This window comes from Opisthocomus hoazin, chromosome 9 (assembly GCF_030867145.1).
Source record: "Opisthocomus hoazin isolate bOpiHoa1 chromosome 9, bOpiHoa1.hap1, whole genome shotgun sequence".
Lineage (NCBI taxonomy): Eukaryota > Metazoa > Chordata > Aves > Opisthocomiformes > Opisthocomidae > Opisthocomus > Opisthocomus hoazin.
Genome location: NC_134422.1, coordinates 14031135 through 14103223, shown reverse-complemented (window position 1 = coordinate 14103223; position 72089 = coordinate 14031135). Strand labels below are relative to the sequence as shown.

At 43.8% G+C, this 72089-nt stretch overlaps 1 protein-coding gene across 1 annotated transcript; it reads right to left on the bottom strand.

Moving 5' to 3' along the window:
* Positions 1 to 33077: 33077 nt before the first annotated feature.
* TFCP2L1 (transcription factor CP2 like 1) lies at positions 33078 to 70263 on the bottom strand. The gene is made up of 15 exons (XM_075430590.1): positions 70180 to 70263; positions 65784 to 65935; positions 51384 to 51460; positions 49692 to 49797; positions 49316 to 49422; positions 48569 to 48721; positions 47578 to 47688; positions 45775 to 45866; positions 44342 to 44390; positions 44152 to 44245; positions 43170 to 43260; positions 42393 to 42493; positions 41256 to 41398; positions 39102 to 39153; positions 33078 to 38655 (listed from the first exon to the last, which is right to left on the bottom strand). Exons 1-15 carry the CDS (start codon positions 70239 to 70241, stop codon positions 38618 to 38620), a joined length of 1428 nt encoding a protein of 475 aa, XP_075286705.1. The 5' UTR covers positions 70242 to 70263; the 3' UTR covers positions 33078 to 38617.
* Between the last annotated feature and the right edge of the window lie 1826 nt (positions 70264 to 72089).

The following is a 72089-nucleotide window of genomic DNA, read 5'->3' as shown; positions in this document are numbered from 1 at the left end:
CCTCTCCAAAAGAGAGGAAAGCAACAAAAGCGAAACACACATATGCACCTCCCTCCCTAGAAAGGATAAAAGGGACCATCATGGAGACAAAGGCTTAGATATCAAGAATATAATGGCACAAAACCTGCTGAAAACAGCAGAAAGGAATAAACATCAGGCATCAAACTTCAAGCATCTGGCCCAGTACGTGCTTGGGTCTTTTTCCAGGACTGAACACTGGGGAAGGTATATTGAACTTCATAAAAGGCATGGCTGAAAAAAATACTAAAACCCTGATAATTCAGAGAAGTTAAAGCCAAAAAGAATCATCTTGCTTGTCAGCTCTCTTTCTATTTACTCAATTGGCTTTTTCTGCTTAAAATAGTACCTTGGAATAACTGAAATGTGCCTTTCAGCAAGGACCCCATTCAGTAGTTACCAAGAGACATATAATCAACCACATCCTATAGTCATTTGGTTAATCACCTTCCCATTAAAAATTACACTTTATTTTTCCATCCAAGTGTCTCTCTTGAGCTGGCTGCAAACACTTCATGTTATTGCTCTTTCCAGAAGAAATGGCGTGCTGCTTTCACTTCTGCTAGTACTTATGGTGATAAATTCAGCCTGCCCTGCCATAAGTTAGAAAGAGAGAGGGAGTTTCTTACATCTCTTCCTGTAAAAAGCGGCTTCTACAATCCCAGTACCCCTTTTTGGGGCACTTTTTTGTACACCATTCATTTTTTAATTTCTTTAAATATCTCTAGAGGTAAAGGTACTATGCCAGTATCAATCTCACCAATAACCGATGAAAGCAGCAAAATCCAGCTGAATAGAGAAATGACAGACAGAATAAAAGCTACAAATCCACTGAAATTTTAGTTGCACACTTGACACTTCACCACTGCTGAAATGCAGCCAACTTCCAAAAGCACTATTGGCACTTTAAAAGTATAGTTCAGATACACACCAGTTGCTTTGGACACGACGACAAGAGCACTGTGAAAAGCGCAGTATAATACAATACAATATAATATAACACAATACTATATAGCATAGCAATATAATTGCTAGAATTGCAGAGATTACTATCCCCACAGTTACAAGAAGTGCCCTTTTCAATTTTCAAAGGACGTATCTTCAATCCTTTAACAACCACTTAACTTTATGGTAGTGCCACTATGTCTGTGCTGCTGCAGGTGATTTAGTCTCTCATATAGCCATGTACCAGAGATTATGTTTGGTTATATTTTAACTGAAGTAAAAATACAAGTTGCGCGGCTGTTTCATACGTGGTAGCATCTCATTTGGGTAATATAATCAAAGTGCCCTCTGAAAATTCATATGCCTACTAAAGATGTCTTTGATGAGTAGAATAGGACTAGTGGTAATGAATCAATTATTAAAATCATTGTGGATGTCTATAAGCCATATCAGATCACAAAACCCCAAGAACAATCTTTTCTAGGTCACAGATAAATATATTTGAAATGACTGTTGGTTCTACCCTCAAAAATCTTTGCAAATTCCTGAAGTATCACATAAGAATCTTCACTTCTCAGACTGCTCTGGCTGGGATTTCAAGTTTGCACTTCCTATGAATACTAAGGATTTCATAAAAAGCATACTTCCAAACTGTGCATGCTTTTCACAATCATCAGCCACATAGTATATGATCCTAAATGTATTGCTTTTATTTCCATAAGAACCATATCAAAAAACTCACAGCTTGTAGCTAGACTAGAAATTAAAGGCAAGAAGAAGCAACAATCAGACTGACAACATGCTAATCCAAACCAGATGATCTGATTATATTATGGAGAGGGTTTTCTGTAAGCCCCTGCAGGAACAAGAGAATTCATCACTATTTCAGAAACTCTCTGCAGAAACGCCAGCTTTTGGCTAGGTTTGTAATTACTGTTAAGTGTAAAAATTGCTGTCAACACACAGAAGTGAGGCCCAAAACTGAGAACTCAAACTGGAGACCACCTTTGCTTGGGGAACAGATGTTGTCTCACACAGCCCCTTTAAGAAGGAGCCAGTGTGAGTACAGGCACACGTGTGCAAATCATGGAGCTGTCTGGAAACACGACTGGTCACCTCTTTAACCAACTATTACTAACGATTTGTTGGAAGAACAACTTAGAGTCTCTTTCACTGTGGCACATGTGAAATTCTGTTCATGGGTGCTTAAAAACTTAAAACTGGGACAGAGGAAATCTATGTTTCATAGAAGTCAATGCTCTGATAAGGATTGCATGTTACTGAATAGATTAGTCTTCAAGTATAGACAGTCTGAAATTTTTCAGATATGAGTGTCAGCACATTGTACAACAAGCACTGCGATAAAGACAAGAAGCCATTATTTTCCAACAGTGTCAGCATCTCCGCACTACATATCCTGACTCTAAAAATAAACCAGAAGAAATACAGCAATAAAGTTCCAATTACCATAACTCTGTGAATAATTTCCACCTTGTCACTGAAAGACCAAAAATCTATATAATACTGAACAAATTATCAAAACAGCATTAAACCATGCTATTTCTGTAGGGGGTTTTTTGACTCTTGAAAAATGAGTCAAGATTAAATGAAACTTGTACCCACAGAGGTCCCTTATAATCCCTAACATTCTGTGACTCTGTGACTCTGTGTAAATGAAAGTACTACCTATACGTAAGGACCCACGCATATGCATGCATTATGTTCATTATGTAAAAACATACCCAGAATTTCTTCAGCCACATTGACTTGAATGTATGCCATTCCCTTCTCACCATCGTTTCTAAAGAGCATTCCTTGGTTTCAAAATAGTAATCTATTTTATGGAAAACTGGCTACAACTTGTTCAAACAGGTTGAAATTTATGTCTTTTCTATCAGCAATCAGTCTCTTGCATGGAAAGCTAAAGGGAAATGATCCTTGAAACACCACTCCGGGTGGCTATGGAAATCCTTATAATTGTACACTACTCCCAGCAGTGACAATAAGTAGATATTATTTGCCAATAACATTGATTGCCATCAGTCTGGGGTTACTATCCTTTCACACATACCAACTGCATCTCAGATAGCCCATACATAAAAGTATGAGCAGTTGTAAACCTGTCCTCATTTCACCTCAGCATCAACTACCTCCCATAAAGCCAGAGATGGAGGCAAGTGCCAGCTGAGTTGGGACAGGTAGGTGGGGTTCAGGCAGTGCAGCGGTGTACCTTCCCCTCATGTCACTCTTACGTGCATGTGGTCCCTCCTATGGCTAAACCACAGGGACTTCTCTGCAAGTGACATGTGGATTTGTATGTTGGTACTTTAAAGCACCAATAGGAGAAGAATGAGGGTGCCCGGAGGCACACCTCACGCTGGGCACACAAAATCCTCTGTCGCTTGTCAGTTTAGACGTTTTCAGACAAGTAGCCACACACCAGAGGAGATGGGGAAGATGCAGGAGCGACAGCAACGTGCTGGTTTAGAGGGTCACAGCAGTGCCCTCCCGTAGCTGCCTGGCAGGGATGGCTGCACCACGCAGGGAGTACAGCAAGCTGCAGTGACATGCTGAAGCGTCATGCCAGAAATCTCCAGCAAACCCTAATCTCTGCAAACTAGTCCAAAGTCTGCAGAAATCACACTAGTGTTACCAAGACTTTTTCCGAAGGAGACTACTAAACATGTGTATGTTTACAAGAATACCACTAAATATAGTTAAAAACTAGGGACCCACTAGGTCGTTCAGTCCAGCCCCTCACTATTTCTGGCAAATGTAGGAAAGTCTCTTTCAGAAATAAAACCAAGGAGACGGACAGTCATGTCGAGTCCCATCCTTTGCAAATTAATTTTAATACAGCAACGATGTACAAACAAACCATGGTCCTTCACCTTCCTCGTGCAATACAGCCCTTTTGTTATGCTGATTGTCCTGCGTGTGCTTCTCCACCTCTTTTCTGGTTGTGGTTCATTTTCCTTGACTGGAAGTCACTAGAGATGTAAACCAGCACTACAGAGGAATTGCTCCGCACTAGCTGAGCATTACAATAACCAGGAGGTGTGGGTATTCAGCACTTATGTCCCAGAAACAGGCAGGGACACCTAACTCTACCCTGCTGAAGCACAGGAACATACTTTCCTCAGAGATGGCATGTTCTCTGGGTCCTGCCCCACTACCGCGAAGGCCTCCTGCCTTCTGCAAAATAGCTGCTTCATTTGTCCAGAGGCCGATGCCCGTGCCCCTACACAGCCGCTGCTGCTGCCGCTGCCACCAGCCATTCTCAGCAGCAGGGAGTCCTACAGCACTGTAATAAAATACAGATGACTGGTCATAGCAAGACACAGGTGTAGCTCACAGCCAGCTGTCTCCTGAATTAAACTGGTATTAGATTTTGGATTCTGTGGGGTACTCTTCACAGATAACATATTTTGGTATAATGCCCACTTAATATACTTTTGAGTTGCCCAGCTACACAGAAGCCACATGTTAGTACACCACCCAGACAAGTACCCGTGTCCTGAGACTAGTCTTTCCGGGCACAGCCAGCTAGGCAGTGCTCAGCCAGATGAGGTTATCTCTGTTTGAGACAGAGAGGACAACCAGCGGGTCTTGTGCCGGGGTGTAACCACGTTTGCTAGCAGGGACAGACACAGACACCAGCCTGTGTGGAGTGGAACACCAGCAGGCAGTTTGTGGTGGCCGAGGCGCTGCCCAACAGCCCTGCCAGCCCCTGCCCTCGCAGGCAGCCCGCACTCGCTGCTCAGATGCCCTGGAAATCGAAGCTGCCCACTGGTGACACGGCTGTCACTGGGAATGGCTCTGCCGCAAGAGGTACTGCAGCACGGGGGCACACACTGCACCTGAGTGTTAATTCTTGCCATAACCATCACATCTGGCCACAGGTTTTACTGGAGAACGCTTCTGTTTACGAGGCAATAACCATCTACTGCCCCAAGTAAATTTCATAACCGCAGGCAGAGCAGACTGATGGAAAATGCTATTCCTGAGCAAACAGAGAGCACCTCAGGTCATTTTGGCTACAGCTGGCTACTAAAAATACCTTTTCTTCTGGCCTCAGACCATGCACATGGGTTAGGGGGGGAAAAAAGGCCCTGAGAAACAAAAGAGCCACTGACGCCTCCAGGTATCAGTGTTTCCTCATCCCAAGCCATGGAGCATGGAGGAGACGTGTGGTACAAAGACACGGTCTGTTCAGCACAGGCACTGCTCCAGGATCTGCCCTGACATCTGCGCAGCCATCTCAGGTGTTTCTCAGCCTCTGCTTCCCAGAAAAAGGCGAGTGTGGACATGGCTCACCAAGGTGTGCCCCCACCTCCCACAGGCAGCTGGTTGGTTCATGCTTGGCATTTGATGTGCCTCTACAGAAGCCACTAAATAATGTTTATAGGGAGTTTCTTTTGATTCTGGCTTGATTTAAAGAAAAGCCATCAGAGTTTGGAGGATGTGGGAGGTTTTGCAAAGAATACCCACAGCCAAAGCAAAGCTTGCAGAAACAAATTAGAACGGCGTAATAACTTCAAGGTAAACCCCAGGGAGAGGGAAATTAGTGCAGGATGGGACACAATCTGGTTGCAGCCAGGATAATCTGCATGACATCATCTGCATAACTTGCCCACTGCAACAGGTAAAAAGGAATATGAGGAGTCCTGAAGGCGACAAGTAATGCAGGGAAATTTTGTGCCCAGATAGGAAACTGAAATCTATTTTGCAAAAGTGTCCACCAGCCTGAGAATCTTAAGCAAGAGTCGGAGACTGTTCACAAAGCACCAGTCCTGCAGTAGTACACAGGAACATAAAACTAAGATGTTTCCAGACACACGAAAATGAGACACGAGTCCAGCCCCCTCGGAGCAGCAGCAAAAGCAGAGACAAGCGGCTTCCGTATTCACACTGCTAACAGCAGTGCCAGCGTGCTGAAACAGGGAAAGCAGCTTTGGCTTAGGGGTGAAAACTATTGCATCCTCCTGTGCCTTACAATCCCCTATTGATGTATGTTACCAAATATTGCCCCCAGTTCAGAACTACAGTCATTCTGCACTCTGCAAATTGAAGACAAATGTGGGATTGAGTGAGGGACTGAAGAAAGGGTTTGATGAAAGCAGAGAGGAGCAGAGACCACAGAGACTCTGTACATGACAGTTTTATCAAGAAAAACCTGCCTTATCTCAGAACAAATGCTCACCACATTTGCCAGAGTTACTGGTGAGAATTAGAAGAAATTAAAGCACAGTCAGGTCAGGATACCATTTTCCCATTGATTCAATGTGGAGGTCACAGTAACAGGCAGGGTTTTGTTGAAAAACACCAACAAGTTGCTCAATAATACATTACAAAAAATGTTGGTGAAATAATCTGTAAATGTTATCTGAGAACTAGAAATCAAAGAGAAAGTCCCAAGTTATTTTTATTGGCCTTAAATGAGCAGTGACATGGATGACAATGGTCAAGTTTGCAGCATGGGCAATGGCCTTGTGCTGGTGGAACAAGAAGCCATGTCCTCCCAAGGGCGATGCATGTGCAGTTCTTTAAATTGGATGAGAAATTCATTGATATTTCTATTCTCACTTCTTTGAGCTGGAGGTAACACAGCCAAAGTGATGATTTTACATATCAGACATATTTTTGCTGGACACAGTTTGTCTGACACAGGGATGGCAGTCACATAGGCTATAGTTCTGCTGGATTTCAAAGACCTTAAGGTGTGGTTTCGCCAAAATAACTGCTTGGCCTCACTGCTAGAAATCCCACAAGCTGCTTAAAAACAAGATAAAACTAAGAAAATAACACCTAAAAGGATTTTGAAGATTGACTGATGCATGTTTAGCTCTGTTAAGGTACACAGCAGTTGCATTAAAACCTGAAGACATTTTGTGTAAAAGAAAACTGAAAATAAAAATGCCTGGAATGGCAGAAACGCAAATCAGAGAAAGTCAGGATTTGTAAGCATATCAAGATATAGATAACATCAAGCTAAACAAGAAAGCTGTCTGAAATAAGGCCACAGGAATGCTCCCACTTCACCAACGTCACACTGACCCATCCATGCAATGGGCACAACCAGACAGAGACACCCATGGCCTTTGCACAGAGAGACCTAGAGAGAAGAACATCACAGGCAATTCTCTACCTTCCAGAAAAAAGAGGGATACACTTAGGGAGGATTGGGCTCAACTAATTTCATCTCTAGCATTTGAAAATTAGTCACCAGTGTAAGCTGGTCACCTCAGCTCCTTCTGTGCATCAATGGGTGAAGAGGATCCACCCCAAATTGGTGTGGAGACCTGAAGCAGGCTCGAGGAATTGCTCCACACTAGCTGACCATAGTGGGATACGACATCTCTAGCTTAGACAAGACACTTGACTTTTGGATGGCTAAAGGTGACTCCTAAACATGGTTTGCCATTCTACCTGAAAAGGTCTCGGTGCCAGGCAGCAGGCAGCACAGAACAGCTATAGGACCCAGCACTGCCTGATTGACCAAGTTTGTTTCCTCCAAAGAGTGGCAGAACTGCAGGACACCTTCAAACCCAAGCTGATGCAGAGAAAACTAGGTGTTGCTAACAAACATTAAAATTCTTGCAACAATTTAATTACTATGTTCCATTATATGCATACTTAATTTTTCCTATCCATTTTCAACCAGAGATTAGAGCTGCTGCATTTGTAGAAAATGTAATTCTGAGTCCAGGTGTGCCAAATTTCCTTGATCCTGTGAGCAAAACCCTTCATACAGACAAGAGCCATGAGTCTTGTTCGGGGTCCTGGTCCCAAGGCTGGTGAATGAAACAGGTCACATGGCTTTGCTGGTCTTATACCCGTGCAGCTAAGCCCTCTCTCCGGCCGCGGTGGGCCTAGGGCAGATCGTCTCCTAGGAGCAGTCCTAGTTCTAGGAGAGCAGGCAAACTGCCCCTGGCCCTGGCCTGGGAGGGTGACACCAGGTGTGACCTGAGGCTGTGCCAGGGAGTGTGCTCGAGACCAAACAGCAGTGAGCCAGAGCCCGAGACCGGGCTTGGGTGCTCTTTCGTTTACCAGGTCTCATTTTTCTTTACTGCATAATGCTATAGATCCCTATCGGCCAATGCATCCAGGTCTTCTTCCCATGGAAACCCAGCCCATGTGTGTAAAGTTCTTGCCTCTGCCAGGCACTGGGACACAACAAGATCAGGCACTGGGTCTGGCAGTCACAGTCAAACTACTTTTGGTCCCACGCTGTTCCAGAGCCATTGCCTATTTTAAGCATTTCAGCTTCTCAGGCAACGGAGACGGCATTTTTCTGGAAGGCAGAGAGCCATAGAGAGCTATGTTACTGAATACAGAGGGTTTCTTTCAATCACTTCTGCCCAGAGTTACTCCTGAGCCCCATTCAGCTTAGCTAGTTGTCATCTGACTACGTCCAAAATCTGTTAAGTTCTCCCTCAAGGAAAGATTTGTTCTGACCACTGACAGTCTCTGCCTGATAAATGTCTTCTAGAAAAGGCAGAGCATAGTAAATTATCTGATAAAAAAATAAGAGTTATGGACATTTAACAAGCTTGAATCTTGAGCAAAATACCCAGTTAAATCATCATGCTTGGTAACAGTGTTACATTGTCACATCCCAGCAGATGTTGTTCTGCACCAAAAGCCATGTCTGTATTCTTGAGTCAAAAGATTGGCATGTGTTGCTCTCTGAAGGCATGAGTCTAGTGCCTCATTCCTCCTGTCAACCACTAATGTCTTCCCTAATATTCGAAGGCATCTTATTCTCTTCATGCACATCAAGCCGTCCCCCCTTATGTTCCCCTCATGAAGGCTTTGCTCCTGCTATATGTTGAGCTGCTTTCCCATCTTGATTTTCATTGGTGACAAAATCACGTCACTAGGTACTCTCATGCTAACAACCCAGATCATTGTTATGCCTGGTTATACATTACTACAATACTTAGATTCCGTGCTCAGGTCCTGTATTCACTGCTGTTAGACTTTTCTTCCCCCATTCCTTGTGTCTTTATGACCTCCTCTAATCTCATTGCTCTCTGGAAGAAGTGCTCTTTCTAGATCAATAATTCTCCATCTTTGGAAACTCTCCAACCAATGTTTTGCTATTTCTTGTGGTGTCCTTGTGACTATGCTGAGCTTATATTCCTAAAATGGTTTTAGACTATTTTATTCTTTCCCTCGTGGGATGAGAACACACACTCCTAGTTCACATTGTCATGAATTCTGTCTTCACAGCACTACACACATTTTCAGAACTTTCCTTCATTGTAGCTCACTTGCATTGTCTGAGGATACATCCCATAACACTATGCATTTTCCCTGCCTTTGTCAGTGGCTGCAGTTAACCCACAAGCTGAGAAGTGGCATGGTAACTCTTGCTTACCATACACAGAGACAATTTACTACCCTAATGGATTTAACATTCTGCAGCAGAAGATTTACGCTTTCTGCCATTCCTGGTGCACTGAATTTGCAGCTCAGATGACACACCAGCTCTGAATCTCATAGCACGTTCTCAGATCTAAACAAAGACCTTCTCTAAGGCCCCCAAAAGGGAGCTGTCAGAGGACATAAATTGTCATGACTCATGGAAGTCAGTAGTATAGTTTTACCAGCTGGAGTTCAAGCTAACTTCATCAATTGATGAAGCAACTAACCCATGCAGTCATCTCTCTTTTTGAAGTAGTTCTATTACTTTATTTTTTTTTAATTTCTGTCTACAATTCTAATCTTAATATCAATCTTGAAGCTGTCAGCTGAACTGTTTTCACTTGTTTCAATATCACTGACAAACCACTTTTGGTAACACTAATGATTGTCTGCTGGTCTAGGTACTTGGCTTATGCCCTTTCACTATTACCACATTTAGCATTGCTGTTACATTGCAATTGGTGGCTAATGCCATATGTCAACATTCCTTTCCAATTAGCTTCTTCTCCAAACACATGTGACAAAAAGAAACCATTTATTTTCTAAGCACAGACTGTCAGGCAAAACTAACATACAGCATGGTCTTTGTGTCTTGAGTGAGAGTGGTGTGTCTATGGTCAAAACACCAACAAAGTTAAGACAACGGAATTCAGGAGCTTACAACATGAAAGCTGCCTGTTGATGCCACAGGTTGCAATTTGTTTCAGCTTAGAATTCCCTCCCTCGCCCCCACCCCCCCAAACCCAGGCAAACCGAAACAAAAAGCAAAGAGAAAAACAAAGATAAAGACAAAGACAAGAGAAGATGCAAGGGAAAGGAAGGTGTTCTGCTACAACCCAGCACAGCTAAAGCCACTGATTCTGCCCATTCTCCTCTTTTGTTTAGAAATGGTTTAACCAAGGGCAAGTCCTGTCTGACCAACCTAGTGGCTTTCTATGATGGCGTGACTACGTTAGTTGACAAGGGAAGACCTACAGATGTGATCTATCAGGACTTCTGCAAAGCCTTTGACACAGTCCCCCACAACATCCTTCTCTCTGAATTGGAGAAATATGGATTTGATGGGTGGACTGTTCAGTGGCTAAGGAATTGGTTGGAAGGTCGCAGCCAGAGGGTAGTGGTCAAAGGCTCGATGTCCTAATGGATGCCGGTGACTAAGTGGTGTCCCTCAGCAGTCTGTACTGGGACCAGTGCTGTTTAACATTTTCATCAGTGACTTAGTGAGATCGAGTGCACCCTCAGCAAGTCTGCAGATGACACCAAGATGAGTGGTGCAGTTGACACACCAGAAGGACGGGATGCCATCCAGAGGCACCTGGACAAGCTCGAGAAGTGGACCTGTGTGAACCTCATGAGGTTCAACAAGGCAAAGCGCAAAAAGTCCTGCATCGGGGCTGGGGCAAACCCCACTATCAGTACAGGCTGGGGGATGAGGGGATTGAGAGCAGCCCTGCGGACTTGGCGGTACTGGTGGATGAAAAGTTGGACATGAGTCACCAATGTGCACTCGCAGCCCAGAAGGCCAACCATATCCTGGGATGCATCAAGAGAAGTGTGGCCAGCAGGTCGAGGGAGGTGATTCTGCCCCCCCTACTCCGCTCTGTTGAGACCCCACCTGGAGTACTGCATCCAGCTCTGGAGCCCTCGGCACAAGAAGGACATGGATCTGTTGGAGCAGATCCAGAGGAGGGCCACAAAGATGATCCGAGGGGCTAGAGCATCTCTCCTAGGGGGAAAGGCTGAGAGAGTTGGGACTGTTCAGCCTGGAGAAGAGAAGGCTGCAGGGAGACCTTACAGCAGCCTTCCAGTACCTGAAGGGGGCCTATAGGAAAGATGGGGGAAACATTTTCAGCAGGGCTTGTTGCGATAGGACAAGGAGTAACAGCTTTAAACTAAGAGAGGGTAGATTTAGACTAGATATAAGGAAGAAATTTTTTACTATAAGGGTGGTGAAACACTGGCACAGGTTGCCCAGAGAGGTAGTGGAGGCCCCATCCCTGGAAACATTCAAGGCCAGGTTAGACAGGGCTCTGAGCAACCTGGTCTAGTTGAAGATGTCCCTGCTCACTACAGGGGTGTTGGGCTAGCTGACCTCTAAAGATCCCTTCCAACCCAAAGCATCCTATGATAATGAAATTGAAGGTCAGGGACCTCCTTTCCAACAGCCAGACTGGATGAGCCAGCATCAGATATGCCAGCGAGAACTGTACTTGAGATGGCTCATACATGTTGCTAAAGTCCGGGTCGCACCCATCTCCCTGGCCTCATCTGACCCTGACACAGCAGAAGATGAGAAAAGACACAGTATCATAAAGAAAACATCTGTACCCACCCTGTTCTCAGCTCTGGAGTCCTGCAAGTTTACATTGGCCATTTATAGTAGAAAAACCTTAAAGAAAAGAAGAAAAAGCCTTTCCTCGAGAATGTCAGGGCTTTCATGCAACTACAAAATGTTTACTTTTCTATGATTAATTTGTGCGTCTTTGATTTGGAGCCCCCTATCCCAGCATATGTCATGGCTGACCATAACTCTCTTCATTGATATAAGGAAATTGTTCAGAGGCCTTTAAGATGAGAAGTTATAATATATCCAACTATTTTGCACACATATACTTCCCAAAACAGAGCTCCATACGTAAGAGTTGAGCACTACCATGACTGCTTTTAATCAAACTCGGTGTTCAAAAGAATTAGACATGGTTTGAGCATATACAGCAACAAGCACTCCTTTGAGATGCACACCCCTTTTCTCCTCCCGAAAAAGCATGAGGAGGGAGAAAGGCATTTGAGCAGGTGACTCAGCCAGGTCAGGGATGTCCTTCAAAGGCTGAGCATTTTTGGCATCATGGGAAATATTATCCTCAGGGTTTAGGAGCCTAGAGCATCTCACACAATCACAGAAATAAGATAAGACACTATGACTTGCTATATCATGAAAAATCTGACATGCTAAATCCCACTAAAACTACTTTTAAGACATCTGTAGGCTTTGTTGATTGCTTTCCTAAGTCTCCTGTCCCCTAGCACAATAACCCTTTACAGAAATGAGAGTTGAGCTTTCAGACTGCAAAACTAGGTTTTAGAAGCAGCCATACACATAACCCACAGGGCATCAAGTCAATACATCTCAAGCAAATATTTTAATTTGTTTTATAGAATTCTCATTAAAGAAAGGGATTTGCAGAATGAATAGAAGTTCTCCCCCTTCAAACTGAAGTAGATGAGACATCTTGATTCTTTGTGTAGTTACCAAATGTCAGAAGGCACTCAATGTAGACATTATTTTGCTACATGATCTTGTAACTGTCAGGGAGAAGGAGGCAGCTGACCTTCCCTCTGAACTTCAGAGCTCAGCTTAATACCGAGGACCTTAAGGTTGCCCAAGTTATCTGGTGTGCTTTGTCACATCTATAAGACCTGCTACCTAAGGACATCCAGGAAGCAGGCAGGATTGAGTCTGGGTGAAGAAGGACCAGAGCCATGAAATCTGGATACAGTCCCATGCAGTAAATGTTTCTCATGGATGTACATGTCTTTTATTAAGGGTCACATAAGGTGGCTAGACGAGACAGCCGGATTCTCACCCTTTTCACATCCTGCAATAGCTTCTTTAAGGCCTCACCACTGCTGCCTCTTGCACAACCCATATTTTACTTGCTGCTTTTCCATGTGCGGGGGCAGGCAGTCCTTATGCAGTGCTCTTCACATGGCTCTGGTTTGCTCTCCGCCCCTGCTCCCAGTTCACATGCATTGCCTTATCTATTTTAGTCTGGGCATGGACCTGAAGGAGGAGGCTGTGGAAGCAGTGGATGCCCAGCTCTGCCTGCCGCACTAGCCCTGGCAGCCTGGAAGGGCCAGGGCAATATAGCTGTCCCATCCACCCCCAACCCAGCTCATGGCTCCAAGCCCCACAGGCAGCAGAGGGTCTGGAGCACAGCAGCTGTGGGAAGTGATCTCCCCCAGAAGAGGAGCAGGCAGGCACAATAGTCACTCCAAGTCATCCCCAGGATGCTGCAGTGATGTGAACATGATGACCAGGTTAGAGAAAGAAGGAAAATCACCAGTCCAATGCACATGCCAAAAGTCTGCAACACCAGCACTGGTGCACGAACCAGAGCCAGCTGGAAACTTGAGCAGATGTTTGTAGGAAGGCAGACAAGCTCTTTAACACCACTGCTAATAAAGGGTGAAGCAGAGGCAAGGAGGTTAAGCAGTTTACTTGAGCTATGGAGCAGCGCCTAGTTAGGCATCCTGGAGCTGGGCTCAAGCCGCTGTTAGACCATCAGATTTCAAACAATCATTCCCACAAACTTCTTCTGTGGTGATATTTCTGAACAATACCAGGGAACATTCCATCATAAATTGTGCTGTGTTCCAGTTTCCACATTATAGCTATGATGTAACTCAGTAACACTTTGTCCCATCAAGCCCAACAACAATAGATTTAATCAGAACATTTGTCTCAGAGAGACAATGGGGACTTCTGATTAATCTGGCACCAAATTCTGGCAGTTGCCTATGAGGGACTTTTTTCTTTTTTTTTTTTTTTTTTCCTAAATGCTTGCCCTTGGCGGCACGTCAGTACTCCATATGCCAAGCTTGCTGGTTGCCAGAAGAGCTGTGAAAATGTCCCATGCCATTAGACATGCAAAGAACATACTTCATTTCAGAAATGTAACATCTCAACAGAAGTTCAAGGAGGCAGACGCTGTCCCCAGACATCCCGCCAGCCAACGGCATGAACTACGGGGACATGGGACCACAGTCAGATGTGAAGGGTCAGTCCTAAAAGACCTCGCTGGTAGAAATAAAGCTGCAGTTACTGAGCACTCAAAAGAGGTGAGTGGACCAGAGTAGCATCATATTGCTTCTCTGCAATGTGTTAGTTGGTTCCTTTTGTACCTCTGCTACTTTTCAAGCAGCTCAGACTACAAAAAACCTACAGGTTGCTGCAGAGTGGAGAGGCCCCTTCACATAGAGTAGGTAAGGATGGGAACGCAGCTGAGAAGTCAAAGCAGAAGTTTCCTCAGATATGGTGACTGGCAGATATCACGGTCAGTCAAAGGTAGAGCAGCACAAGCTACAGTCCAGTCTGATGGGGAACAAAGGCAGGGCCCATTTCTGCTTCCCTGCATATTTCTGTGAAGGTAGAGGTTGTGGTAGGACAGTGTAACCAAGGTGACGAGCAGTCCTGACAATTTGTATGGCTCTTGATAACACCGGCAATAAGCCACACTGCTGCATCCAAGCAGGCCTGCACAGTGCGATGAAGTATTCTTCAGTTTGGGCTTAGCGGATACCCTGTATCATGCCCTCCCACAGCCTTCCCTGCTCACAGCCTGTGCCATAGAGCTCCCTCCCTGGCTCACATGCTGACAGCTTCCCCATGTCACCCATCCATCCATCCATCTGTCCCACACATGGTGCTAGCCACCAGCCCTGCTCACATCCCACAGCCAGGCTGGTTCCCTGCATGCAGCTGTCTGCCTCCCCAGCACTGCAGTCCCAAAAAACCTTTCCATACAGGGCAATACATATATCAAGGCCGAGGCTCAGACTTGTGCTTGAAGTGGATTACTGCTGGGCAGTAATGCTTGGGAGTTGAAAATTTAATGGGAGTGTCTATCTCAAACTAGCCCTTGGCATTTGCAATCTAAGAAAGTCTGACGTAGGATGAGGGACATAAAAAAAGAAAACAATGAATAAGGAAGAAGAAATGTAATAACCAACAGCTGCAACAGGGTCCAAAGCAACTATCAGCCTCCAGCTCTTGCTCCATTCTTCTTCCTCCTGCTCAGCTTTGCTGTCACTGGTTTCACTGCAGTAGCACAAAGGAAAGGCAGCAGTTCTGGCAGAGAAGATCCTGGTGCAGAGAAAGAAAGGGGGCTTCCCCAGTGCTCCCCATCAGAGGGACTATAAAGAGCACATTAGCATGGCATCTTCTGCAAACCCTTCTTTTTCCACAAAAAAATATCAAGGCAGCTTCTCCAATGTTTGTGACCAGATAAAATTCCAGGTTGCCTTGTTTTCATCAACACCCTCTTCCACACTCATCTTTTTGCCGTTTTTCTGCTCTGTGCAAGACGTACTTCTGCAGTTACAAAAGCTTTTCTGTGTGTTGATGCTGGAGCTGAAGAAGCTTTCTCTGGATGGATCTAGTCAGCCAGAGAAGAAGCTTGAGGGCTGTTACAAGCGTATTACTCATCTTGGCCAGCTCCTGCCTCCCATTCATTTGAAGAAAATATTTATTTTGTTATAAATATTGATTTGATTTTTGGGGAGTGAAATGCCCACCCCAGCCAAGAAGGAATGGTACATTCTATGTGTCACCACTATGTCATCCTCCTCTTGAGCTAGATGTTGTGAAATAAAAAGATCAATTTATATCAAGGCCTGATTTTTATCGGGTTAAGGCTTGTGACAAAAAGGAACTGTATATGGAAAATATATTAAAAATGACTGAGAGTTACTAAAAAAAAAAGTCATTGCTCAGAGCAAGTAAGCCACTACCTTGTTTACTACATAATTTATCAAAAAAAAAAATCCTTAAGATTCTCATGACAGTTATATCATTATTTCATCCACCACAGACGTACCATCTTGACTCTAAGAACACATATCAATAGCTCTCAAATCATACAGGTATATCACTAGTGTACTGCCAGGAATGAAATAAAGGAGCAAAAAAACCTTCTCTTGAGTTTTCTTAGAGGGCCTTAACATATGAAGCAGAAACATGTCTGGTTTCTCAAAAGCCTGGTTCGTTACAGGAACTATATTCCTGCCTTGGAGATATACAAATGTTTCCAGTCCAGGCCTTTTGGAACAATACGTTAGAGTGTTTTCTCCAAGCTCAAGGGGCTCTGGAAAATCCTGGAGATGCCCAGGTTAAAAAAATATGTCTCGTCCACACAGTTGTGGAAAGGTTTCAAAAGCAGATAGAGAAGAACCAGCTGTACAGACAATTATCTTCTAATATTATTTGGAAGCCATTCAGGAGCTAGTAGTACTGTTATACACTATAGTTTTGTTCCCCCACCATCAGTAGATTCACTCATATGCAATCACATTCCCAATCGGCATCACCCACATACCTAATTCACAGCATTTCAGGGAGACTAATGTCACTCTTAGCCTCTTCATTACGAACCATATGGATATTTTAAAACCATTTCTTCACTTGCTCAGTATCTTAATTAGAGATAGGTTCAAATTAGATTTCTAATGCCCCAGATCTGGGGTCGTTCACTACATAGACCATGGGTCTGTCTCTTCTAAAGAGTAAGACCTATAGAATATGTTCAGCTTAGAACATGCAGGGGCTCTTTACACCTACAAGTTTGGTTCAGACCTGAGCATAATTTCTTCATGCCGTTGAGCAAGGCACATTTACCGCAAGTGAACCATACAGTGAAGACGATGCCTGCAGCTGTAAGGAACCAAGCCCTTCTCAATGGATGGGGCAGAGACCTGGAAAGAGGAACAAATTGGCATGGGCTAAAACACAGTCCCATTGACGAGTCAAGAAGTGTTTACACAGGGCTTCTCTGAACAGATATTGCTCCCAGAAACTATTCACATTGGTAGCCATATCCACTGTTACCCAGTGTTCACCAGAGGCTGCAAATAACCATCAACTACAGAAAACCAGGGCCCAAAGCCAGCAATCCCTAGGTTAGCTCATCTTCATGTTATTTATTCACTGCTTACTTTCTTTAACATAAGATATTTGAAGTTCTATCTCCAGATTTTTCCTTTCCATATGCATTTCTGTTGGAGTCTAATAGGTTTAATTATTTCCAGACCTTGCAGCAAAAAGCAGAATGGTGAAAGAAACTCAAAACATACGATTAGAACATTTTTTCTTAAAACACGATGAATAATTCATTGTAACTATTTATGTCTTTGGATTGAGTCAAAGTAAGAAAACAAGTATGTCATAAATGACATCTTGATATATTTTGGTATACCACTGAACTGCGTCAATGAAATGACTTTTAACTTGTTCAGTTTAGGTTCCTGAGAAATCTTATCAGGATCATTGCTGGACACAAGCCAAAGTTGATATTGTTTGTAGTTTGAGTTGCAAATTATGGGAAACACAAGAAGAGTTTTTGGTAACTCTTGAAGACATCTATAAGAGTGAATGTTTTGAGAAAACAGCAGTGGTTGCAATGGTCCAATGACACAGGCAACGCAATGTCTGTAAGGAGAAGACAGTGTTTCTGAAAGTGTTCTTCTGTGCCTGAAAACCTGCCTACTTTTTCCAGCTACAATAGCCAGTTCAACAAAAGGTGTGTTCTCTGGCTACAAACTTTGCCCAGACAACTTCTACCCTACCCTCTGCCCACACATCTTGCCTTGATTATCTCTACCCACAAACCTTCCCACCCCTTCAGGGAATCCAGTTGCTTTACGTCAAGTGGGATATGAGTGAAATTCAAGTGACGACCTATTGTGAATTAAGATGTGTGGTCTAACAATAGTCACAGCATATATAAACAACCATAGATATGCAATGCTGAAGAACATCACATACCATAGCAAGTGCCTGCAACCCTTTCACAGCCAGAAATCATTGAATTAACTTGTCTTGTTTTGAACTTTGAGTTTACCGTCATAGGATAACTCAATCCACCCTTTATCAGAAAGCTTGATGATATAGCACACTCTTCTAGCAAAAACTGGTTGCTAATCTATTCTCATTCATTACTCCTCCAGGAAAATATTCATTACATTCAGCAAACAATATTCCTATGCTGAAAACAAGATCAGGCTAAAGTGAGCTAGTTCATTCGTTCATCAGAAACCGTCAGCACACTAAGGAAAACTGCACTGCACAGAGTTCAAAGCAATGAAATGTGTCTTATCTTCCCACACATCAGCCACCTCTCCTGAAGGAAGCAGCAGGCTGGTGGCTTCCCATTTTGCTGCACAAACAAGACAGAAAGTAAGAATGCAGAAGTCAGGATTAAATAATGAAAATCCATGCTGCCTTGCACAATGACAGGCACTCTGGGTTTGAGTTTTACCCGGTTAATAACTCCAAAATATACTGCAGTGCAAGGATTTGGTCTGTGCACCAATTTTTTCACTTTTCCCAAGTTGCCACATCTCCTGGTTTGTATTTGTGTGCTGCCAAATCCCATGTGAAAGTACTTTTGACACAGCAGGGTTACCTATGATGATTAACAAGCACATGCACTGAGTCTCCTCTGCGGTCATGCTGTCTTGCTAGAACTTCAGGCAGTCATAACTCATCTTGAAAGAGCAGTTCTGATTCAAACCTTACGGAAGAAGCCGAGCATTAGAAACTAAGCAAAATCAGTGGTGCCAGCATTTATGTGTCATTGCAGGTAGCAGATCTTAAGACTTCTATGCACCCTATGAACTTTACTAAAATGACACATCTTGAATTCTTTAACACATTGTTTCTGATTAAAAGAAAAAACCCCCATCAAAATGTTTTGCGGCTTTATTCCCAAGAACCAATGACACTATGTCTGTTGTTGCAGATAAATATGAGAGCTCTGTGTGAGGTTTCCTGGTTTGAGCAATCCCAAAGCTTTGCATAGTATGACGTTTCAAGGGCTCTCACAAAGTCGAGAGACTCTGAGGGCTTTGGCTGTTTTCCAGCTTTCTCTCATGGGAGAACAAAAGAAAGAGAGCATGAATTTGTCTTTTAAGGAGCTGTACTTAGTAGAAGCATGAAAACAGGGAGAGCTCTGCTGGGTGACTAAACAATAGTTCATCGCAAGTAATAACTCTGCTCACATTGCTTTTTAAAGTAAGTGTAAGAGGTAAGCAGCTGGGGCTGCACGTCCTCACACCATGTGCTGCACTGTGCTTGCAGTGGAAGCCGCAAGCAGCTCTGGATCCACACTGTTGCCTGCTCCTTCAATAGACTTCTGTTCTGTTTCTCTATGGGCTTGTGGTTTTTTGAGCTACACTTACTAGTTAATCACTTCTTCCTTAGCTGAGGGCCTCAGTCAGACCCACAAGCAGCTTCCATAGCCCATACTCAAATTCCCTCTAAAGAAGCAGAGTGTCAGGGTTAAGAAGGGAGCAGCAGACAGCAAGGGTGGTCATGGCCTCTTGCCCCTTGGCCACGAATGCCTGCAACAGCACAGGAGAGTGCCAAAAGGACCACCTCCATCCTTGAAGTTCTGCTGTTTGGGATGTCAGGCACCTCAGTCCTGTGATTGTTTTGGCACAGTCTGTCCTCCTCCCCAGCACATCCCTGCCCTACTGGTGGCAGTTTCTGCTATGAGCAGCCTTGGCCTTTGCAGGGCTGTGGCCAAGCCATACACCCCAGCTCTTCCTGCTGATGGGCTTCAGCAGCCTGGGATGGAGGTATTAAGAATCAGATCAGTCAACTGACCCTGCACACACAAAAAATAAATAAAAAATAAAAAGACTCTAAATGCTCAGTTCACCAACCCCTTTCACAAAGCAGCTTCACCACTACCTGTGCCAGAGACACCCCAGGCAATGGGAAGAGATGGGCGGGGACTAAGAGGGCAGTCATAGCCTTGTTGTTGCAATGCAGTGGGAAGGGGGTGAAGTTAAACCATCACAGAGGTTACTGCTGGAGGCTTAGGGAGATGCTGATACATGGAGATCTGGCCCCTCATTCAAACTCCCCTGGAAAAATAAACTATCTCCCCAGGGTGCAGCACAATTTTGTTGCTGACCTCCCTGGTATAGTCTGCAGAATGAGAAGTGTGTATCTTGTCTTTCAAGGCTGCTATCATTATACTTAAATATGCATTTCTTTCCCCAGCCACATCAAACATACTGTCTTGGGCCAACATAACCATTGTTGTAGCTATGGGATGAATCACATCAGGAGATTCTCTCAAGTCAAAATGAGCCATTTATTTCTGAAGTAGAGTCACTGCGTGTGTGCTGGCACATGGTGCAAGCAGCACACCAAAGCCCAGGAAGGAGTGGGATGCACGGCAGGAATACACCTTGGGTCGGTGCAGCGGTCAAACACCTCCTGTTGCAAGAGCCCATCCCCAGACAACCCACAGACATCCCATCCTGAGACAAGCAGTGCAGGATCAACAGTGGGAGGTAGGGCAAATCACATGTAGGAAAGCTGATAGGAGCAGAAAATAGGGAAAAAAAACAACTGTGGAAGACAAAGTCACATGGCAAGCTTTCTCTGATCTCATCCACAAGTATGTAGTGAGATGTTGCATCAATGGCAAATGCTGGACAATATAAAAGCTCGGTCATTAATATGCACATTAATCCCTGGGAATGCCTGAGCAGACCACTTGCTAACCCAGGCAGTGCACAAGACCAGCGAGGAGGAAGGGTTTGGTTTGACCTGCTAAGCAGTGAAGAGTGGGTTCCCTGTAATGTCTACATGAAGATTTTACCTCTTGATAGTTCACAAGCTCACAAAGTCTGCAGACATGGGAGGCACAGGCTGCAAATGTCACCAGCATGTGCTCCGATTGCCCATGATTCCTACCTTACCTGTGCAGCAAGGTGAAATATTGCTCCTGCCTGCACAGGGCAGGGAGTCCCGCCTCTGAGCCCTAAATCTCCAGTGACAGTGGGAACTGGTGCAGCTGCGGCTCCCTGCTCTTTGTCCCAGGGATGTTCCCTGGCTATGCTTTCCCATGTGGAGGGCCCAGTCTGTATGGTGTGACACACTAACTGCCTGGTGCTGATCCAGCACTTGTATGGCTTCTCTTAGAAGGGCACTAACCTCCACGCATGACTCATCTGAATACACTCTTTCCACCACACTTTTTATCTTGACAGTTTGTAATTGCACCAAAGGAGGCTCTCGGATAAATAACAGTAGCAACACTTTCTCCCTTGCTTGTCATTGTTCTTCCATGATTCAAACAGCTTCAAATGACAGGTTGGAAAAATGGCCAGGGCTTGTGAAGTGTGGGAATGGAAAAGCTTCTGAATGCTGGCAAGTGCTTATCAGCTCCTCCATTGTAATATCAGCAACCAAGTGGCAACAGAGTTGTGCCAAATTAGGTGGAAAAGGAGTGTACACAAAGAAAGATCAATAGATTTAAAGGTAGAATTGCTGTAAGCGCGAGTAGTCCTGAATGATACCACCCACTATTTGCTACAGCAAGAGTTTCTCTTTGGTAGCATCTCTAAGTATTGTTCCACTGACCCTCAAGGAAGCTCACAGAAACATTTTAGCTTTCCTGTCACAGGACAGCATATACCTCACACAATTTTGCAGATTTTAAGTAAAACCAACCAAATAGTTCAGTCACAGTTACCTGAGGAAAATATTTTATTAACCCGTGAGCTATTTGTAGCTGCTTACGAACAACAGAGCACTGGGGCAGGCCTTCAGAGAGAAATGATAACAGGTAACAAGTGCCACATGATGCTACAGAGAATTTCTTGCTCAAGAATACGAGCTGAATATCTTGCTCTATATGGTGGATGCAGTCCCTGACCAGTTCTGTAATAGACAGAACTATTTCACTGACCAACACTGCGGTGATGCTCTTGGTTACAGTATACGGGAAACTCAAACACTGAGCAATCACACAGTGCACACCTTCTCCCTGTGGTAAAGAGAGCTTAGCCATGCTTCACTAGAGCAGATATCATCCCAGGATTCTGCCACAGCAGAGCTATTTTGGCATTACAGAATCTCCATAAGAAAGTTTCAGTGGAAGAGAAAAAGACACTCACTCCCCCAAAAGTCCATCCAAATATTACATAAGCATGAAAAACTTTGCCCTTTCTCCAGCAACTTTTGCAAGAACTAGGGCTTCCTCAGCAAACATAGCTGCTTCTCACACACAGAAAACCTACCCTTGACGATGTTAAATTCCCTCCCACCAGACAGCGTGTCCTCCCAAGCTCTCAGTGGCACTCCATTAAAAATCTATAAAGAAATAAAACACGTCACAGACTAGTTAGTAAAGGCTGAGCTGAAACTTAATGCTAAGTAAACTCCTGCTAAACCTACAGATCTCAACTGAGCTGTTCCCTGGGAGGTTGCAGCCATAGCCAGGAGGCATTCAAATGTATCCTGCATAATGCCTTCTTTCGTGGAACTCGTGGATGCCCCTGCCCCATGCCAGGCATAGCTACAGCAAAGTCCAGGTTATACAAGGGCAGCCCTGCATACTCATCTCGTTCCTCCTGAAAGGGAAATGCTTAAAAACTTGATCCAAGACTGGGTTTTAAAAGTCCTCTCTACTTAGGCTGTAACTATAGTGCTCATATTCTATGCCACATCTGTAACACTCATATCTTCTGCCACTGGCTTCCGTTGTCTGTTTAAAGCAGAAGTCGAGACTTGTGACTATTGCCATGAAAATCAGGAACTGCTGACCCCAGTGGACAGACCTACCCTGGAGTGTGGGCAATCACTGGAACTGAAGAGACAATGGACCAAATCTCTACTCTGCCACAGACTTCAGTCCACAGGTAAATTATTTCTCCCTAAGTCCATGATAGCATCCAGCACCAAATGGTGTGGAGGTGAGTCAGGTGCCTAAGTAATTTAGAGGCTGTAAGTCTAAACTTCTTTGGTTTAATTTCCCCTCAGTGAGTGAGGGGAAGAGTTCCTCCCAGCTTCCCCAGGCTTTAGAGAAGACCTTGGGAGATAGGGAGTAAGAACAGAGCAGTCCGTCAGTAGAGCAGCTAATAAGCTGTTTAGCTGTGAGGGACACGTGAGGATCGAAGAGACAAGAAGAGCTAGACAAGCCGGTTTGCCCAAAGTTCGAGTAGTAAAATGAGAGATGTTCTTTGGGTTTTTTTGTACTCTTTCTTAGCTGAAGGCACAAGGGACATCAAGCGCTGTTCAAAAACACATCCTTCCTGGGCCAGGACTTACAGCATGAACAACTGCAATGTGCCAGGAGGTGCTTCGGCCAAGCCACTACGTCAGGTACCTTTTCAGAAGACAGTCTGCATACTCGAAGCAGTAAGAACAAAGCGTGCAGGTTAAATAACTTAATGAACAAAAACGTACCTTAGGCAATTGGTGTTCTACCCTGCTCTGCTGCCCTTCATTTACTGAGGTGAACAATGAATTCAATTATGCATTGCCAAGAAAAAAAAAAAATAAATAAAAGTCTGTTGAATTGTATCAGAACATCCCATTTTGGAAATGAGGCAGGAGTATTTCTGAATGGCAAAACCTAAATTTACTAGTTGTCGTGTCGCAGTTTTGAGTGGTATTTTCACCCCAAATTTAGATTGCTAAACAAAAAAAAAAATTACCAGCTATGAAACAGAAAGAAGTCTTCTCTTGAGAAAGAGCCATATCAGACACAGGTGGACTGTTTGAGGGAAGTTTAAAATTAAATTCCAAAAAAGCATTTACTAGTGAAATAGTGAAGTTGACACAATGTTCTGTACAACACTATTATTTACATGTTTTGGAAAACAAGCTGTTCACTCAGCCTTTCAGAGAAAAAAAAAAAACATGTTGGAATTATTTCTGTAGCTATGGACCTGAAGTTCAGTGTGCTAGCTCTGAACTAAAGTGGAAAAAAATGGTGGTTCCCATCTAAAAGAGCTCAGAATACAGCTGCTCAGGTTTATTCCTGCATGCAGTCTCTTTGAAATCAGTGTGACAGGTGACTAGAAACAAAGCCAGACTGGCTATCCATCCGAACAACAGGAAGACAACACACACTTACACCACTGAAGGGTCTAAATCCACAACACTTTTCATCAAAACAGACCATGGCGTGCATAGGTCCTCAGTAGTGTTGGTAGGGACTACGTGCAGCAGCAAATGTGTCATGTAAGATTCGAAACGGGGAAAAAAACCCCAAATATATAACTGTTATTCTTCTTATCACATTATGCTGTTCTTCACATTTGAGGTCTTTCAAAGGTCAAAATCTTTCTAGGGTCAGTCCCATCCCCATTATGAAAGTGATGCATTTAGGACTGGGCTTTTCAGCATGGAGCCTATGGTCACAACTCAGCTGATTAAGGAAGCTGCTGAAGCACCTGTCAGAGTTGCCCCCTTTTTGAAGAAAAGCAAGACAATCATGCTTTCCTTCATAAGAAAGGCCTGAAGGCATCATGTAATTCTTCTTGTGCTTATAGCCTATGGGCCAGACTCAGTTTGTAAGACTTATCTTGGTTTCATGGTAGAGACTCCTGCCTTTTATAGCATCTCCATTAAAATTAAAAAGCAGTGAAAGGAAGACTTGCGTCTTCATTTAATTAAAGCCTGTAACTTAAGGATCTCTGTCATCCACCAATTCTGCAGCCATTTCTCTTCTTGATTGTGTATTCTTCTACCATATACAAAAAACGGCTGAGTTAATACACCCTCTCACATCTAGGTTACATGGGACACCGGAGCAAGTGAGCAGAGCTAGTGATTTTCAGTGCACGCAGCCAACTGCATGAGATTCGAGTTTGGAGATTCAATGTACTCGCAGCAGGTGTATCCTAAGCTGCTCAAAAGGCAGCATAAGCAGCCTTAAACCTCAGCACATGCAAGGCAAGAGGGTGTCCCCACAGTACGGTGTAGCTCATCCACTGCAGGTTCACCCCAGCTTGAAGCCCACTAGACCTCTCACACCGCCAATCCCACCTGTCACAGTGGAGCAATACTATTAGCAAGTAAAACCTCAGGTTTTTAGTTGTGATGAATATGTGCTCAGCTCCACTGTGACAAGTTATAAAGTTAGCTGGCAACCATATCTCTAGAAGAACTGCCAGACTTAACAGACAGTGGCTGCCAATTTATATTCTATTTGCTGGGAAAAATTATTAAGTAAACAAATATATGCCAATTTAATTTCAAAATAGTCATTCTTAAGGGATGAACTGAAAGATAATTATGGCTTGGCACACCTGTGTTATTTTACTTTTCTCCCACCCAACACTGGAAAGACAAAAGCTTTTCTTACTGAGTGCGCTCATAGATTATCTGAGGCAAGAATGGAGGATTATGATCTATGGTCAGATTTCCTGACTGGTGCTGTCCGTGGGCCTCCACTTGCTGACCGCGTACAGCAGAAAGCAGCCTTTGGACTAGCCTCGCTTTAGGCAAGTCCTGGGACAGATGACTTTCAGAGACTCCTTCCACCATAAATTATTTTATGAACCCATGAGTTTATAGTGTTTGTCACCATCACAGGTTGACGTCAATCACAAATTCTGGCAAGAGGGTGAAACCTGATATTAAGGCTGGGAGCAAGTTTCATCTGTACTGCCAGTTTTCAAGAGTAATTATCTCATTGAGTGCAAAATCACCAGCCTGTAATTAGTTTAATTGCATCCTTCTGCAGCTCCCACCAATGCCAAGCACTACACAACCAGCACGGGGCTGATAATAGATCAAAGACCCACAGGTGAGCCACATCAGGGGGGATCAGCACAGTTTACAGCAGCAGGCAATACTGTTGGCTACCCCGAGACTTTGGCTTTATGCTTTGGGGTCTGAAAGCTACTTTCCTGTGTGTCCATTTTTATCCCCTAGACAGGTAGGATGAGGTAGGTTTTGCTCTGAATGAGAAAACTGAGCCAGTTGTCTTGTTTACATAACCAGATAAGAACAATCTCAGGCTATACAGAACTTCAAGGAACAAGACAAAAAGAGCAGATGGAGCATCACTCATCAGAAAAAGACCCTCAGGATCACTAGAGGTTCCCATCACAAAACTTCTCCAAACTATGCCATTAGCTTCATTTCTAAGGAAGCAGCACCCATTGCTATAATGCAAAGCCTTGTATCACAGCTGGCATGAACCAGGCAATGCCAGCCCCCAAGAAAATGAAAGAAAAGGACACAGAGCTGGGGAAAATACCATTAAGGGTGGGGAAAGAGGAAAACAATATAGATTTTCACACTGTGAGACCTTGGACAGACCTTTAAGGAGCATAATAAAACCCAGCAAGAAGTGTAGTACACACCAGTGGTTAACAACACACAAGTTCAGCCTCTTCAGCCACTCACCTTGAATGGATCCCCTCCTACTACCTCTCCTGCAACCACCAAGAAAGGGAAGCGGCTGGATTTATAAAGCCAGGTCTCCTGACCAGGTGCAGAGAGGGCCCCTTGTCTCTGCAATAGTAAGGCTGACCCCATCATGGAACAGTCTGGGAAATTAAAACTTGCAGAAACACCTGCTGGCTTGTTTGAATGTCCCAGGAATATTCTCCCAGCTTTGGAAGAAAGGGGACTTCCAGGCCTGGCTTCCTTGCCAGACCTCCCCAAAAAGTCAAATGTGTAGGTAAAAAAAGTGTCATTCTTAATTAAGGGCCATCATTTTCTTTCCCCACACTTACTAATAAAAGGCTTCCTTGTCCTCAACCTGCCTGGCATCCTGCTGAAGGTGATGGGAAAAATGGCTGAGAAAGGACTCTGGGGGTGCAACTTGGAGTCTCTGGGGGTTCAGTGTTCTGCCAGGATGGGGTTCGGTGTCTTGTAGTCCCAACTACCAAAATGGCCTGTTAATTTTTTACTTAATGACTTATCATGGCTTCAGCTGTAAATCTCTACAGAAAGAATGAAGTTAAAAATTGTCTTGTGCTTTGTGATACGCCCTAAACAGACATTTCAGGCAACACACATACTGTCACAATGGATCTCTATATTTAGGTCAATTATTAACCAAGTGATGCACATGATGTTTAAGTTTTTACCGTTCTTCCAGTGTTTAGTGGGTGCTATGTAAAATTTAATTTCTTTTTTTAATCTATGAGTTTTATATTTATTACCTTTTTCTACCTGAACTCACCTCCACACATAGTCCCACATTCATTCAACAAGGATTGGTGGCACTCAGTCAGGACCCTATCAGGAGTCCGATGATTTGGGGTTTTCCGTGTTCTGCAATGCTGTAATATCGTGAGGATTTCATTTTAAAAGCAATTTTAAAAGGGCCCCTGATGGCCCTCCCTCCAGCCAATGGACCTTTCCCTCCTGCAGGGGCTGGTGGACCTGGGCAATCAGGCTGGTTCTTCTCCACAGCCACTAAGCCCTGATGAACATGTATGTCTCCTTGGCTGAGGTTCTCATTCTGGGTTCCTGGTCCTGCTCTTTGCACTGGGGCTCAGAGGCTTTGCTCTTATCTATAATTTTTAAGGACTTCCTCACCGAGACAGACCTAGATGGACATCAGCTGTGAGTGTGAGAGCCTGAAAGGTGACAGATTAATGCCACTCGGTGACATTCAGGAGACAGGAAAAATTGTTTCATTGTTTTAAAGTGGCGTCTCCAAGAATCAAAAGGCTCATTTTCTCAATTGCTTTGCTTGTGTAGCTGGCTAGTAGGTGACCATAATCATCACCACAATTAGACGGAAAATTCAACTGTTCAACAGAGAACTGAAAAGTGCAAAATAAAACCAACACCAGTCTGAGTACAAAATTGCATCACTTTCACACAAAACAGCAGGACCGTCTTCGTCTTTCAGACACTCTCAGCTGTGCATAGCAGGCAGGGTCATGGTGGTTCCCTCTCTCTCCATAGTGAGCCGCTGACGTTCAGCCGAGGCCACTGCACATCATGGCCAGCATCACTCATGCCATACAGCTCTCCGTTGGTTTCTGGGCTGCGCAAAGTGCATGGTGTTACCTCAAAAATAAGACGGGAGGGTGAATGCTCCTTTTCTCACAGGTTGCTTAGTGAGCCATTTGCCACCAGCCAGCTGAGTTTCAAAGCGAGTCAACAGTGTGATGCCACTTTGTCCTCATGGTATTAAAAGTGATTCATGCTGGATTTGAAGTGAAAACTAAGTTGCTTCCTTGCCTTAGTCACCATCAACTAATGGTGGTGGTTTTGCCTGAATTCACCTTGCTGAATGGGCTGGAGACCATTTCTTTACCTGGGATTCAGCTCATTTTCAGACAGAGACAGAGGAAACAGGACTGCTGCTACTGCTGCAGTAACACGGGTGAGCTACTCCTTGTTTGTCCCCTCTCTCCTTCACAGACAGTATTTAAGGTCAAGTCAGGCAATTATCTATCTATTCACCAAGAATGACATTGGTGGTGTTGATAGACAACCCTCTGATTATTTTGGGACACATTGGCTGCCATCACAAAGCAGAACGTCTACTCTGTCACAACTTCACATGAACAAGGACATCCTTAGAACAGCAGTTGGCTCAACTGCCTTCCCAAACAACCTTGGAATACTGTGTACAGTTGTCAGATATTTGGGTGAAAACATAAGTAAAGAAGCAGCATTCAAACAATTCACATAATTTCTGATTTTAATTTTAACTACACAGCAGTGAACCAGATTTTCTGATGACAAACCAGAAAACCAACCATAAATAATCTACATCATATACGAAGATCCTCTAGTCCCTAAAAATGTGCCCGAAGATGCAACTTTGGCGGACAATCCCACCTCTCACTTTCAGCCATCATGAAATACCCTGTATCATCCATGGAGAGGAATGGTGTCCTCAGAAACCAATAAGAAGAATAGCCTACCCGGGAGGCTCGGGCTCCCTTTGTCTGGGCACCCAAGGCAAGTGGAGGAGTCTGGTAGTACAGAATCCTCCTCCTCACCTTCATCACAGAACTTGTGGACACACTTTGTTGGTCTAAACAACAATGGAAAGAAGTGTTCTCCTGAGCAGGCTGTCAGCAGGTTGCACTTCTGAGCAAGTTGTTCAGGAGGTGGACATGCATTTAAACCAACAACATAGCTGCATGCCTATTTGTTTGGGAACAGTCGCACTCCTCTTCTGCAAACATGGCAGGCACACCGCAAAGCCATCATCAGGGACTGAGAGAGCCAGAAGGGAGCCAAAGCTTTTGAAACAGCAAACCAGAATGTCTCTCCTTTTTTGTCCCACTAATTACTTCAACAATCACCAAATTTATCCCCATGTTCTCACTTGGACTTTATTTCTCTCACGCCACGCATGTGACAGTAAACAACTATGACTGCTCAAGAAACAAAAATTTGTGGCCAAATAGGCACCACCATGAAATGAGGTAAATCTGTTGGAAAAGAGAAACTGTGGGCGGTTCTTGCATAATTTTGCCCAGGACACTGTTCTTTGTCCTCAGGGCAACTGTGCCAAAGCACGCACTTGGCTTACCGCGTGTGGCCTCCATGCTTTTGTGCTGAGCTTTCCTTCCCCAGGCTGCCACGCAGCCTCAGCCACATTTTTCTTCCTGCATAAAGTCATGTGCTCATTTTTTATTCAACTTTTCCCTGATTTTATTACCACAGGTTGAATTATTAGGTGATGTCATGGAGATCTTAATTCCCAAAGTGGTACCAACCATTCAGAAACACTTTCTTCTGGGAGATGCTAAGCTTTGAAAATGCTTTCACGAAGAAATGCTTCCTGTTGTTGCATTTCTGCCAGTGCATACAACATAATATTTCTAGAAGTTCTCCTCTCTAAAGTACAGTCTTAGCTTCAGCATTTATCAAAATTTTCACCTTAGAAAATGATTTCTCAGTCCCTGATGTGCTTGGCTTATTTTGGATTCCTACTAATCAATCTTTTTTCCAGCTCTACCATAGTTGCTTATGACTTAATATCAGTGAAATCAGAACTGAGGCTTTTCTAGGTTGCAAAATGGATAGAAGCACTGTTTGAAACAGTCAAAAATATAAGATTTCAGGATTAAAAAAAAACGTAGCAGAAGAAAAAAGAAAGTGTATGTATTTTCATAATGAGCAGCACTTTTAATGTATCTGTCAGGTGCCTTCAGAGGAAAAAGGACAAATCAGGGCCCTGTGCCTCCACATCCACAGCATGGAGCGGGCAGATGCTAGTTTGCAAGTCGCAGAGTAAGGACATAGGTGATCTGGTACTCCAAGATCATGCATCACCTTGGAGGGAGTGGTAGCATACCAGGGTGGTAGCATACCATCTTTTACTGTTTCATTTTCCTTTACTTAAAACATAATTTTCTTCCAGTTTTCTGTTTATTGTCCTTTCCCAACAAGCTCCAAGGCGGATTTTATTTGTTGGTGTAACTTACCAGCGTAGCGTAATACTGAGTGTAGTGCCTGATTCACATCACCACTCTCCAAGAAAGGGGAGGAAGGATATTATCTTTTTTTTGTGATGAGCCAAGACAGGCACTACAGCCTGTTGTGCTCCCCTAGGCAGACTCATAGCACTTGCCATCTTAGTTCTCTCCTGAAATGTGAGAGGCTGGCGCACCCCAAAGCCCAGTGGCTGCCCTCCCTCCCCAGGCTACTCATCTCTGAGGACTAGCAAAGTCTGCACTTGTCTGAAACTCCAGTTTGTCAGGACAACCAGCCTCTGCTGTAATATAGTAAAAAAAAAAAAATTAAATCATTGCAGTGTCAAAACTTTCCTACCCAGGTAAGCCTGGAAGCATTTAGCTTCTGTAAAGAAAGAGTATGAGGGATGTTATGTCCCTACCTGCTCCATAGTTGTGACAAATCCTTTTAGCTGAAAGCATGCATTGTTGTGTAAATTGGAAAATTAATTTTCAAATGATTGTTTGCTGTTGAGGATTTAGATGAGATTAGGCCAATGCTTTAGCTAAGCAGCTCCAGTCTTCGGTCTTGGTTCTCCTCACTCGTGAAAAGCTCTTTTCAGCTCCTGTCTGGTCTTAATTACAGTTGCCACTGACTTCTGGGTATGTTCCCTAGGAAGTCTTTTCCTTATAAGCTTCTTTTGGTATGTTTCCCATAGAAATTAAATTGCGTAGCATTACCCCTTTCCCTGTCTTTGAACCCCTTTTATCAGGCAATTTTAGATAAATAATCTTCCTTTTTGTATTTATCAGCCCCTGCCAGCACATGGGTCAGGCTTAGAGAAGAGGGATAATATGAAGCTCTGTGGCAACCACCCACTCTTGCGATGCTCACACAGCATCCCACAACATGGGGGTCTCTGGGAGGGAGTCACCTCCATCCTCCTGAAGTGCCCCAGGAATGGCCCCTGCAGCTGGCAGGGCTCATACAGCCACAAGCGCTGCCGGTGGCCTCACACACTCAGCACCCTCCAGCCAGACCCAGAGAGCCCAAATGCCAGCTTTGGACCCCTGAGTTCCTACCGACATTCTGCCATCACAGCACAACCTGCCCCGCTCCACTGCTGCTGCCTGCAAGTGGACTTGAACCTAGCTGAAGAAGCCGTGTTGAATCCCAGCAGTCCTGCGAGAGTGATGCCTCCTAACCATGCACGGAGCAGTTGAACACTTCACCATATCAGGCTTTGGATAGCTTTTTACCTCTGGTGAAACTTTAAGCTGAAAGAAACAAAGGTAGACAGTCCCTTTCCTCTTCTCAAGGATCCCTGATTCACAAGTAAGAGAAAAATAATCAATTCTCATCCATCTTCCTCTAGGAACTTTGTCTGTGCCTTATATCTTGCATATGAACTGATACATATAGAGGCACCTGCAGCATTTTCTAGTTTTGCGATTCAAATACTTCTTCAGAAAAAAAAAAAAAAGGAGCCAAAATTGCTCTTGAGTTCAAATGGATCTTGGGAGAAGCTGTTCACTTTCAAGCTTTCAAACTGTCTGCAGTTTGAAATTTGGATTAAGCAGCACCCTTACATGGTAGCACATCAATTCCCTCTCCTTTGCCTTAACGTGAAGCTCGGGCTGCTGGAGACACTATTTGCAAACTAGGCTCTATCTTCTCCAACTGGAAAATGACACTGAACATCTATCAAACTATCTCCTGAACATGTGTGTTATTAGATCTATGGCTTAACCCTTAGAGCATACTGAAGTGTTCCCAGCCAAACCATTGTGGATGCTCCATATCCAAACCTCACTGCCTTTTCTCCAGCATGCGTCTAACAGCTGCTAAATGGGACAGAGTGTTGCTCCCAGGAAGGACTTTTCATTCATCTTTGATGTCACTGAGGTCTAGGCTCTGAAAAGCCTGTGTCCTCCGAGCATTGCAAGACCAAAGCCAGCTGTGATCTAACATAGCTTTAGCTCTCGCTGCAGCATATACCCGTTGTCATGGCTGCTGTAAGAATTGGGCATTTTTTTTCCTCTTGTCTTGACCTGGATTAAATACGAACTGGTCACTGCATTGTGCTGCTCTCCTGTGCCCATCCACACCGAGCAAAGCAAAGACGAAACCCATGCTTCTTACAAACAGGTTTATTTGCATTTTGACTGGAGCACAGATTCTAGATACAGATTTCTTCTGCACAACAGTACAAGAGCCAGTGCAAAATATGCTTTTTTTTATTCATGTACAAAAAAACCCAAACCCCAACTGACGAGAAGACAAAGAGTGTGGCAGTATTTACTCACAACTGGTATGCCTCAGCCTCCAATCGACCCATCTCCCCTCACCCATCATGCCGATCTCATGGTCAACATTGCCTGTCTCGAATGGCTGCATTGTCAGTGAAGAGAGGTAACCCTTTGAAAGATAAACACTCACCCCAAGCAAACTGGGACAACAGCAGGCTACTTAAAAAAGTTGGACACACCAGCTGCTCACCAATGCGTCCCCCCATGGGGAGCAGAAGAATTTTGAGGGAATAGCAAAAAAAAAAGGTACAAATCAGAAATGCACAACAAATTAGGCACCAGCTTAATCCAGTTTCTTTCAAACAGAGGCAAGTATGTTGATACACCTCTCCAGTCTGCCCTCTCATATTCGCCCACAGCAGTGGTGATCAAGACAAAATAAACACTCCCCACTTTGAGTACCCTGTGCTGTCAAAAAGATTATAATCTTAAGAAAATATTTCTATTAGTAGCATAAAGTTAAACCATTCCGTAACTGGAGGAGAAAGAGAAGATACAGTCTGAATACAAGTATTTCTTTGAGAACAGTCAAAAAACAAAAACAAAAACAAAAACAGAAACAAACAAAAAAAACCTGTCCCAGTCATCCATCAGATGATTGTTAGAATTACAGCCAATGCTTAAGCAATACAACATCGAGCTAGGAAAGTCATCGTATGGTTGTTCTGCTCAGGGAGTAGCTCTTACTAGTTTACAAAGCGTTGGGCAATCTATTTCTCTCTTACTCTAACTAATTTTCAGAAGCTGCAATATAGAACTGCAGTGTTAGAGCCAGAATACGCTCATCTTCACCAAGGCTAGGGATTTATATTGCAGAAATTCATCAAATTTACATAACTCCAAGTGCATCATGTCCAAATCACCTAGAGTTGTTATTATGGACTTCTACATCTCTACCCAAGGAATGGCTGGGTTTCGAAGCTTGATCAACCAGAGTCTTTTACATTGAACTGCAATTAAACAAAGCAGAGTACCAGTTAAAGCCAAACAACACAAGTACTCAGCACATATATGTTTTGATACAGTACGGTATGTATGTGTATATATATATATACGCATAAATATGTATATGTTACATTATAAGGAGAATACCATTCAGGACTTCTCATCTGCAAGAATCATTTTTACCACCTGTACATCTTGAAATGTCAGCCCATTAAATTTCACACCAAGACAATGAGAACTCCAATATTTTCCAGATTGAACTATTATTTCTATTTTAGCTAATTAACCAAGCAGGGCCAGCTGAAAAAACAGGAGCTTTAATTTTAACACCACCAGTTCTGCCACTTCAGGCAGATGGCACAAATTTCTGTCACCAGATTATTTGCCCCTTCCCTGCCCTGCCATGTGTATCACGGGCATTTCTATGAGCTCTCAGACCATCACCAGAGTCACACTAACTGATCTGTATCTATTCACTCAGTTGTCAAAGAAAATGATGCAATTTGTGAAATAATTTCAAATAATAATCATAAATAACAGCCAGTACAATTCTGAAGAGAATTTAGCAGTACTGGCTGGAGTACTGGTTTTAATCATGTAATGGTTTTGCCTTTTCACCCCCAGCAAGCCCATTTCTACTTATAGTGGTTGTCATCATACATACAACCCAGGAGCTGTACAGTTTGGGATACCATACTTTTCATTGCAATCCTAAAACCCAGAGCTTATAAATGTCTGCTGTACAAATTTCACATATAGACCTGAAAAAAGTCTCATTTAAATCACTTTGAGCAGGAAGTTTCATTTGTTACTTTTTAAAAAAGAAACAGGAGCAACAAGGAAAAAAAAAAGACAAGAATAAATGTAACAGGCACTTAAAAGCAAAGTAAATGCAAAACCCTTTTGGATAGATCAATGAGGGGGAGCTACTCATCTCCCTTGCCTTTAGACTATCTAGAAGTTAAACATTTAGCCCAGACTAATCGTTTGTGCTTCCTTCAGTCTTGAGACAAACGCTTCCTTCTGGATGCTGTCACATCCTCAAATAGGGCAAATGAGTCTCTCCAGGGGCGGCAGACCCTCTGTAACCATAAGGAGACCCTAAGGGATTAGCTAGATTACCTGCCACTTACACAAGGGAAACAAGTCTCTCTCTCAATCTTCATGTAAGCCACTAACATAAATCCTGAATTCTTTGCTTAGTTCCCATATGGACAAACTCACCACCTTCAACAGGACAAGGGTTTGTTTTTGGTTTTTTGCGAGGCAGAGGGGGAGGTTGGTCAGCAGTCCAATCTCACACTAACATTGCTCTGACCACTTTTGCTAGCTGCTCAGCCATGATGGTTCATGGCCAGCTTGCCCTCATACAACCACCCCTTGGTCATGCAGTATCGGACAACAAGGGCAAAAGGTGCAACATGTCTTCCAAAGACCCAGAGATGCACCTCAGTCTACATATTCCTCAAGGCAGGCAGCAGAAGGGGAGCTACTAATCTCACTGTGGTGACCAGCAATAGGACATGAGGAAGTGGAATGAATTTTGGGGTTGGATTAGATGATCCACAGAGGTCCCTTCCAACCCCTACCATTCTGTGATTCTGCGAATGAAGCTGCATCGAGACAAGTTGAAATTGGACATTAGGTAAAGGATCTTCATGGAGAGGGTGGCTGGTCGCTGGAACAGGCTCCCCAGGGAAGTGGTCATGGCACCAAGTCTGTCAGAGTTCAAGGAGCATCTGGATTACACTTAGTCATTTGGCTTAGTTTTAGGTAGTCCTGTGAGGAGCAGGGAGTTGAACTCAATGATCCTTATGGGTCCCTTCCAACTTGAGATATTTTACGATTCTAAGTTGAAGTATCTTGACATTCTCCTAGACACCAAACTAGCTGTGCTGCATTTTCATGGGCTTGGATGTTACTGGGCACAATCCTCCAAATTTCTGCTGTGACTAGAGAGGTTAAAAAAGGACTAGAACTACTTTGTCAGGTAAGCTTAGGCCTTACATGCACATTAAAGTTCTACAGCTTTACAAACAAGCTAACATAGGTACAGCAGTAGAGCCCACCTAGTAGTACAATATTTATGATCAATGTGACTGTTTCCTCTGGCATACTTTCTGACAGCATGGAAAGGAGAACAAGATATATTGTCAAATTCACCTTCATACCAGCAAAAAATTATTTTATTTTTAAAAATTTAAATATAGCAATGCCCTAATGGGGCCCTAATTGAATTTTTCTTCAAAATTAATCAAGTAAGTGCTACTGAAAGACTATGAGGAGTTTTGCATATAATTCCTTACGGGCAAGTTTATTTTTGAAATAATCAAGTACAAGTTCTACTTATTTGAAAAACAAGCAAACAGTTCTCAGTCACTAACTCTGGGAGTAAAGCTACCTCTCTCCTTTCTTCACACTGTTACGTTTCAGTACTGCTGTGCCCCTTGAATTACAGAGCTATCACATGTAAGGGGGCACAGTACAGGCTATACTCCTGGCAACTCCAAAGTCTTTTTTAAACCCTTCTCATCAGGTCAGATTCACTTCTGAGTTGCATGCCAACAACAGTCACACCAGATACTAGGCCAGTGTTGCAAAACAGAATGAAAAAGCACAGCCAACATACATCTTCTAAAGTACTCTCCACAAAATAAGCCAAACAACTTCTGATACGCAGGTCCGTGTTGGTCCCACCTACTCACAAAAACAGCTGAAATTTATTCCCTGTTTTGGAAGGAAGCTGTAACTGTGTGGCCACAACCTGGATGCCTCAGTGCCCAGGGGTGGTGGTTCTCTAGCTGCCCCCGTCCACGGTAGTACAGACCAGGCTGCAGAGCTAGGGAGAAAACACAGGTGCCAAAGTAGGGTCGAGCTTGACATGGACTCACATTCCTCTCAAAAAGGTAGTATTTCCCACCCTCCACAAAGGCATGTCTTCCCTCAGAGCCACCCTCAGCTTCTCTGTCTGGCCTTGCTCAATCCAGGAGACTATATACAACTTCCTCACCTACGCAACCTGGTCCTCAGCCATGAAGCCTCAAACTCTTTCACTTCAGGGGGCGGATTCACCATGTCCCAAAGCCTGGGAATCCTTTTTGGAGCAACATTACAATTCATGAAGCATCTAGGACAGCCAGTTGAGCAAGATCGTGCCTAAGTAGGCAATGTTACTCAATTAGTTGAGTTGGCTGAAAGTTTTCCCATTGTAAAATGATTTTTCTATTCTAGTTTTATTTTTGGTGTAAAAAAAAAAATCATTGGGGATGGGTGGGGGTTTTTGCACAAAACTTGAATCTTTTAATGCTAAAAAGGTTGCTTTTCTCAATATTTTGCTGATTATTTCTGTTGGGAAAACTTGAAACACATCATTTTTGTCAGAAAAATATCAGTCCATGTCTGTCCGAATTCCTCCAGTGTCAGCTGGGAGCTGTAATTCACAGGCTGCATGTCCCCCTCTTTCCCAGAAGGCTGGGCTCCTGGGCATCCCTCCAGCCTTTGTGACGCATTCTCCCTTTGACTAACCCATGGTAAGAGCATCATGGGATCTGTAACCCAGCCAAAGAGCTGGGCCCCAAGGGAGACACGGCACACAAGGCACTTGAATGGTAATTTCTGAGGTCTGCAACAGTAGCTCAAACTGATACTGTTTTAAGGGCTAAATGGATTTAATTAAATGTTTCCATTTCAAAAGGCTAGAATATTTTATTCAGTGTTTTCCAGCTGACATTTTCTCAATTGTTTGAAAAATTTCCATTCTAGGAAAATTTTTGGTATTTCAGCTTTCCATCTCAATTCAAGATGAAATTAAATTTCAAGTATCAGAGTTTGATGCTACATGGACATTTGGGAAACAGCCTCATTAATTAGCTGCCAAAAGTGAAATGACTCTGTCCATGCAAGAAGGGTGTGATCCAATTTGCCTTTGACATCAGTGGAAGCCACATTGTCAGCTTAGTGGAGCCTGGACAGTGTCCCAAAAGACCAAGGGAGGGTGGAGTTGACCATAGTTGCAGTTATTGGAAACAGGAGTCAAGAGTGAAATAGCAAGAAGCAGCAACTAAGGTGATCCATTACCCAGACTCAATCAACACTCAGTTTTACTTAGTTTAGTGAGTAACAGGAAGAAAAATCATTAAGATTATAAAACCTAACTCCCAGTTACAGTAAAGATTGCAGTTAATCAGCACTTTGTAGAGTAGAATAAATTCATAGTATGAATTTGTCTTGAGCTCTATAACTTTCAATGTTCAAAACAGTTCCTCAGAAAACCTTCATATATTCCATTCAAGGAAACTACTCTAAAGCTGAAGATACAATATGGTACTGAACTGCTTGCCTCGGATTGTCTGTCCTCCCTCGAACCCTGCAATACTGTTCTGTTGGATTGGTATTGCAGAAGGTCTGCCAGGATGGACTGAGGTCTCTGGACCTCGAACACATCTACAGGTGGAAAGCAGCTAAGTGCAGGCTTCCAGGGTTGACACTCCAGGTGAGGACTGGGCGCCAAATCCATCCTCTGCATTACCCAGTCTGTTTCTAGATTTAGCCCAAAGTCTTCCACCTCAAAGAAGAGCCCCAGGGAGCCTATGTCCATCAGCAACAGGGTTTGTGTTGAAAGCAAGAGAGCACTCAGAACAGTAAATAAATCAATTCACCCAACCATGAGGGGTCTAGGGAATTGGTTTTTGTTTATCTTTCATTTCCCTTTAGTATAAGGCAGATATTTCTAAGTAATTAGCAGAAACCTCAACAATTTTTAAGACTGAAGAGGAAGAGAGGAAGAAACATGTACAAGCTTTGAGGATGTTCTCAGCTCCAGCTTAAAAAAAAAAACCAACAAAAAAACAAAACAAAAAACCAAAACAAACTAACAAAAAAAACCACCAAAACACACCACCAAAAATGTATATCTGTAAAAGCAAGTTTTTCCTTAAGCTGCTTGGTAATTCTTAGTTCAGAGGCATTTAATCCAGAAGGTTCTTCACGTTTCCAGTCAAGGTTGTAGCAATCTCAGTGAGGCACTAAGTTTTCAGCTGTTTAAGTCTTTCTGTGCAGTAGGTCATTTTAAAATGATGTGGTAGCCATCATTGCTTTCAGCTGTAACAAAGAAATACAAAGCATTTTTTCATTGCTTTTAGAAAACAGCACAGGTGCAGAACTCCAGATATTCTTCTTAGGTAGTTTGCAATACTTTGTATCCCTGTTCCACAACCCATTCATGAAAATCAGCGTTGAAAATCCAGGTCAAAGCATTTATATAAAAAATACAACACACTCATTTTTTATCTTTTTACTAGAAGGTTTTCTGCTCATTGATGCCAGTGGTATCAATGGATTTATGAAAGTTTTATAACGGTGTAACAGAGAGGAAAGCACAGATCAGTCAGTCTATCAAAGTGTAAGTTGACACAACACCTTGACTTACGCTAAATTAGATTACTTATCTTTCCAGGATAACAGCACGAACTTTGTGATAACATTTAGTGCAACTGAAAGGAGAAATTATCTTTAGAACTACAAGTAATAGCAGCAGCAATACATACCTTTTAATGTGCTGATAACAAAACAAGATTCATCTTGGAAGTTCTGAACCATCTGAAAGGCAGAAGGAAAAAAGCCAACACAAAATGTTTTTAGCAATTTAATTCAAGTTTCTTTCAGTGCCAGTATAGAATTTAGAGGAGAATTCTCAAGCACTTGGTGTCTAGTCCTACACAGTCTTGAGTAACCTTGCCCAAAAGATTATTAAAAAGTACATGATTGATCAATTCAGGCCCTTGAGCTGCTAAAGTGCTTAAGACAAGCCTGTGTTAAAGTGCTTGCCTGGAACTGATCTGGCTTGTTCAGCATTTTACCACCCTATTTGCAGGTCTTGATCCTGCATGTTCTTATACCACTTCAGTTAGTCTATTCAAGACCATGCTCTTAATTGCCTTCAATGAAGCTATACTAGTTTAGACTGGATTAAGACAGTCCTTCTTCTAAAATCTAGCAATAGTAATACGCACACACATTCAGCTGAACCATGAACCTTCCTTGAGCTTACATGAGCATCTGGGATAATATCTATCTAGAGGTGGTCAGCCCTCAGAGATGGACTCCTTGCTGAATAAAGGAATACTGTTACTATAAAGCCATCTCAGCAGTGTCCAACTGGTTATTTTGACCAGACATTAGTATAGATGCTGTGCTTGCAGGAATCATTTACCTGTTTCTGTTTTGTTCAGGCACAAGAATCTTAACGAAACTGCTATGAAAGGCAAGATAGACCACGGGAAGCAAGATCAGTATCTAAAGATCTTTGAGTTATTCGTGAGAAATAACTAGATTTTCAGAACACGTGCAGGTTCCAGTGAGACCCATAACTAAAGAGATGAGTTAAGAGATTCAGCAGACTTCAGATCCAATATGAAACGCTCATTTAAGCTTCATTGTTAGTCAATGCTTCCTCCCTTCTTAGGGTAGATGTGTGGGACAGAGGAGGTGAATTACCTTCAATAGGTGTCTCATACAGTTGGAGCAGATGCTAGACACCTAACTTTAGAGGTGAGGTGACCAGAACCTCTCCAATCAGCTCAGAAAATACAGCCTTAAGCAACAGCCTTCTCCTAGCTATTGAATATCTTTGAAATAGAGCACTTTCCAGTTGTAAGTTCTCACACCAAATAGCCTTTTCATCTTAGACTAATCTCCCTATTCTCTTTTGGGTTTAACATCCACCCCCTGCTCCTGCAAATCAAACTTCACTGGTCAGTCTGTGTGTCTGTGCCTAATGATGCATGAAGTACATTCATAGAGTGCCTCACTCTTGCCACTATAGTACTAGAACAAGAAAAAAATTATTAAAAAAGCAATAGACATTGTTAATAATTGACTTAAATAAATACTTAAAGCCTCATACCCAACCTGGTTCAGGCAATTCCCCTACCAAGAGTTGCCTCCAAGCACTCTACATCCATAAAGCATCAAGGTTTCAGATTTAATCAGGCTGAAACAGCAAGGAGACTTTAGGAATAAGCATTACAGCCTTCAGTTCAGGCTCCAGTTGAGACCTATGCTCTGCTTCATTTGTTTTAACAATGTTTCTTATAAATGAAGCTCCTTAAGTGATTCTGGTGCATGAATGAGTAAGTAATTGGGGGGGGGGGGGCGAGATGTAGGGGGAGAGAGGAAGAAGGGCAACTCACTATTAACCTGTAAGTTAATGGAATGGACTAAATTAAGCCATCACATAATGGGACACAAACAGGTAGCAGAGGTCCATGAAGTTGTGTGCAGTTACACAGCACTGACTCTGACCTAGTGGCTGTAATCACCGGCCAAGATGCAAGACTAATTGCACTAAAGATATTCAAACTTGCTTTCTTTAAGAAAGATTCCTATTCAATTTGCAAGGTCCTCACTTTAGATCCTTACTTCAGGATTTGTTTAAGTAGCCAACATGAAATGGAAATTACTGGTTTTGTTGTGCTTTATTAAAAAAAAAAAAGCCTCTTTTACAAAGCAAAGATCTTAAAACCACACCAAAATCAATGGTATGCAGGAATGATTTGCTTTCCATATTTGCTTTAACTTGTTGGGATTAGTAACCTTGCAATGTTTCCTTGAAGATTCATTCCATAATTTAAAAGGTCATTCTAACTTCAAGAAGTCAGACAAGCATTACAGCTCTGAGAAAGTTTGCATTATCCCCTTACCTCATTGCTCACTAATACATGGATCCCTGTGGGTCCCTGCCGATAGATTCGATTTATCTGCTGTGGAGAAATGCTGTACAAGTTTGCAATCTTCTCGATTAATTCCAGCGTGGTCAATTCTTCTAAGAAGATTGCATGATATACTGCAACAAGTGGAAAGGAATTACAGAATTACAGAGTAAGTATAGAATAGCAACTACACATAACACCACGATGCTCAACATCAACAACCAAATGGGTTTAAGATTGAGGTTCAAATCTTGACAGTAGATAAAGAAGCTTAGTACCTTTAAAGCAGTCCCTAAATATTCAGGTTGATGATTTGCAGAAAAATACCCAGTATTTGGATACAGTGGACAAATAAAGCATGTCACTTTTGCCCAGAGGTAAACACAGGGATTAATGACAACTTCTATCATGGGCACTAAAAAAACCCTCTCATAAAGATGTTAGTATTTTTGGATAATTTACTTTTACTGATTTTGACATTTTAAAGTATATCCAGTTGAACAGTAAAACAGATGTTATGATGTTACACAAAAATAGTATTTTATCTGATGTTATCCCACTGACCCCATAGGCACAAACTAAAGACTACAATGTAGCAAACAACTGTAGATGACAGTATTATTTTTTAAATCCTGTCCAAATGGTAGAAACAGTCAGGCAGAAAAGCTGTGCCTGGTTAATGCTATGCACAAGAAGTGAGGGCAATCTCTACTATCATTTGATTGCACATCCTGTCATGAGGGATAGTTAAGAGCCCTGAGTCCCCAGACTTCCAAGAATTAGAACCTCACTTTAAGACATACTGGCCTTCCACTTCACAGAATATTTTCTAGCAAGCTATAGGCTAAAGCAAATTGTGGATGGTGAGGTAGTTTTTAATGCTATGGTCCCTATTAAGAATTGAATAGAGACTTTGCTGTGGCATTCTGCAGATAACTTGTAAATTGGGTCTGCTCCCCAGGCAGATGGTACCAGCTGGAATCTGTAGCCCAGAAACTAACCAAAGTGGCACAACTGGGGTAAACAGGACCTCTTTAAACACTCAGGACACCAAGCTGTCCCACGCAGGAGCTCAGGCAGAAAGCAGCATTCATATGTGTGTAACAAAATCCATACACAAAAACTTACCACAAAGACTGCCATCTCCATTTTCTCGTTTTTGGTGGAGATGGGATCTGTTTTGCTCTGGTTCTTGACAGACATAAATTGTCATCTTGGGCCTTACATTTCTATGGATTATTAAAAAACAGTAGTGAGTTATTTAGTAGAACTAAAATTGTTCCAGTCAGCTATCAATGACAGATGGCATCGTACAGGCTGTGCATACATAACCATCTAAGGGATAGTCTCGATGCTGGTGACTAGATGTCTTAGGAGGTCTAGTAAGAGCCTCCTGGGAGGTGGTGGTACAGGACAGAGCACCTTCATCTCTTCAGGATCAGATAAGAACTAACAGTTCACAGCACTTGCCACGCAGCTCATTGTACCTGCCTTTACTCATTTGAATCCTGCCCAGCTGGAGAATTTATGATGTTATTGCAATAAAAGTAAGTTGAAGAGTCATTTGAGGCTCCAGGGTTTGGTTGGTTTGTTTGTTGTTTGATACCTGTGATGGAGGTGCAACACAGGGTATCGTAGGCTGTGTCTCATATGAAGTAGATGGAAGCTATCACCTGGTAGCAAATAAACCACTGGAGATCCACATTATGCTGCTTCATTTTGGCAACAGTTCTGAGCTGTGCATGGATTTGAATACCATTGTGACCTCCAGCCTCCGAGATGACCTCTCTGAAGTGTTAAAAGGAAGTCTACAAGCTACAGCTCCATGATTAACTTCTAGTTAACACTGAAATTACCAAGGGATGCTGCCATAACAGAAAAAAATAGGAAGGAAGAAGTACAAACCTTCCTTTGATTGCATTAAAGAGCCGAATTCCATCAGCAGGCCCACAGATTTGAACAAAATCTTCTTTGGACATCTTCAGTAAGTCAGCACCTACATATTTCAAATTGATTTTTTTTCAGAAGTTAAACAAATCTTAGCTTCCAAATTGTGTGTATGGGCAGCAGGAAAGGGCAGGGGGAGAAAATCCACAAAGCTAAAACAGACAGATTTGCCTAGAGAAGTTGCAAATTCAGAGAGGTGTACACTGCAAGTGAATCATTGTGAAGCAGAGAGCTAGAAGCTGCCAGCAGAGCAGTGCTGCACTGGAAGATATTCTAGCCAACTCAGAGACAAGTTTAACATTGGCCACTAAATGGCCCAGTTTTCACTAACTGCCATGTTCACCAGGCTACTTAAGCATGTTGCAAGTCAGTGAGAGGCTCCTCGAGATTTCAACATCTTTAACAACTGCCCCTTCCACCATCTTACTCCTGGGAACAACTACCTAATGGGAGGGTACAGTGAAGATGGAGCTGCAGATGGAGCCAGACTCTTCCCAAAGGTGCACAGGGACAGGATGAGAGGCAGCAGACAAAAGATGGGAAACGCTGATTAGGTATAAGTAAAAACTTCTTCATTGTGAGAGTAGTCAAGTATTTGAAAAGGTTGCTTAGAGAGACTGTGGGATTTCCAGACTTGAAGATACTCAAACACAACTGCACAAGGTCCTGGACTCGCTTCAAGCAGGGGGTTGCACCTAGTGAACTCAAGAAGTCCCTACCATCTTAACTTATTCTTTTCCTTATTTCTCTTTTTACTTATTCTGTATTTCTACAAACTCTTCTGGCAAATGCTAACTAATCTAAGAACAAACGAACAATCACACTGGATCAGATCAGTGATCCCATCAACAGTGGCCAGCAGCAAATGCTACTGATATGAAGCATAAGCTGCCCTTGCAAAAGAGAATAAAGACAAAATAATTGCACTGTTTGAACTCACCCGAAAAACTTGAGAAGAGTCTACAGAATGGAGAGAACCTATTACGATGAAGCCACTGCTGGGCATCTTGAATAGAAGCAGAAGGAAGGAGATGCTACATTGCAAAAAGAATAAGAAGGTCTTGAAATGAACTGTTCACCAGTGTCCTAAAAAAGAAAAGCACCACATTAACATGATCTCAAGTACTTACATCATTGCTGGGAGGCAGGAGCTCCACTTGGTGGGTTGGAGAACTGTTGCTAAAAAAAATTATATAAAGTTGGAAGAGAAAAAACACATTATTTTAAATTTTACATTGCAGTGTCCATCTTCTTCCCCCTCCTACATTTGACTCAACTGTCAGAAGTTACAGTTTGACCTTTTTCTCTATCAGATTTAAAAAAAAAAAGAACAAAACCAAGAAAATCTCTACTTGAGCCTTTCGTTGGTCGTTTGAGGTCGTACTCAACACAGAGAAACACTCCGTTTACTGACATCATTCAAGATTTTTCATACAGGTGACTCACTAGTGTCACACTATATAAGCAAGGAAGTTGTGACCTACAGGGTGGCTGAGCTCAAAATTTCTACAAGCCAGAAATCTCCTAACTAAATCCACTGTCTCATAATGATTTTTCAACAAAATTTAATAAAGGACTTTACAATTTAACCTTGGTATTACCTTGGACATAGTAAATTGCAATTTAACTATATTACACAAAACCACATTTCTACCAAACCCTCCCAGAACATAGACAGAACTTCAACACATCACAGAACTTCCCAAAAACTTAATAATATACCACTGGAAGAAAACGCTTAACAGATCTCTCTACTAACATCAATTGTTGTCATTCAGTGTTTGTTCTTATTCATCGGTTGAGGTCACTCATTGAAAATTTGTGATACATCATTAATTAATTAATAAGCTGTGTGGGAAGACAAGGCTGCAAAGTCCTAGAGGAGGAAAAGAAAGGTCTACAGCAAATTGCTAGGGGAACGTATGTTGCAGGGAGGACTCAGAAGTACCAAGGGACCCTGTCATCAGCTATCATCTTGGCTGTTTCAGGACCACTAAAACATTTTCTTTATGATGGCTATATTAATGAACTAAACATGACTCCTGTTAGCCCTGTGTTCTGGAACAGCTTCTGAAAACCCAGGCTGTTTTGCCCCAGATAGGATTTCTTTACATCCCATTCAACTAGGAATTCAGCACCCCTAACTATCTCAAAACAGAAAGGACAGAAGAAATACCAACTCTGAAGAGGCGCTGAAGGCTGAAAGTCACCTCTAACACTCTTGTCAGAAGATACTGGGAATTGCTGGTACAGGACATGGTGTGTTCTCTGACCCCCACAGAAGAGTAAGAGAGGAAATTCACAGCGGGAATTGCCCCTGTGGTCCTCTGATGCTCACCTCCTAGCCACTGCATAAGCAGCAGACATGCAAACTGTACTGTGCATTACAAGGAATTCTTGGATGGAAGGTCTTAAAAGGCCTAGTGGGAAATAGTTTCCCCTTTCTAGGAAGGGTGGTCCTTGACCTCTTCTTCCAGGATATGAAATGCATGGACACACAAAGCACATGCCCACAAAGGCTACCGTATCAACAGGAAAGATAAAACATTTATTTGTTACATACCCATCTCCAAGGTTGAAGCTGTTGGGAGAACTGTTGTAGCTTGGAGATGGAGCATTGTTCATTTGATAAGGCACATCTGGCCAGGGAGAGCACTGTTGGAAGAAAGGCAGCAGGGATACTTTCATAAGAATGGAAATGAAAGATTCGATTCTCCTCTCATACCACATTCATGCTGTTGCCACGCCACTAACTTCAGCTCATCTCTCCTGCTGGGAGGAGGAGACAGGCCATGGATTTTCTACACTGCTTTCCAAGTGGGCTGTCAGGGGGCCAGATTGATTCCAGTTGTGCATTCCACGTTTCTCCCATTTCACAAAGCCTGTCCCCAAATAACACTGGGCCAAAGTGTGCACAGCTGTAAGTCAGAGCAACGCCAGTAAGTCAACTCAGACTGAAGGCAGCAACGACACAGAAATGCCCCTGGTCTCAATTATAGATCCCTAATTAAATCCAGGCAAGAGTGACAAATACCCTCCAGTTGCATTGCTTCAGGTTTCTACCAGCGAAAGAGCAGAATTTGAACCAGGGTGCTAAAACCTCTGGCTATTCGTTGAAGAGCTCAAGTTTAAATGGGTATTATATGGAGAAAATTCAAGATAGACAGACAGACACAAAGCTACTAAAAGCCTTCACAAATATAGGTCAAACTCCATATTCCATTACAGTAGTGTAAAACCAGAGTAACCCAGCTAGAACTGGTGACTTTGTTCTGAATTAAAGCCAGATTCAATCAGTAGGAGAAATCTAGCCCTGTGGAACCCCCCACCATCAAGAGCTCAAGGAAATGCTCTGTAGTATCCTTGTTTGCAATGATAAAAAGAGACAAGTATATCTTTGGAGTTCTATCATCTCCACAAGCACTAGCAAATATTTAACTCTTTGGCAACCTGCATTTCCCCATACAATATGTCAAAGATTATCAGAGCTCATAAGGAGAGTCTGAGATCTGCCAACTCAGTAGAATTAGGTCTATGTACACAAGAGCCTGGTGAACAACCAACATGTTGAATGAGAAAACATACTGGTCGCTCCTGGCAACGTGAAGAAAATTGAGTGGGAGGGACTAGATCTCACAAACAGGAATTTTATTTAAATTAAGAAAATCTCCTTATTTTTAGAAGTTGAGCAAGCCACTTCAAAAAAAACAAGAACTAAATCAAACACCAAATTATTCCCACAGGGAGACGGAACAGCACTTTTAAAACTACTGTCTTGAGTCCTGTTGCTTTGTAATTCTGCAGCTCGGGGTAAGCTTATATATACATCTTAGTACTGGCAGGGAGGGGTAGAAACACATCCATCCCTACACCAGATGCATCAGAACAGAAGACATTCGAGACATTCCTAGAGTACAAGCCAGAATCCTCTGAGATCTTGTATGTAATAGTAGCTTCACAGGCACACTCACAGAAAAACAGATTAATAATTTAATCAGACAGCCTATTCATCCATTCAAGTGCTCCATCTCCAACATGAGCTTTTGCCAGACAGTTCTGAAGAAAACCTCATACAACTAAGTGCCATGACAAGTGTCCAGGAGCACGGCAGAAGATACAGAAAATGTTTCTTCTTAAGCTAGGCCGTTAAGGGTTTGTTTATACCATGAAACATAAGAAACTTTGGCATCTTTTATAAACGCCAACACTGAGAGACATTTTATAATTTCACTCTGCTCTCAATTTCAATCAGATCTGGGCACACACGTCTCCGCAAGTCAACCTCCAGGGCTCAGTTAGACTGCATTTTATCTTTAATCTATCTCCCAACATGCTGAGGTAGTATGATGTGTCTAAAATGCTTTACCTCTGTGAGAATAGTTGTCTCATAGGAAGGCTGATACTTCTCCTTCTCTTGGGTGGTCTTCTTCTCCATTTTTTCCCTGTCAGTCTTCTGTTTTCTGTCTGCTCCTTTAGGCTATAAGCACAAGCACAAGCCTTCCCTTATGCCAAGTATTACAAGCTTGGAGATAGAGGCAAACAGATTTTTTTCTAATCTGTTCACAAAAGTCTCTAAGATTTATAGGGATTCTACATATGGAACAAGATCAGATCTGCACTTTCTAGACAAAAAAATTAGTCATGCATCTCTACTGTTTCTATAGCATTCCCCGGTAATGCCTACTGCAATTCCAAAACAGGCTGACCGCAGCCCTGAGATTTGATACCAGCTATTTCAAACCATGAGCCCCATGAGTTATGCACCTCCACTGGCATTTGTACCATCTCTCCAGGAACAGGAAAGACACTGCTCACAGGAGCAAAACTGGAGCAGCAGGTCCTTTGAGAAAACAGGTCTACGAAAAGTTTGTTGTTAAGTGGCTACAGGTCTGCTGTGCCCAGATTAGGAGCTTTAGAGGTGCTTTGTCTCCTCCAGTTAGCATGCAGAGGAACACTGCTGCACAAGCAAAGCGTATTTAAGATTTCCAAGATATATTCTCATTGTTCATGGAAGATTGAACCAAAGAAACAGGAGATGCTATAATGTCTTGATTGCCTAGGAACACCAAAATGCAGTGGATATCCCAAATATGTCAGTATTTGTATAGTGTTAAAGGCACATTGGACTGGCATAAGTCTTGGTACAGCACTTGGGTCATTTGAACTTAACTAGAATTGCTATGTAGTTCAGTGCTTATGTCACTTTGTGTGCAAGACTCCTGTTTAAAATCTTAAGCATACCCAGTTAAATGTCTGTTCTTTTACTCCACTGTTTGCACCACTCCTACACCATTTGAAAACTGTGTATGTCCCTATGTCTTAATCTAGTTGATGACAAAGCCAAAACTACCTCATACCTTGAACACTTTGATCTGGCAGCTTGCAGAATGCAAGTGTTCTGTGTATTCACCATTTTCATTCTGCTTAAAGGTGTCAATCTGCACCCGGAAGGGCACCCCTTTCTCTCCTCCATGTTTCCGTGGAGTAAATTCTGTGCTGATACAATGTACCTGGCAAAACAAAGGCTGTGCTCATCACTGGAGACAGTTGGAAGCTGTACAAATCTGAATTTTAGGTTTTGCCTGAACATGAGGTTTTGGCTCCTTCTGAGAAACTAAGAGAGGCAGAATAGTTCATATATTTTCATTTCTGTTCCTCAGGACAAAACAATTAGAACAACAAGCAGCCCAGAAAGAAACAGGGCATCAGGAAAATCATCCTTTGACCCAAGTAAATCACACATACAGATTAAAAACAGATAGTTGGTGTTTGGGACGAGAAACACTCATGAAAGAGGAAAGCAAGCAAAACTAGAAGGTTGTGAACAGTTTCCTCCAGACAAAACCTAAAGGAACATCAATTTTTTTATTAAAAAAAAAAAAAAAAAAAAAAAGAAGCTCCTAGCTTTAGCAGGTAGTACTCCAAAGCTAGCAAGTTGGTTTAGCAAGTATCCTACAAATCAACTATACATGATTGCCACTCAGGTTTGTATATTATCATTAGCATCTTTCTCTCTTTTTCATGTCCTGGCTACCTTCACTCTCCAGGTCTTTATAAGATATCCCACCATTGTATTTACCACAGGAATATCACTTCTCTCTTACCTGAATGAAAGCTGAGGCTCTCTTTGATGGATCCCACAGAAATTCAACAGTGTTCAACTGGGTTGGGCTGGCCCTGGGATCCAAGATACCAACTGACAGTGGAATATCTGTAGAAGAAAACCCCTAAAATTTTAAAAATATTAAATTGAAGGAGAGAAACCATTACCATGCAACCACAAGATGCATGTGAAAAGCCAAGCCACCAATGATACATCTATTAGGGACGTATAGCGCTAAATCTCCTTCCCACCCAAAGGCAAGCAGGATTTCAAGAGAGCAGGATATAAAAAACCTAAACACATGTGCAAACCCTCCATACATCATTCAGCATCTCGCTTCCAGACACTGCACAGGAACCATAATGAAATAGTCTCACCTATATCAAGGATGCGGTCCCCAGGCCGACTCCACCTCCAGCCCTCGAGCTGCTGATGCTCTGTGTACTGCAGGCGTCGATCATGGAAAACTACACGAATTATGCTCTGTTAAGAAAAGACAGCAAGATGAACAAAGTGATCCAGATGCCCTTCTCTTGACATGACTTTGGTTTTCCAGCATAGAAGCAAAAGCTGATCTTTTATGTTTCTTAACCCGATTCATGAGGGGAGTAGAGGGTCCACCTAAGTGACCCATCACCATGTTTATCAAATTCCTAAGGACTGGTGAGTGAGAGGGCAACACACTTTCCCCCTTCACAGGGCACATCTACACTGCATAACACAGCCATGCACAGCTTTCTGGGATCTGGTCTGGAAGCACTATAGCAATGTCCACCTAATCTCAGGTGTCATGCCATGTAAACATCACTATACTGCCTCCACACCCAAAATGGCTCACATGGGGGTAATAATTAACGTGTCTGTACCATGTCCCAACCCCAGTATATCCCACTCTGATTAGCAAATGTGAAAGCCAGCTCACCTGTCCCTGCACCAGTGGAGCTGACATGCCCAGACACCTTGTCAGCGGGAATTAAACTTGATTCCAGCCATTAACAGCCAGTCATTGGATTTGCCCCAGTGCAGTTAAACAACTGTAGAATAGGAAAGCTTCTGCAATAGGAGAATTTTCATCTCTACTCTGCAATGGTGCAACCATGTCAATAACTGGAAAAAAAAGGCTGGAATAAGGGCAATCCCCAGGCCAGACAAGTCCAAAGTAATCCTAACGCCTTTTGTATATTCAGTGCTACACTTGCATGAGTTAATTACCCCTTACATCCCAGTTTCTCATGTCCGTGATCCTGCTGGGGAATTCCGTATCAAATGAGTGAGCAATTTTTGCCAATGAACCTGAGAAATGCCCAAATCAATCCCCAGCTCCAAGAAGCAAGCAAGCTACAGCGGGAATGCCTGCAAAACAGATCAAGCCACGTGCTTCCTGAAATTGGCCAAAAGACAAATAGGGAACTGTCTAAACTTGGACAACATTTGAAATCCAGATTGGAATCCAAATTTTGCAACTAGCCCCCGCTTCTCAAAAGAAATCCTGAGGCAGAACAGCTAAGAACTGGGGAGAGGAAGGCTTGAAGGTTGGATCCAGAACCAAGGTCCGGACCCAAGTTCTTGAAATTGAACTGTTTTGGGAGGTGGGAAACAGCCAAAAAATCCCCGGAATCAAACAACCAAGTTCTGTATGTTCATAATTACACCCGTTACCAACGTAAACTGGAGCTATGCAGAATCTGCATGGCAGAACGATATAAACGATGGGTGCTCTATTTGACATGTAACAACCCAGGCATGTTGCTGGTGTTAAGAAGAGAAACAAGTCTGCCTCTCGGCTGTTTTGACCATGTTCACCTCTGAACTTTGGGATTCCCCTGAACCCAATATTCAACAGTGAAACTCTGGCGTCATGATCACAAACAGAATAAAGGTTCCCCTGAAGCCCTGTAAAGCAAATCTACGCAGTCCCGTGAAACTAGCACTCGGCAACTCCATCAGCCCTGCTCCCATTAAAAACAATGGCAAAGTATTTTCCATTGCCTTAATGCGAGCAAGGTCAGGCCCTTCATTAGAGGCTGTATGTAGTAGCACGAAGAAAAGAAATCTATATTTCTCCTTACCTTTACATATTTTGTGTTTAAATCTTGAAACTCTCCCAATTTCCTATTCTCAAGTAGACGGATTTCATAAGACTGACCTAGAGTTTAAGGAAACATTTCCAAGGTGTTTAATATGTTGTAGCAACGAGAGAGTCATGCTGGCATTTACGTGGCTAATAAAGCATACGTTTGACCAGGGAAAGCTCATTTTTTGTAACAAAATACATTTGCCCCCAGTAATTGAGTAGGCACTAAAGCACAGCAAAAATCTGAGGGGAAGGTTTGTCTTTTGGCAGCTAAAGCTCTCAGTTAGGATATCGATCATAGTCTGTCTCCCAGGCTGCTACAGTTTTCTGGTCACCCTTCAGAAAGTCCCCAAGGTGTTTGAGGCAGTTGTCCCCTCATGTCACATGGCTGTAACAGCACTGCCTTTGCCTGTCCCTTCTGCTGAAGCAATGGTTGTGTGAAGAGCTTCTGGCACAGATCTAGGCACTATTCTGCAGAGAATAGCAACGTGGGCAAAATCTCGCCTTCTTCAGAGAGCAGTCAGGCCTGTAAGGTGTTTCAGTAAACCAGAAATACAAGATTTGCTCCATAAGACCTTGAACATGGTTGCCCAGGGCATAAACACTCCTTCAGACACGCGTGTGAAAGCAGCAATGGGTATTACAGCACGTGCAAGGACCAGTTCCAGGAAGGGAATTCATACTCCAGCACCCCACCACCACCACCCTCAGCATAAGGAATTTAGGCAGTTCAGTAGGATTTAGCCAACTGGTTTATGAAACAACATCTCCCTCCAAGGCTGACAGCAGACAAAGGAGACTGATGTCTCAATACCTTATGCAGAAATGGCTAAGACAGCACAAAAGCTCACTGTATAGGACCAACTGTTTACAATAAACCTACAGCTGGTACAGAGGCAGGAGAGGATCATTGGGATTAATGGACCTTATGTATACTTTATAGCTAGTTTTTCTCGTTTCTCTTGCTATCCTCCCTTTTACTGAAAAATGTACAGGGTATGACAAGGCAGGCACCAAGCAGGAAGTCAGTTTGGATTTTTCTGGCTCAGCCAGTATCTCCGCAGAACTGGCCCTGCAGGAAATTGCAAAGCAGATATATCTCCCTCTAAGCAGTTGCTACCAGCACAGGCAAAAAATGCTACATTTCTGGATCTGGATCTAGAAATAGAAGACTTATGATGGCAGATGTGTCAGGAGGGCATCACGTTTCAGGCAGATTCCCTTTCGGGAATCCCAGATCTTCTGGTTATGAGTACTGACCATACCACCAGAGCACAAGGATAATTGTGCTTATTCAGCTGACTGGCAAGGGGGGAGAGAAAAAAAAAAAGAAAAGAACAAGAGAGGCCATATTGAAGTCCCAAGTGTTTGCACAACCCTCCTACTGATGTCAACAGGAGATCTGCAAACAGGAAATAACTCTTGAATCCAGTGACTTAGGGCATGGGGAGATGGGAGAAACTGGAAACATGCATAGATCTTAAACCATCTCTTTGCGCACAAGTAAACCAAAATGACAACAGTGACCTTCCTTTGAAGGCTGCTGGACAACAAAAGTGGATTTTGTAAACCACAGTCCTGAAATTGAGGTCTTCCACACTTTAACTCAAGGGAGTTTCTAATGTTCCCACTGATACATGTTAATATTGTTCATTTGGCAATTTTTAGAGATATTACATATCTCCTCACATATTCAAGACTGTTGCAATAGCACAAAAAGACCAGGCTTAGGTTCACCAAACTGGTTTTCTCTCATAGAATCATTTAGGTTGGAAAAGACCCTAAAGATTATCGAGTCTAACCATTAACCTACCAAGTCCACCACTAAACCATTTCTCTAAGCGCCACATCTGTTGTACTATGTACCTATGTGTATGTTGTACCTGTGTATCGATGTTGTTTGAAGTACTTGGCTGCTCAATGGCTCAGTTCAGAGATAGATTTCACCAGCTATAGAGCGATACAGTTCATCGCCTCAAATTTACACAGCCAAGCTTCTCTTGCACTTGCAGTTCATTTCCATGCAAATAAAAAGCTAATCATTACAAAAAAAATAATTTAGGATTTGAGACCATGAGTATCCAAGGAGACAGTGAAATACCTCTATGACTGTACTTAGACGGGGTAATGGGGATGGAGAAATTAAGTGGCATGAGCTGTGCTACAGAGAAAGGCAATGGTAGAACCAGAAGCACTGCCAGCCATTCAGCGAGTATCTCAGGTTTTTGGGACACCTTTGTGCACTGATACACTCCTACTCTTTGGTCAGCCTGATCTGCTTATTTGTAGTTCCAACGAGACAAAAGAAAAGGATGGCCTTAAAAACATCAGCTGGGTTCCCTTCAAACTAGCATCAAGCACTCAAAAACTCTGCAGCACGTATCTTCAGATAGGACAGGAAAAATACTGCAACCTGGCAGACAGCAGGCACCGCACATCTCCTCCTGACAGGACTGATTCAGCTTGGATGGAGTTAGAAACAGACTCTGCCCACTGGTAAAAAAGAAACTATAGCGGAGACAGAGTTAATATTAAATGGAAAGCCAAAGAGGAAATAAAACATTTTGATGAAAGATATATGGGTCATCTGATGTAAGCCCTAGAACTCAGTTTACGCCATGAAAAACCTCAATCAAAAATGTTACTTTACGCCAACTTCTTTCCCCTTGACCTCTGAATGTTTACCTGCAGTTACTACACGAAACTGTAATCAAAACAAGACTGCTCCCATCCAAGCTTCATAAACATGCAGTTTAGTTCTCTCTCTGTGGAACTCCTACCAGTGAGAAATTGATCCTGATTCCTTTCTATATAAATGTTTTGATACTGATTTTGAAAAATTCGTTCTCCCTACAACTTATTCCAGAGAATACATTGGTTTGTGGCCAATGGTACCCATAGTTCATTGATATAGCATGGACAGGTTCAGATACTTGTACTTTTATAGCACCAAACTGCTTGTATCATATTTTTTCCTTGAAAAATACCTTCCAAACCCTGTTTACCCTACGTTTTCCACTGTCACTACCAGCAAAACTCCTGAAATGGTGAATTGCAATTGCAGGGAAAAGAACAAAACTAATGAATCTCTACTTGGATGCTGGAAAACAGGACTCCTTTGTAAAATCAAGCGAATAATAGTGACCTAACTTGAAGAAAGCTGAACTCCTGCTGGCGTCAAAAATGGCAAAGTCATCACTGAAGGCTTTGGTACACCAATCAGCTATGAATCCTGCATCACTGACTCATCAGCACTAGCAGGCATAGACTGCAATTTTCTGCTAAAACTAAATCAGCAACAGGTCATTCTTACTCAGATAACTAAATCTGTAAAGAAAAGTGGCTGCAAGTGTGACTAAAACAAACTGTATTCCCCATTCCCAAGGCAGACTGCAATTAGCAAAGTCCAAAACACACAGCTGAAATATAGAGAGCTCCCCTACACTGAGTTTTTCCACCTGTCTCACATGGAAATACAGACTAATACAGGTTAGACTACACCCTTCCAAGTCAAAGCTTGGCGGTAATTCTCGAGACAGGGGCAGAGGGTACCCATGCTGGGACTCTGCAATGATTTGATTGAATGGTCTGACGTTGACCAGGGCGGTACCTGGTCCTCAGCCAACAAAAGTTCAACACCCACAGGCTCTGATGGAAGGAAGAGCCTGAAGAAAACACCTGTGGCAATGGAGAGCAGCAGCGGCAGTTTCACAGCAGTCCACCTTTACCAGGATGATATTCAACACTGCTGAACGCTAGTCTTAAACCCAGTGCTACAGGCCAGCAACTTGACGAAACCCTTTTCCTTCCATGCTCTCAACATTGGCCATAGCTGCACCACCACAGGCAACATGAGCTCAAGACAGCTTCAAAGCTGGTGACCGGCCTGGTCTCCGGTTGTACTCTAACACTGGATACATACATACAAGAGCACCTAAAGCATCTTTGTCACTACTTGAAATGAAGAATACCTTTTGCAAGCAAATCCCCAGCATAGCAGAGGCCAAAGCAGGCTCCTGCCTGCACAACCCGGTGCTCCCCTTGCACAGAGCTTACCACAAGCCTTCTTCCCTACCTCAGGCAGGGAACAGAACGGTAACAAGTATTTGGAAAACCACTTTAAATTCCTGAGATGCAATTTGTCCCTCAGCTTCACTGAAAGCTTCAGGGGCACCAATAAAAACCTGGGTGGGTGATGATACACTAATTTGTATTTTGAACAGACATTCCCCGAGCAACAGCAAATTTATGCAATCTCCTCCTAGGCTAGAGTTTGAGCAACTCTGCTTTACAAACAAGAGTTGTATCCAGCAAAGTAGTAACCACCCAGGTCCAGCGAGTTCCTGCTTAGTGATTCATAAAGCTATTGCATCTATCTTAAAGAGGATTTATAGACTGTTTACTTTTTTAACTTTTATTGTCTTTGGTAATTAACACACATTAAATGCAGGCATGACCACCTAGTTTGGGGACAAAAGAACTGAAAGCCAACAATTCGCTATGGATGAAAAGTAATTTAGTTCAACACAGGAACAATTTCACACGCTCAAAAGGTACAAGCTATAGCAGTTTAACTGATTTCCACTGCTGGAATTTAGCCACCCAGCATTCTAGGGAAATTCTGATTATAGAAGATTATCATTATTTCAAGCTCAAAGTTACATTTTGTTCAAAGATTATTTGCTCCACAACCACAATACTCTGCTAGCTTTTTTATATTTTGGTGTTACGTTTCAAGGGCCACTTGCACTACGCATTTTGTGGTTTTCTGCACGATAGACCGATACGATACACTGATTTTCAAATAGGATGCTGATGTTCCAGACCAATATGACTCAGACCTTACTTAATCTAGCCAAGCAGTCTGCGTGCCTTTCCAGCAATTAATTAAACCCTAAACTTGTACTAAGCAATATCCCCAACAAAAGTCAGTGGAAAGAAAAAAACCAGCTGCAAGTCCTCTTGCTCAGAATGGATCCACACAGCACTAGACAGAACCAGCTTGGAAACTGTTTGATTATTAAGCCAAGCTGGCCAATAAAAATTCCATTTAGCAACTTTATATGGACATCCTAAATAGTGCACAGATAAAGGCAAAGGAATGCTGACAGTTGAATGCAGCACACAGAAGGAGGGGGGAGGAAAAAAAAAGCAAGCATTTATTCTCCTAAACTAAAGCACATCCGCCAAGCAGGAGGATCACCTTTGAAACAGCCAAATGCAACTATTCAGGGCATCAGGCACACACAGTGATTTTTCTGACAAGAAAGACTAAGGAAGCCACAGGGTAAACAGGCAAGAGTGACATGGCTGGCATTTGAACTTACATGCCTGATTGCCCACACCTTTTTAGCCAGACAAAAGCAAAAATAAAACTTAGCTTAAGACTTGCTGAAGTGTCCCATGTGCGGACACGCCGCAAGACAAGGAGCAAAGGCAGAATCCTCTCTCCCCAGGCCACAAGTAGCAGTGGGTATTCTGCAGTTGCTTACTGCAGCCTCATTTGACAAGATGCTGAAGGAGATGTTTACCCAGTGGATATTATGAATCCACCATCTACACAACAGGCCACCCTGAAAGCTCCCACTATGCTAGGAACATGGAAACCCTGCAAAGGAGGACCAGCTGTGGGCCAGGAAATGCAAAAGGAACACAAGAATCATCCTGACACAGCAGTCCATCTTGCCCCACACCTCTTCTTCAACACAGCATGCATTTATAAGTGACCAGGGATGGAGCAAGGTGGACACAGGCTGCCCTTTCCTGGCCATAACTTCCCAGTTTCTGGTATTCAGTGTCCAGATCACATCTGTATCAAGCTGCCCAGTCACGACCAATGCTCACAAACTCCTCTTTTGTACCATCTCCTTCTGAACTTGCTTATACCGTGGCAATAAGAACCACAATTTACACATGACTTGCAATCACGACTTCACAATCTTACCTTTCACCTGGCTCCTTACTGTTTCCCTTTGCAGCAAAGCTACCTTAGCTTCACTGTGTTTTGGGACCCGTCTGAGGCCAATACTGAGGATATCCGTGCTACTTTGCACTACCACCAGGGTAGCAAGACTATAGGAACACAGCAGACCAATTCAACTACCAATTCTACCACCACACCACAGAGCTACACTGTCATCATGTCTCTCGCTATGTCTTTCCTCCTTTTACAATCTGCCCCCAACTCAAGGGGGGTTCTTTGTCCTGTTCTTTCTCTTTCCCTACCTCTTTCTTGTGGGAAAGTCAAACACATGTCTCAGAGCGAAGTTTACTGGAGGAAAATTTCAGTATTCATTTACTATACGAACATTCAGCTGAGCCCTACTCTTCCCAGACTTTTGAAGACAGTCTGTTTTACAGTGGTGACACTTCATAGCTAACAGGCACTAACAGAAACACTCCTCATTTACAGTGGTTTCCACTCAAGAGAGAGGGATGTACATTTAATTCCTCCAAGACTACAGTCTGACTTTGAAGCAAGGACAGAAAACCAGCCAGTAGACAGAAACACTCCCAGTTGCTATGTTCGCTGTGTGCACTTGGGCTTCTCTTGCATGGACCTCATCCACTTTGTTGGACCCCACCTAATCTAAGCCATGGTATAAACTTTGATTTTTAATACAAATTAATCAGTCAAGACACTGTGCACTTCTGATGGAAAGCTGAAAAGCACTGTGAAAATAATTTCTTCCTGTATTTCCACTTCTTTAGCATGTACTTCAAACACCCAGGACTATCTTAGTTACATCTCTCCAGCTCAGAAAAACTCAGCACCCTCTGTGGAAGTAAAAAATACAGGCTTTTTCTGGTTTCAACCTGTTCTAAGTCAATTTGGACAACAGGTTTTATAGCTCTGTAAGAGTAGCTTTGTGTGTAATATTTACTTGAGTTTCAGATAACTAAGAAGAATGGTCGCAGGTGAGGGTTCTGAAGAGTGATGCAGAAGAGCTGAGCATGACTCCTGACCCCACCCAGCAGCTCCCTCAGATGCCCTCAGATAAGTCACTTCCTTCATCACATTTCTGTAGTAAGAAACTGGGAGAAAGCAAGTCCTACTCCCGCACCCGGCTACTCAGTTAGTGCCTACCACAGAGCAGGGGAGAAGACATGATTGACAACTGTCCCATCAAAGCAGACTGTACTTTCGACACAGGTCACACATGTGGCACCAAGCTAGGACAAGAGGAATCTCACTGCTCAAGTACTTGCTGTCTGTTTTCAGGAACACATAATAATGCTTGGTAGGAAGCAAAGGGGAAAAAAGGCATTATTTTTTCCAGCCTCTTTAGAAATCAGGTATCATATATTACACCTATAAAAACAGCTAATCCTGTCAAACCTACAGTGCTTCTTAAATGCCTTATTGCTACCTAAATTGTGACCTTTTAGGACACTGCAAGTTAGGGAAAGCTAATCGAAAAATTTCCACATCTTCTCAGATCTGTAGGTACATTGATAGAGACAGCAAATGCTGTAAAAATACAGGCAAAAATCTCACTATTATATCACAAGAATCTCACAGTAGATACGGATATTGGAGGAAAGTAAAACAGTGACATGGAATATAAGGAAAAAAAAAACCTTACAGATATTCTTTTACTTCTCACTACACTCCGAGGAACTTCTGAGCGCTTCCTCCCTTCACAGACACTGAAGATCTACGGAAGTGGGAGAAAAAAATGCAGTCTAGGGGCTTCCAGTAGGAGTTGTGCACAGACTACAATCCAGCAAGTTCACAATCCCTTCTGAATTTCATCCAGATGTTAGCAACAGAAGAAAGGACTACAGAAAGAATAGAAACCAGCCTCTTCATTAAAAGACAACTGAGATTCTAGCTTCTTAGGGACAACAGAAGTCAGATGCTCTGCTTATGCAGAGGTGCCCTGTCATCTGAAGCAAGATTCATAGTGAGCTTAGGGATGGTGTGGTTTGGAGACAGGATTGTTTATCCTGGGCTGCCAAGTGAAGACAGAGCTGCCAAACATATGGGGAAATAGCTGCTAGCACAATTAATGGCTTCAGCTGAGACACCAAAATCTACTCAGAGCCATCTTCAAAGTCGGGCATGAGACAAATTCCTTCTCCAAAGACGAAGAGGTGCACCACAAGAACCAAAAATACCAAGTAGCCAGTCTCAGAAATGGGAAAGACAAACCTGCTTTGTTAGCCATTTTTTAAGCCATCCAAACCCAGGAGCAGAGTAGAAAGGGGTCAAGGAGCAGTACAGCACCCCACAATGATCAGGGAACAAGGACACATAGGTGGACAGCCACCAGGGAGCACCTGATATTCACAGTCTCAATGACACAAAGCCATTGTTGCGCTCGTGATCTCAGGCAAGGGTGGAGCGCATGTTCACACAGGAGAGGCCACCAGCAGCAGAGCTCCTTGAAATATCCAGGGCCTGATCAGTAATGGCAGTGATTGTTAGGAAAAGAGGAAGTTCTTAGCATGGGACAGAGCAAAAACATCCCCACAAACACAGCTATAATTAACCCAGAAGCACACCCAGGCAGAGCTGGTCACTCAGCCTTCTCTACACTTCATTTAGTCAAATAAAGAATTGTCTGAATGTAGTTTTCCTGGAACAGTTGTGATCCCATAAAAACTCAATTACGTATGAGTTAACGTCAATACAAAACAGCTTTTTTTGTTTACTGTCAATCTCAGTGTTTAAAATTGGGTTCTCTGACTGTAGAAGATTAGACAACCAGATTTGAACTTTAGACTTTTTAAGGGAGGCAAAGGTTCTCTTTTGCCTTCCGTTGCAAGTGATTTCATCTCCTACCCAAGCAATTACCAACCTGCTTCAAGATGTCCACTTCAGCTGTTCATTGCCCAGTACTTTCTGCACCTTTCTTTGGAGGAGAAACCAGGACACGTCTGCAGTGAGCTTGAGGCAGGAAAACACCCAGCAGGTTTTAAACACAGCACAGTTTAAAGTGTTCCAGTTTATGCACACTTGTCTTGAACCTGGATCATGCCTTTTGCACCTGAGGGCTGAAACTTGGGGCTTTCATTTAGGTGTGACCCAGACTCAGACTAAGTCCATCTTCAGCATCGTGAAGCATCTGTCACTTATGCACCTCTACAGCAACACTCCCAATATCATCACAGGTCTTCTCAGACGTTAGTGGCTTTCCCTCACGGTCTGGGTTTTTGGCTTGTTTGTTTTCTGAACTGTCTAGGACTGACAATAAAGATGACTCCTGGAAGACATTGTAAAGCAGAGATGGCCAGCATTCCTAACCCTAACCAGCTGTACACTAAAATCCTCACACTGCCAAGAACCACAAGTCACATACCGCAGATCTAGAGAGCTGAACAGAGCCCAGGAAAAGTTTACAGGCAGGTGACAGCCAGTTACTCTGAAGTACCACTTGGGGACAGGGCTGGATTTGTCAGACAGCCTGCTCTCAGTGACCCCCTGCCATCAACCTTAACCACCCTCTGTTTGGAGTACTTTAGATCTGAGGCTCTGAGCCAACGCAATGCTGGTCATGAAACAAAATCATGACTTGAACAGCTCACAGTCCACATGTGGTTCTGGCACTATGAGCTGATTCCCTTAGGCAATGACTTTCAGGTTTTTGTGTTTTTTGGCTTTTTGTTTTGTTTGTTAAAGCAATGATTTTATTTCCTCACATTTATTAGCATTCAGATCTACTGTGCTCCTCTTCATTCCTCCTGGTGCGATTTCTGGAACCACCTTCATTGCTCCCATTTCTGTCTGTGTTCAAAACTAGCTTCAACCAGCCATGGTCAAACCACACCCCATATGACTGCAGACCATGAAATATGCAACTGCATCAAGCCCTCTTGCTAAAGCAGCGGTTTGTAATATGGTTGTTGGTTGATTGTTTGTCTGAAAATCCCTATCCACAAGAGACACTGAAATAGTGCTAAACGGCAGTCTAGTTCCAAAAACATTAGGCGATGTTTGTGCTGCAGACTTCCGGACACTGTAGCTCTGTTGACAGATGCGATCCCTGACCAAAGCAGCAATGCCAGAAGCAGCTTTTGATGCAAGGACTGCACCTTTACAGGTTTCATGGACTGAAGGCAGAGTGGCGCTAAGACAACATACTAATAAGTCTATACTTTGTCCAGTCAGATGCATAATCCTCCTGAGGCCCAGTAAAGTTCTCTTCATCTACAGACTAACCTAGGGATTAGCAAACTAAAATCATGTTCAATTTGGGCTAGCAGGGCTCTGGCTCCAGTTTTCCAATGAATGTGGGAAGGCAGGGGGGTGAAGAGATCGGCAAAGACAAGTGTAATGAGTCAGTCTTTGGAAACAAAGCTAAGGATTTGACTCTAGTTACTTCATTTATAGGCTGGTTCTAGAGCTGCAGCCAGCGAGCACTCACAGTTTCAAACTGGAGCAGACAAGCTTGGGAGCCTGCCACTGCCGAATGTCCCCAAGTCAACTTAACACAACAGCTAAGCTTACTCCCTTATGCTCCCTCACAAATGCTTCCCCTGCCCTTGCTGAAAACACTGGTCTCCAGCTCAGTAGTGCTCTCAGCTTCCTCCTTCACCCTTGTAGAGAGTCCAGGCCAAAGACCGCTCCCTCCTCACTGCCACTGACCATCTCTCCAAGTCTATCCAGAAAGAAGCAAAGCTCAGGAGAAGTCATTGTGCTCCACGAGCCTGGAGCTCTCTCCCACCCCTCTCCCATTTATAGACAAACATAGCCACTGGACAAGCCCTTCTTCCTAAGCCATATGCAAACCTTTCAGATCTCACCCAGATCTCTCCACTGATTCCTCTTCTGTCTCTCCTATGCAACTCGGCCTTCAATTTGCTATCCAGTTCTTCCAGCTTTCCCTGCTCTGTAGCTCTGTCAGACCTGACCTTTCTTCTATCCACTCCTGCACATAGACTATCACCTGAGCTGGTCCACTCACCAAGCACCACTGAACCAGTCACATGGGGAGTAAGTGTTTCAGGGCATGGAGCAGAACTGCTCCAGGGTGATGAAAGGTCAGTTACTGAGCGGTAGAGGGCTTGAGTCAGGAAGGAACATTTGGACAGCAAGTGGCAAGAGTCACCCAGCAAGCAGAAAACCCCAAACCCAGCCCTCACAGTTTGGGTATGTAACCACACTGGATGTGAACTGCTTTGTTGGAGCTGGGAGAGCCACTGTGTCTTTGTATCTGCCTTACCAGGAGCCAGCTAGGACTGACGCTCTCACCAGCACAGACAGGGTGGAGGGACATCCACTAATGATAATCCATCACAAAACTCAAGTATACAAGTGAGAAGGGAAGTTTTATGTAACAGTGTTTGGCCAGACCACAATAAGGTGCAAGAGGTGGCCCTTTGCTTACAGTCAGCATAAGGCAGGAAGGTGCAGGGAATGGTCTAACCTGCTTCACAAGATGGCCATAGCACTGCAGCTAGGTCACAGCACTCTGGAGTCAGTCAGCTCTTCTGCCATGCTGTGACTATCGGCTCCAGAGACCTGGGTTGCCTTGAGGTCTGCTTCACATACCTCGCCTCAGGCTCATACAACATCATTCTATTAATGGGATTAATTTTCTGTCCAAGCCTTTAGCTTGCACTTGGCTCTAGCTTAAGCAGGACAATTGAGATCAGTGTGGCAGTGCCTGGGTGAGATTCCCTGGCTTGTGCTGAGCCAGTCAAAGTAAAGAGTTGCAGCACCCTCCTCTGGTTTTGGAGAAGGGATGGGAAAACACCTACACAACAGGTACCTGCTGGAAACTACGTAGCTCAAGAATCCAAAAGTGGTTCCCACAGGGAAGAAAATTTGAATCAAGCACTTTAGTTTTTGCTTTTAAACAGACATCTCCAATTTTTTCATGCCAGAAGGTCAATGTAGGAGGAACATGCTTTTGACATAGGAACATGCTTTTGACATAGATGTCATGAAAAGACCAAATACCCTTTTATGTAGAGGTTTCTGTTTAGGAACTTCTAAGTGAAATGGGAGGTTACCTGTTAATTCAAATTGATTCTTTGTCCTGGAATTGAGACAAATCCTCATCTCTAACCCCAGGCAATATCCTCATTGATATCCCACCAACAGAAATTAGACTCCCCAGCTCTGACCACAGCTGGTTGAAAGGCATGTCCAGCATCCCCTCTTCTCCCCATATCTGTAGTTGCCTTCAAGCAAGCTTCTCACAGCAGCTCATATCCACCTGGGAGCAGACCCCAGTCCCTTTTTCCTAACTAGAAGGGGCAAGTGATTTTGGTCTAATGGACTTAGTATCAAGGTAGACTACACGCCAGACAAATTTACAGTCAAGGCCTGCCCTTGCTACTGAAAAGGGTCAATGCTGGGAGCAAGAGCGCAGCCAACAGTGTGGACTGTGGAGCAACCTGTTGGAGTGGAGCAGAATGGCTTTTAAAACATGTATATTGTAAGATCCCAAGCAAAAAAACAAAAATCTACATACAGAGATCACTGAATTTCAAGAGGTTTTTCAAGAAACTCAGAGCATCTCAGTGTAAGGAAGACAACAAATTTCTCGGGAGCTTAAATAAATGAGGTGAGGATGCTTCTGAGAAGGTGGCAGGCAGATGCAAAGCTCCTGCCAAGAGGAACTGAAAGCAGTGAGCCATTAAACTGTCAGGAGATGCACTACCTTTTACCACTAATCACCCCAAAGATCCACTGTGGCAAGCCAACAGCACTCAGGATTGCTCCCTTATTCCCCCAGCCCCTTCCCAATTCTGTCTCCCTGCACAGCTCCTGCCAGCCTCATCCCTGCTTCATTCTTCCAGGCCTGTCCAGCCTCATGCTCTCCAGGGCGTATTCTGCAAGGACACATCCCACCTTCCCCACTGAGGGATGAAAAACACGTGCAGAAGATATCCAAGAACAGGTGGTCTGCCAAGACAACAGGTCGGTACTGTGTCAAGATGGAGCAGGAGACAACTCTTTGCAACAGTAAGCCAGAGAAAGCCTAACACAACACGGTCTACCCGCAAAGGCAGTAACAGTCTTACTTTGCAGAAGAAAACAGACTTCTCCAGTGACATAGCTTTTTAAAACTCATGGAATTGTGTAAAGAGTTGTCTAACTTTTGCCCTAACAAAGTAAAAAAGCAGGTACCACCTCATGAATGCTGAAATATTTGGCCATCAACTGCTTTTCACAATAGAAAATCTTTTACGCTGAAAAAGGAAAGAATTGTGTTTCACAGGAAGATTCATCTCCATCTCATCCTTGATACACCCCATATCAGCTCCTGGGGTCTGTTCTATTTGGATGGATAAACTGGGAACACAGTGACAAATCTCAAGCATCTTTTGATCCTGGGAGACAGCACAGTGCCAGCTTATGTGGCAGGAAACATCTGGCTCCTTGGGTAGAGTCTGCAGCAGCTGGCTGATCTTTCCATGGGGGCTCCATGGGTCTACCAGCTAGCAACACAGATCCATCAGCCAGTCACACCTGAGCTCAGAGTCCAAGGGAGGTCAGGGCTGTGCTTTTTGTACAAGCATTGAGAGAAACCTAGCCAGAGAGGCAGCTATGTGAGCTTCATGCTCACTGCTCAAAGCTTAAAAAGCTGGGGCAGTGTCCTGAAGCGGGAGAGGATCTCAGTAACAGAGCAGACAGCCTTCAGCTTGTTGCTAAGCTAATACCCTTGTTCACAGCCCGGCAGAAAATAAGTGCAGTAAGTCTTAAGTTAGTCTGTGCCTGAAGAGGTCTGATTCCACCCCAGGACCCATACACAGGAGGTGCTGCAAAGTGACTGCCAAACTCCAACCACAGATGTGTCTGCACAAATTCTGCTAAAGGAAGAAAAAAGAGCCTAGAGAAACACACAATGTTTGCTTATCCAGCAGTAAAAATTAGCCTATGTGGTCAGTTATGGAGCACCCTGCTGCACTGAACCCCAGCAACTCATCAAGCTGGGGACTGAGCAGAGCCAGCTCACCCAGTCAGTGGGAGGGATGTCACACTCCGCCCAGCCCACCGCAGAGCCCCTGGATACCTGCTAACTCATCCTCTGGCAACGTCCTCCAGCAGCGCCTGGGGACTTGCACTGTTCGAGCCCTCCCCAGCCCAAAGTCTGCCAATCTGCTTAACGGATCCAGCCTTTTTAGCTGAAGGTAGGAGGCTGCAGTTTACGTTGTCTGAGACCAAGCCAGTACCTGGCCGCAGGGAACCATGCATGCTATAACGCTGCTTGAAGTCAACAGTTAAATCAGTGGTACTTCATTATTTTATACTGGTTGACAATCTGGTACATAACTGTGAAAAACTAAATATTCCTCCTTTCCTCCATCCCCCTCTCCATCTCTATACCTCTTTTCCCCATCCCGCTGCCCTCCCAGTAAGGCACAAGTACAAGATTAAATCTCTCTCATGAATCGTTCCCAGGAAATACGCTGTCCTTCAGTGCAGTACAAACCCTACCTTGGTTGAGGTAGGTCAGGGTTTCTTCGTGCAGTTTCACAGCAGGTGATGTGGCCGTGCAGAGGACGTACTGAAAGGGTGGCAGTTTGGCATCGTTCTCAGGAGACAGCTGCGGTTCTTCCTGCTTGAAGATCGGCAGTGCAAGGACATCTCTGCAACATACAATTCACGCACATTCAGTTACAAAGACTTTACGGAATATCCCAGCCTCCATCTGCACTTGATTCTCATGCTCTGAGATAATGGAGATAGTCTCTGGAGAAACGCTGAGTTATGATGGCTAAAAATAAAAAATTCAACCTGCATAATGTAACAAGGCAACTTCTGCCTTTTATGTCAGTACTGGACATTAAAAGAACATAGCATTAGCAAAATAGAATATTTCTGAGAACTAAATTAAGTTTTTTAAATATAAATCAGATTTACCTTTCAGTTAAGCTGCTTTCCTTATAAGAAAAACAATTATCAAAAATAAATTCTTTATTCTTGTGGAAGTATATTTAATTAACAACTCTTGGGTTTTCAAACAAGAGCCTTTCAGAAAAAAAATAGCAAGAAAGGGCACTTCATTTTGACAGCTGAACGTCAAATTAGAAAATCGTCTACAAGCAGCAGCCAAGAGTGATGAGCAGACACAGCTCTGGTGTAAAAAAGGAGACATTCAGGTAAACGATGGCATGAACTGCTGGACTAATTGACTAACATCTCCTTGCACCCTAATAAACCTGGTCCTCAGGAATCGCGTAGCTGTTAAGGCAGCATTGGGCTACCTTCACAGATGCACACACAGGTGCTCAGGAGCTGCTTCACTAGGACCTGCTCACAGTCCCAGTTCTTGCTCCTTTACAAGATGTTCATGTCGACCAGCCTGCTGACTTCGTATCAGACTGCTCCCAGCCCACACTAATGCCTGAGCAGAACGGGTATTGGCAAGACTGAGAGCACAACAGAATGATTAGTACGAAGTGAGATGTCAGGAATAAGCAGCCTTATCTCAGCATGTCTAATACTGAAGAACCAGATTAGCCTTTCCCATATTGTTAGCATTTCTGATCATTGTGTCCACCTACTTAAGACTTTAATATCCTTCCAAATTAGGAGATTTGTACTGAATGCAGAGACAGTTCAGAGTAAGAAGCAATTCTTTTTTCCTCCTCCATTTCCTCCAGATGTGTGAAGATTTGAGATTCCCATCACAGGGACTGCAGTTTTGCTCCTTTCTGTAGTCCCAAACACAAAAAGCTTTAAGAAAAACTGTTCAGGAACATGCCAGCATGTACAAGCATGCTCCCTATGGAAAGGGCATTAAGAATTTTTTCCTTGCTTATTCAGTTAATGATCCACCCTGTGCTCATGCGTAGCACCCACAACCTTGAAGGCTACCCAGGTCATGAGTGAAACGATGCAGCAGTTTATAGCAAACTGCTGAAGTGCCTAGTCCAAACACAGGTACTCCTATTTACGGCAAAATAAAGCCAGAGAGCAAACTGTGCCATTTTAGATACAGACAAGAAAAAAGAAACACCCATCTCCGTTTCCATTCTCTCTTCCAACCCCACCCCCTCCATATTATCACCAACTTGAAGGCATCCAGCCCCATTTGCTTACTGGCATTACTGACAATCTCAGCTCTTGCCTAACTGCCGCCATAGAGATGGGGTTTTTTTCCCCTTGGTAATGATGATTTACTACAGTAATGAAGTGACAGAAATGCCTGCAGTAGATTTCTGAAATAGATAGCATTGCTTCACACTCATGCAGGATCTGATACTGCTCCACAGAATCATCTCACTCGCCCTGGATGCCAACATTCGCTCTCAAGGCGCTCGTCTGCACAATGCTATCGGAATGCGTGTTGCTGTACAGACGGGAACAGGTCAAAAACTCTGAAGCCTGAAAATTTCTGCTGTTCAGCAGAAAGTGACACACAAAATCTGGCCCAGGTTTAACAGTTACGGGTGAGGAATCTGTACACCTATTCAGCTGAAACAGTTGAAAAATTTAGGCCAGGGGAAGCCACAATTCAGATATCGCATTTCACGTCAGGCTGTTAACACCCCTGTGCTCGCTGGAACAGCTGAGCAGCCGCTGAAGACTGAGCATGGAGCAATCCATGATTTGGTTTCTGGAAAGCTGCACCACGTTAAGGCACAGATGAAGCCACACAAGTTAATCACATTTTCATTCCCACAGCGCTTGAACTAATGGCCAGGGGTATCCGTGGCTTTGGATCAAGGCCTTCTAAATCAGTTCAACTTATTAATAGCATTGGGAACTTACATCTAAGAAACAGATCGAGGCTTAAAAGAATTTCTAAGCTATAGGTATATAAGTCATTACAACATTGGTTCAACTCTCCTCACTCAAGAGCTACAAATGAAGTTTTGAAAAAAGCAGGCTTTTACAACAGTTCCCATCCTTTAATAAAAAAAAAAAAAAAAAAAAGAGGAGGAAACTCTTACAACTCTCCCAAGTTTCACCTTTATATTAAAGCTTTACCATTCCGGTCTTAACCAACAGTTAGTCCCCTTGCCTGGGAAGGGAGAAAGTTATCTGAGCATCCAGTCAGCTGGCAGAACAGAGACTAAAATACATGTAGAGTTTCCATAACAATGAGGAAATATTTACAAGTCTTTTTCTGTAGTATTGCTTTGCTATAACTACAAATATCACCGAGGACAGCAGAATTTACATGGATGTCTCAAACACAAGCCTTTGATCTCTGCAAAGTACAATTGATACAAACTTTTCCCACAGCTACTTCAACAATCGTACTATTTCAGCTTCCTCTGCAAAGTCACTATGAGCGGGTATGGAGAGCCTTCAGAAAAGCACAGCTCAGCAGAAAAAAGCCCCTCTAGAAATGCATATCTTGACACATTCCCATGGAGAGTGAAATGGCGAGAACTGGAGGTCCCTACAAAAAACAAGGGTTTTATTCAACTGACCTTCCCTGAAACACCCGAGGACATTGCTGCCATAAAACTGGGTTTAGAGCTTTTAGTCCCAGATCAAAACCACCACAATCACAGCAACAGATACTCACTAGAGCTGAAGTCTGTTCCTAAAACACTGACAGGTTACCTTCATACTAGCAGCCTTCCCACCAGATCAGGTATCCTTTATCACCCCAGCCAGCATCACGCCAGCAAAAATAATCTAACATGTTTTCTGGCCAGTTAAATGGAATTTGATCTGTGGGCTCGTGCCTGACCCAGACTTGACGCTCTTGTAGCACTCGTGCTACAAATCCGTGGAGTTAACGGAGCAGCCTAAGCACCATAAATGCTCTCTAATGCAGAGACAGTCCACCAAAGCACCAGCGCTGATGCTCCTCTGCTACTGCCGTTCTCACTGCCCTAAACAAATCAGGCTTGCAAGTACAAAGCAGGAGAGAACAAGACTTTTGCCACACACACGTTGTTAAAACAGACTTGCTGGGATAGAGGGGGGAGGTGAAGAACCTTGTTTGAAGAAGCAGAGAGGCTGCCAGAAAGCAAGAATCTCATGGTATTGTAGCATTTGGTAATAGGACATCATTACTTAGTCAAAAAATTTCCTTTGCAAATCCACTGATAGGGAGCAGGAGCAGTTAAGATTGCATGTCTCCTTGAAAGGGAAGTTTGAGGTGTCTGAAGTGCTTCACCAGCAAACTCCCTGCTCTCCCGGCAGCAGTGATTTGGGGTGCAGTCTGAAAGCAAGGCTCCTGGGCCACAGCCAGGCTCTCCACTGCTGCAGTTCAGCAAAATCACACTTCAGCGGAGCAGAGGCAATTGACACCAGCTGAGAGCTCAGCTTTAAATATTGAGGAAAAAAAATAATAATTCATAAGCACCCAGCTGAAAGGAACCTCCCCAAGTTGTCTGCTTTGTCGTCTTCTGGAGGGAGGAAATATGGGTTTGTGCTACGCACGTTACAGACCATTGTTTAGCAGCCCTTGTACTTAAATTAGGCACATTTAATTAGACACAACTGTGCGGAGGCAGGAAAAAGCTGGTTTAGACAAGTTCAGAAAGTGAAATTCCGAGCCTTTTACCCGTCATCCCAAAAAGAAGAGAAAGAAATCCCATCCCGAGGAAACTGGATGCCCTCTCCGTTTGCCAGCAGCCGTTTCCCAGAGGCTTTTGACATCGCCCCGCAGCCCTGGAGCGGCGGAAAGCCAGCAAAGCCGCACAGCAGAACTGCGGACAGCCGCCCAGCCGGGCGATGAAGGGAAAAATAGAAAGAGAAAACAGAAAAAAAGAAGGGAAAAAAAAAAAAAATAAGAGAAGAGCCCCGGTCCCTCGGAGAAGTCCGCAGCGCCGCGGCCGGGGATGCCGCGGCCCGCCTGGTACCGCCGGCTGCGGGGACGTAGGGCAGCCCCCCCCCATCCCCCCGGGGCCGTGCGGGGACTCACCGCAGGTAGCTGCCGGTCGAGTGCTGGTTGTAGTGCTCCGGCTGCGTGTGCCAAAACAGCATCTTGGGGGCGGCGGGGAGGGGCGGCGGGGAGCGGCGGCGGGGGCCCGGCGCGGTCCCTGGGAGGCCGGGCGGCGGGAGGGGGCCAGCCGCGCTGCCCAGCCCGAGGCGCGCCGGGCACGGCTGCGGCAGACGGAGCCGCGGCCCTGCCGGCTCCCGCCGCTTTTATGGCTCAGCCCCGGTGGCCGCGGGTTGGCCGGGACGGGGCGCCGGAGCCGGCCGAGCCCTCCCCCGGCCCGCCCCGGCCCGCCCCGGCCCCCGGGCAGGCAGGGGCCGGGGCAGCCCCGGGGCGGGGGGACGGGAGCCGGCCTCGCCCCGGGGGCGGTGGGACCGGCTGCGGGCCGGGCTGCGGGCCCCCGGGCCGGCCTGCGCCTCCAGGAGCGAGCAGACAGTGCCAGGGACCGAGCTCCCCCCCGACCCGTCAGCCGTGCGCCCGAAACCCCGCTGTCTGCCCTGGCCCGGCTCCCCGCCCGGCGAGAAGAAACCTGTTCCCTCGGCGTCCCGGGCTGCAGGGCCCGATCCTGACCTACCGGGCTGTCCGTACCCGCCCTGCTCCTCACCCCCCGCTCTCTCTGCATCTTCCTGCCCCATCGCTCCTCCCCGCGTCTGATAGCTTGGGGGGGGGGTGGGGAATCAGAGGGGTAGAGGGGGCTTGCCGGTTGCTCATGTCCCATTGTCTATCCACCAGCAGAAGTGGAAACAGACCCTTAATTAGCCTGAGCCATTACAAGCCTTCCAGTTGTTTTTGCAGGAGAAGGCTTCCTACCTGCAAGATTCCTGGTCAAATTTCAACTGAGGAAAACGCAGTTTACTCACTCCCATCAGCATAGATTATCAGGTACTGCCAGATTTCACAGCCAAGATAGTGGCATTTCACTGTCAGATGAAATTTTTATTATCCTGCTATGACTATAGAATATCTGTGTTGCCATAGCACCTGTAGATCACCATTAGGTCGAGCCCCAAAGACTCAGATGCAGTGTAACTGTGGGCATTGGCACTTCGTACCCCGATGTGCCGTGAGGTGAAGAACAAGGTAACCTGAAGGCTAACTGAGTAGCTTCACAGAGGTGCTGCGAGCCTTAAAGGTGCATTATTTATATCTGCTTGTCTCTGTTAGTTTCAGACTAAGAAATGGCACAAACAAACATGCCTTGAAGGTAGTTTCTCTTTCCTCTGTTGCTACGTAGCTAGACAAACACCTGGTTCTTTCAAAGCAAAATGGCTGGAGTTACCTTGTCGACTTTTTGTACTCTTAAAAGTACTTAGCTCTGCTCACACAACATCTGATCAGCTGCTGCTGCTGCCCAGACCTTGGTTAAGAAAAGTCTATGTATAGCTCTTGGACAGAGAAGCAAGACAATGTTTGCTGAGGTGTCCAGGGACTTCGCTAAACAGTAAATATCCTTCCACAGTTTGAGTATTTTGCCATGCTGACTGGAGAAATGGGTAGTCCAACGTAAGAGTAAATGATCACACTGTATGAAACAAAGCATCCTGTCAAGCCTGGCCTGTCAATATTTTCTTTACTATCTTTCTAGAAAGCAAATATGTTGGAGGGAAAACGACTTTAAAATAATCCCATTTGTTTCCTCTCTGGTCTGTTGCTGAATGTAGAAAATAAGATGGCATCTGCAAACTAATTTTACAGAGACTGCTAGCAGCTCTGTCTTCTGAATCTTCCTGACCCTCCCATCCCTTTTTTAGACAAATCTGATGAAAAAAAAATACATCTTTGTTCTTTGTCTACCTCTTCCGAAAGAAATCTCAGCCCTCTTCTGGTCTAACCCTTGCTTTTCTCCCAGCACGGAAGTTTGCACCACAGCATCAGATACCCTCTCCTGATCTGCA

Bases quoted from the DNA above. Each gene is read 5' to 3' on its own strand.
- TFCP2L1 (XM_075430590.1), bottom strand. From the start codon at position 70,241: ATGCTGTTTTGGCACACGCAGCCGGAGCACTACAACCAGCACTCGACC. The intron at 39,154-41,255 runs GTAAGGGGATAA...TCTGCCTTTCAG, and splicing joins ATGTATTAGTGAGCAATGAG to ATGGTTCAGAACTTCCAAGA. The intron at 38,656-39,101 runs GTATGTATTGCT...TCTTTGTTACAG, and splicing joins TGTTATCAGCACATTAAAAG to CTGAAAGCAATGATGGCTAC.